Raw genomic sequence first — 71,458 nt, 5'->3', positions numbered from 1 at the left:
GACCCACTAAGGTACCTCCAAAACAGCATGGAAACTGTTGAAAATAAATAAGTAAATGAAAAAAGGTGTTAGACTTAGAGCATTGAGAACATAATGAAAGGAAAAAAAAGCAAAGCATGGTGTGAATGGGAAGAAAGGCGAAATGAAATGAAATGGTGGCGTAAATGCGGTAGCTAAAGCCCAGTTGTATGTGTTGATTGCTAAATGCTAATGCTCTCTCTCTTTCACCACTCACCAGTCACCAGTCACCAGACAGCTATTACTACTGAGTACTCACTGAGTACTCATGAACCAGCACACCACTGCACCACTCCTCACTCACTTTCTTCAACCTCTTTTTCCTCTTCTCCTTCCAATGTTGCTTCTCACATCTTGAATGCTTTTCTATTCGCCCACCCATCATGCTAATCAACCTTCACCTCTTCTTCTTCTTCCTCTCTCTCTCTAGCTGTAAGTCCCTCTCTCTCTCTCTCTCTCTGTTAGGGCATGACTCTACAGGGTTTCAAGTTTATTACTTTATTATTGGAACCGGTTTTTAGTGTATATCATTTCTCTCAATTACCCAGTCTTTCTCTGTTATTTTCCAATTATCAATTGAATCAGTTTGTATGCTCAAAACAGTGACCACAATTAGGGTTTAGTATTTGGTGAGGGGACTGCTACATTCACTGCATTGGGACTTTTACTTTCTACTTTGAACAAAACAAAGAATTGGTTGTTGATTTGTTTGCTTTGAGCTAAGTAATTGCTTCTCCTTTTGCTGGCTAAGCTGATCATCTTGGTTAGTGGTTGTATACTTATATCACAATTCATTCATTCCTTTTGTATTATGATGAATTTTGTTAAACTGTAGTATATATTACTCTGATCGATTAAACTGTGGTTTCGGGTTGGGAATGCTTGGAATATTATCAAAGGAGCTTCAGCCATTTAGCCTTTTCTATGAAGAATTCATCTTACAGGATACCGGTTAGGTTCAATTAATTAATGCTATTAGGGTTAGGAAATTCGGCATCACATTCACAATAGTTGACAAAACCCCTCTCTGCTCAACATTAGAGAGCTGGATATCTTGTTGACTCAATCAGTCATTCTCCTTCTTGTCCTCAGCTTAGCATTTAGTTGCATAGATCTTTAGAACTTCCTTGTTTTTAGGTGATGCATACACTATTAGAGTCTCTAATTCGCTGCTGTTAGACTCGGTTGGCATTGCAATGGCTGATGGACATCCAAAATAAAATCAAATTGATATCTGGACACTCCCAGTGGTACAAATCGCTCGCTCTGTTCCGTTTTATTTGTCACTGAAAATTTGTATCCATATGCATTAATTTAAGGATGTACCAAATGTTTACCATGACATAAAAGGAAATTAAGATAGTAATAAATATTGAGCTTGCTACATGTTTTCAAGTTTACGTGGCTTCTGGCTTATATGATATGTCTTGATATATTAACTTTTTACTCTGGGCACAAGTTATATTGAGATGTATGAATTTTGATTCCAGCAAATAACACAATTTTTCATGAGTGATCTCTGAAAGAACGAGGACATGCACATGGTTAAATATTATCTCTTACTGGTGTTTTGGTACAGGTGCACATGAGTCCCATAGCAGTAGATTAGATCATCTTCAAAGTTCTGTACCTCAGGACAACCATGTCGATTTTATGCTGCCGGAAATCTCACCTATTGGTGCTCCGCAGCCCTTTCTTCCTCTTCTTGCACCTTCACCGTTGGCTCCATTCACGAATACCTCTATCCCAAAGTTATCAGGTTCTTTTCTGTATAATAGTTGTGGCTTGTTTAGATTTCAATTGCTTGCATTTGGATTATCTCTCTCTTTTGTCTAACCATCTCATTGCATGCATATTGCAGGACTCTGTGTTTTGAACTTCACAGCTGCTGAAAGTTTGATGAGTATGACAGCAATTGATTGCTGGGAGGTTTTTGCACCGTTTCTGGCTAATGTAATATGTTGTCCCCAGGTGGAAGCGACTCTCACGATTCTGGTTGGTCATTCCAGTAAACATACCAATGTACTGGCCTTGAATGGGACCACTGCCAGGCACTGCCTTTCGGATGTGGAGCAGATTTTGATGGGCCAAGGTGCCAGTGCTAATCTGAGGCAGATATGTTCAATTGGTACTTCGAATTTCACTGAGGCATCTTGCCCAGTGAAAAATGTGGATGAGTTTCATGACATGGTGGATACTTCTAAACTCCTTACTGCCTGTGAGAAAGTTGATCCAGTGAAAGAATGTTGCTACCAAGTTTGTCAGAATGCTATATTGGAAGCTGCAACAACAATTGCTTCAAAAGGTCCTGATCTTATGGGCATAGATGCACTGCGTGTTCAAACTGAGAACTCAAGTCGGATCAATGATTGTAAGAATATTGTCCTTCGGTGGGTAGCTAGCAAGCTTGAACCTTTTCAAGCAAAGAAAGTTCTCAGAGGGCTGTCTAATTGCCATGCTAACAAAGGTCTTTTTTTTTTTCTTTTTTTTTGCTTAGCAAAAAATTTTAACAGTGATGGTCATCAAACGATAAGTTTAGCTGGCTCTAGGTGATTTTCAGTCAGTCTATGTTATATACATATGGGCTGATACTTCTGTCCCTTACTACTGCATTCCTTTGCCTAAATCTTTACTTTGTCTCTTCACTGCAGTTTGTCCACTGGTTTTCCCCGACATGAAGCATGTTTCCAAGGGTTGTGGGGATGGGATAAGTAACAAGACAGCCTGCTGTCATGAAATGGAAAGCTATGTGTCTCACTTGCAAAAGCAGAGCTTCATCACAAACTTGCAAGCTTTGGATTGTGCGGATACTTTGGCAGCCAAATTAAAACGATCAAATATTACTGAAGATGTTTATAGCCTCTGTCACATAAGCCTCAAGGATTTTTCCCTCCAAGGTTACCTTTTCTTCTCTACTCCAGTACTCCTGTTTATATGCAACAAAATTACACTCAAGTTCCCATGATATATTATATCTGTTAGTAATATTTATTTCCTCTTTGTGCCTGTGCCTTTCAACTTGTGTGGAAACTGATGATGTGGATGCTTCAGTTGGAAGCCAAGGTAACAACTACACTGAAACATTATTTCCAGATATATGAATCCCCTTAGTTTAGATTTTTGGTTGAGATATGACTTGCTGCATTGTTTTCCCTAAACAGCGGCTGGTTGTCTGTTGCCTAGCTTGCCTTCGGATGCTACATTTGATAGCACTTCTGGTATTAGTTTCCTTTGTGATCTAAATGACAATATCCCAGCTCCCTGGCCTTCCACCTCTCAGTCAACAACTTCATCATGCAATAAATGTATGTTTAGATAATAAATAACTTTGGGCAGCAACCTGCTATTTATTTATTTATTTTTGCTGCTATTTCTTTGTGATCTTTTGATAATTCTACCTTCATTGGTACCGCAGCTGTCAACATCCCTGCTCTTCCTGCAGCAGCATCTGGTCAAAATTGTAAGAACCTGTTCAATTTCTGGTTTATCAGTAATACGCTAACTTCTTGTGATCGTTTAAGGTTTTGACTAGAATAATCGAATAAATGCTTGCCATAAACATTTAGGTTTTTAAAGAGATCTTAGTATCAGCTATACATGTCTCACTAAAACATAAAGCAGATTAAAACCGTAACCGAATCTGATTACTAAGATTTAGGAAGCAGTAGCGCCATATCTTATGCATGGAATGATATCAGCATCTCCATTAGTTTGGTGCTTGCTCCTGACTGATTTTAAATGATCTGCAGGTCTCTACAGCCGTAATGTGCTGTTTTTCCTGTTTGTTGCTTTATCATTTCTCCGTATGATAGTCGCGTAACTATAAATGCTGCTTCCTTATTCCTACAACAAGAAGGATTTTTTTGGGCAGGCATTTCGCCAAAGGTTAACAATGACCATTGAAATATTACCAGATTGATGAACTCAATCGAAGGTGAAGTCCAGCCAGTTTCTAATCTTGTTGATTCATGATTCTTATTTGCTTGTGTAATAAAATATTTGTATATAGGAAATTTAGAAAGCATAGGTTATACACTGTAACTTATTGAGGTTGGTATGTAAGCCAGGATTGCATTTGGAGGCTTTTTGTAATCACCCTTTCCTAGCTATAGGCATTTCATTCAGGACGAAGATTCTTAAACAGTTAAACCTATTAACTTGTTAAGATCTGTCCCAAACCCATCACTTTCACAGCATGCCCCATTCTCAGTAATGAGATCTTGATCTTGTTATTTTGTTCATAGTAAAGTTCATGCATATATACTCGCTGGCACTAATAAAACCTGAATAGCACTTCAAGTATACTGCAGAGCAGATCGAATAAACATTCCAAAACATGATAATCGTAATCCCCACATTAATTTGTATATTGTTTGCAACCGGATTTGTATGCCGTTGGAATGAATCAATCCAAAGCCTTACCAAATTTATTTTTAAGCTATGTCAGTATTCATTTATTCGTTAAGTTCATTCTATTGGAGGTTCATTAGTTAAATTAGTATGCCTGTTACAATTTCAAGATATGTCTTCCAAAAAAATTGAAAGGTCAATTATCCGAGGTAAAATTAGGAGAGAAATTAACAAAAGTAAAAAGAAATTAAATATTTTTTGAGTGACAAATTAGTCTCTATATTTACCCAAAAAAGAAGAAAGTTAATATGTCTCACAATATAAAAGTTTAGAAATTAACGGTTAATAAACAAATATTAGGGATTAAAGTTACTATTTGAGACCTACTTTCGAGTTTTACTAAAACGAGAAAAAAAATGCAAAAAACGGCAAATATGTTAAAAATTTGGCTTTTTTATCTAATTAAATATCTGAGAAGCTTTTATTCCCAAAATACGCACCCATTGAAACTGATCCTAAAATACGCATACCCAATTCGTGCCCGGCAACCAAGAAATGGAGTTTGCCATCACTTCAGGGCTGACGCCAACGAAATGGCGCAGGCACAGCAGCTTTCTTCATTTCGTTGCTGCCATGCACGAAATGGAGCAACCTCACTGACGGCGCACACAAGGTGGTGCACCTCAAGGCCAGCGCATGCGAATTGGCCCAAGCTGCTGGCGGCGCCAACGAAATGGAGGACCTCGTCCCTGGCGCCCACGAAAAGGAGGTCAACGTAGTAGCTGCACATGCATTGATCATGTTGGGAGGCAGGAGACACTTGGGAAGGAAGCCAAGACCATTATAAAAGGGTTGTGAGGGAGGGGACCTCATGCACGGTTAAAGGGATCATAGGGTAAAAAAAAATTTGTGTAAGTGGTAAAAGGAAGGTAGGAGGTGGTGGTTGGGAGGGCAGTGCTGGGAAAAAAAAGTTTTTAATATGAGTGGAGGAGGGGTTAACGCAGAGGAGAACTTGAACCGGTTGGACGAACATCATATAGCGGCACATTTATTCCATAAGGTTAGTTTACGTCATTAAACTTATTGTTGTTGTTAGCGATTATTAGACATAATATTTTCCATCATAAAAATTTTTGTAGATATTTTGAACTATTGTATTTCTTGCTACCTTATGTTGCAGCCGACACATGTCCTTACTCCTCATGGCACGCTCGTCAATGTTTTCATGGTAGACCCTTGATGAGCGGATAATTTATACGCTTTTTGGCATTGTTTTTAGTATGTTTTTAGTAGGATCTAGTTACTTTTAGGGATATTTTCATTAGTTTTTATGTTAAATTCACATTTCTGGACTTTACTATGAGTTTGTGTGTTTTTCTGTGATTTCAGGTATTTTCTGGCTGAAATTGAGGGACTTGAGCAAAAATCAGATTCAGAGGTTGAAAAAGGACTGCTGATGCTGTTGGATTCTGACCTCCCTGCACTCAAAGTGGATTTTCTGGAGTTACAGAACTCGAAATGGCGCGCTTCCAATTGCGTTGGAAAGTAGAGATCCAGGGCTTTCCAGCAATATATAATAGTCCATACTTTGGCCAAGAATAGACGACGTAAACTGGCGTTCAACGCCAGCTTTCTACCCAAATCTAGCGTCCAGCGCCAGAAAAGGAGCCAAAACCAGAGTTGAACGCCCAAACTGGCACAAAAGCTGGCGTTCAACTCCAAGGAGGACCTCTACACGTGTAACAATCAAAGCCCAACCCAAGCACACACCAAGTGGGCCCCGGAAGTGGATTTATGCATCAATTACTTACTCATATAAACCCTAGTAGCTAGTTTATTATAAATAGGACCTTTTACTATTGTATTTGGCATCTTTGGATTACCTTATGATCCTTTGATCACGTTTTGGGGGCTGGCCATCTCGGCCATGCCTGGACCTTTTACTTATGTATTTTTAACGGTAGAGTTTCTACACTCCATAGATTAAGGTGTGGAGCTCTGCTGTTCCTCAAAGATTAATGCAAGTACTACTGTTTTCTATTCAATTCATCTTATTTCGTTTCTAAGATACCCATTCGCACCCAAGAACGTGATGAAGGTGATGATTATGTGTGACGCTCATCACCATCTCCCCTATGAACACGTGCCTGACAAATACTTCCGTTCTACATGAAATAAGCTAGAATGAGTATCTCTTAGATCTCCTAACCAGAATCTTCGTGGCGTAAGCTAGAATGATGGCGGCATTCAAGAGAATCCGGAAGGTCTAAACCTTGTCTGTGGTATTCCGAGTAGGATTCAATGATTGAATGACTGTGACGAGCTCCTAACTCGCGATTGCAGGGCGTTAGTGACAGACGCAAAAGGATAGTAAATCCTATTCCAGCATGATCGAGAACCGACAGATGAATAGCCGTGCCGTGACAGGGTGCGTGAGCATATTATTCACTGAGAGGATAAGATGAAGCCATTGATAAGGGTGATGCCTCCAGACGATTAGCCGTGCCGTGACAGGGCATTGGATCATTTTCCCGAGAGATGACCGAAAGTAGCCATTGACAGTGGTGATGTATCACATAAAGCCAGCCATGGAAAGGAGTAAGACTGATTGGATGAAGATAGCAGGAAAGCAGAGGTTCAGAGGAACGAAAGCATCTCCATTCGCCTATCTGAAATTTCTACCAATGAATTACATAAGTATTTCTATCTCTATTTTATTATATTAAATTCGAAAACACCATTATCCATTTATATCTGCCTGACTGAGATTTACAAGGTGACCAGAGCTTGCTTCATACCAACAATCTCCGTGGGATTCGACCCTTACTCACGTAAGGTATTACTTGGACGACCCAGTGCACTTGCTGGTTAGTTGTATCGAAGTTGTGACAATCATGAATTAAGATCAGAGCACCAAGCTTTGGAGCCATTACCAGGATTTGTTCGAGCCTGGAGATCACAATTTCGTGCACCAAGTTTTTGGCGCCGTTGCCGGGGATTATTTGAGTTTTCGGCAAGCTTTTGGTCCGGTAACATCAGTGCCAAGTTTGATCCGGCAACAACACCAAGTTTTTGGTGCCGTTGCCGGGGATTGTTCGAGTTTGGACAACTGACGGTTCATCTTGTTGCTCAGATTAGGTAATTTTCTTTTTATTTTATTTTCAAAAATTTTTTCAAAAATATTTCTAAAATTTTATCATCTGTTTTCGAAAAAAAATAATAAATAAAAATGTTTTCAAAAATTTTATACAAAATTTTTAAGAATGAATTCTAGTGTTTCATGAAGCATGTTGAAGCCTGGCTGGCTGTAAAGCCATGTCTAAATTTATTTGGACTGAGGCAGCAATTTGTTATCAAGAGCAATATACTCTGGTGTTAAAGCTTGGCTGGCCATTGGCCATGTCTAGTGTTTTGGACCGGAGCTTTCATTGAAAGCTTGGCTGGCTAGTGAGCCATGTCTAATTCCTGGACTGAAGCTTTAGACTAACAATGCAAGATTCCTGGAATTTATATTAAAAATTTTGGAATCCTTATTTTTTCTTTTTCATAATATTTTCGAAAAAAAAAATCCAAAAAAATTAGAAAATCATAAAAATAAAAAATATTTCCTGTTTCTTGTTTGAGTCTTGAGTCTTGTTATAAGTTTGGTGTCAATTGCATAAGCATCTTGCATTTTGCGAAAATTTCATGCATTCATAGTGTTCTTCATGATCTTCAAGTTGTTCTTGGTAAGTCTTCTTGTTTGATCTTGATGATTTTTTGTTTTGTGTTGTTTGGTGTTTTTCATATGCATTCTTTAATTCTTGGTGTCTAGGCATTAAAGAATTCTAAGTTTGGTGTCTTGCATGTTTTCTTTGCATTAAAAAAACTTTTCAAAAATATGTTCTTGATGTTCATCATGACATTCATAGTGTTCTTGGTGTTCATCTTGACATTCATAGCATTCTTGCATACATTCATTGTTTTGATCTAGAAATTTCATGCATTGCATCTTTTTAGTGTTTTTCTCTTGCATCATAAAAATTCAAAAATAAAAAAAAATATCTTTCCCTTTCTCTCTCATCAAATTCGAAAATTTGAGTTGACTTTTTCAAAAATTTTTAAAATCAAGTTGTTTCTTATGAGTCAAATCAAATTTTCAATTTGAAAATCTTATCTTTTTCAAAATCTTTTTCAAAAATCAAATCTTTTTCAAAATTCTTAGTTATTTTCGAAAATTCCAAAAATATTTTTCAAAAATCTTTTTCTTATTTTTATACCAAATTTTCGAAAATAACATAATCAATTAATGTTTTGATTCAAAAATTTGAAGTTTGTTACTTGCTTGTTAAGAAATATTCAAACTTTAAGTTCTAGAATCATATCTTGTGATTTCTTATGAATCAAGTTATTAATTGTGATTTTTAAAAATCAAATCTTTTTCAAAACAAATTTTTATCATATCTTTTCAAAAATATCTTCTTATCTTATCTTTTTTCAAAAATATGATTTCAAAATATCTTTTCTAACTTCCTAACTCCTTGTCTTTTCAAAATTTGTTTCAACTAACTAACTAACTTTTTGTTTGTTTCTTAACTTTTTCAAAACTACCTAACTAACTCTCTCTCTCTCTCATTTTCGAAAATATCTTCCCTCTTTTTCAAAATTTCTTTTTAATTAACTATTATTTTAAATTTTAAATCTTAATTTTCGAAAAAATACTAACAATTTTCAAAAAAAAAAAAAAACCATTTTCGAAAATCACTAACTCTTTTTCAAAATATTTTTCGAAAATTATCCCTCTCCCATCTTATTCTATTTATTCATTCATATCCTAACATCTCATCTCACATCTCTTCCATCCTTACAGTTGTGTTTCTTCCTTTACATCACATTCTTTATCTCCCCCTCTTTTCTTCCACTTACACAGGGATCCCTATACTGTGGTATAAAGGATCTCTATTATTATTATTATTTTTCTGTGCCGTCTTCTTTGTCATATGAGCAGGAGCAAGGATAAGAACATTCTTGTGGAAGCAGATCCAGAACCTGAAAGGACTCTGAAGAGAAAATTAAGAGAAGCTAAAATACAACAATCCAGAGATAACCTTTCAGAAATTTTCGAACAAGCAGAGGAGATGGCAGCCGAAAATAATAATAATGAAAGGAGGATGCTTGGTGACTTTACTGCACCTAATTCCAATTTACATGGAAGAAGCATCTCCATTCCTGCCATTGGAGCAAACAACTTTGAGCTGAAACCTCAATTAGTTTCTCTGATGCAGCAGAACTGCAAGTTTCATGGACTTCCATCTGAAGATCCTTTTCAGTTCTTAACTGAATTCTTGCAGATATGTGATACTGTTAAGACTAATGGAGTAGATCCTGAAGTCTACAGGCTCATGCTTTTCCCTTTTGCTGTAAGAGACAGAGCTAGATTATGGTTGGATTCTCAACCCAAAGACAGCCTGAACTCTTGGGATAAGCTGGTCATGGCTTTCTTAGCCAAGTACTTTCCTCCTCAAAAGCTGAGCAAGCTTAGAGCTGATGTTCAAACCTTCAGACAGAAAGAAGGTGAATCCCTCTATGAAGCTTGGGAAAGATACAAACAGTTGACCAAAAAGTGTCCTTCTGACATGCTTTCAGAATGGACCATCCTAGATATATTCTATGATGGTTTATCTGAGCTATCAAAGATGTCACTGGACACTTCTGCAGGTGGATCCATTCACCTAAAGAAAATGCCTGCAGAAGCTCAAGAACTCATTGACATGGTTGCTAATAACCAGTTCATGTACACTTCTGAAAGGAATCCTGTGAGTAATGGGACGCCTATGAAGAAGGGAGTTCTTGAAGTTGATACTCTGAATGCCATATTGGCTCAGAATAAAATATTGACTCAGCAAGTCAATATGATCTCTCAGAGTCTGCATGGAATGCAAGCTGCATCCAACAGTACTCAAGAGGCATCTTCTGAAGAAGAAGCCTATGATCCTGAGAACCCTGCAATAGCAGAGGTAAATTACTTAGGTGAACCTTATGGAAACACCTATAACTCAACATGGAGAAATCATCCAAATTTCTCATGGAAGGATCAAAAGCCTCAACAAGGCTTTAATAATGGTGGAAGAAACAGGTTTAGCAATAGCAAGCCTTTTCCATCATCAACTCAGCAACAGACAGAGAACTCTGAACAAAATACTTCTAATTTAGCAAATTTAGTCTCTGATCTGTCCAAGGCCACTGTAAGTTTCATGAATGAAATAAGGTCTTCCATTAGAAACTTGGAAGCACAAGTGGGCCAGCTGAGTAAAAGGATCACTGAAATCCCTCCTAGTGCTCTCCCAAGCAATACAGAAGAGAATCCAAAAGGAGAGTGCAAGGCCATTGACATAAGCGCCATGGCCGAACCTGTGAGGAGAGGAGAGGACGTGAATCCCAAGGAGGAAGACCTCCTGGGACGTCCAGTGGTCAATAAGGAGCTTCCCTCTGAGGAACCAAAGGACTCTAGGGCCCATCTAGAGACCATAGAGATCCCATTGAACCTCCTTATGCCCTTCATGAGCTCTGATGAGTATTCCTCTTCTGAAGAGAATGAGGATGTTACTGAAGAGCAAACTGCCAAGTTTCTTGGTGCAATCATGAAGCTAAATGCCAAATTATTTGGCATTGATACTTGGGAAGTTGAACCTCCCTTGTTCATCAATGAACTAAGTGATCTGGATCAACTGACATTGCCTCAGAAGAGACAGGATCCTGGAAAGTTCATAATACCCTGTACCATAGGCACCATGATCTTTAAGGCTCTGTGTGACCTTGGTTCAGGAATAAACCTCATGCCCCTCTCTGTAATAGAGAAACTGGGAATCTATGGGGTGCAAGCTGCTAAAATCTCACTAGAGATGGCAGACAGCTCAAGAAAACAGGCTTATGGACAAGTAGAAGATGTATTAGTAAAGGTTGAGGGCCTTTACATACCTACTGATTTTATAGTCCTGGATACTGGAAAGGAAGAGGATGAATCCATCATCCTAGGAAGACCTTTCCTGGCCACTGCAAGAGCTGTAATTGATGTTGACAGAGGTGAAATAGTCCTTCAATGGAATGAGGACTCCCTTGTGTTTAAAACTCAAGGATCTCCCTCTGCAACCATGGAGAGGAAGCAGAAAAAGCTTCTCTCAAAGCAGAGTCAACCAGAGCCCCCACAGTCAAACTCTAAGTTTGGTGTTGGGAGGCCACAACCAAACTCTAAGTTTGGTGTTGAACTCCCATATCCAAACTCTAAGTTTGGTGTTGGAAAGTTTCAACAAAGCTCTGCCCATCTGTGAGGCTCCATGCGAGCTCACTGTCAAGCTATTGACATTAAAGAAGCGCTTGTTGGGAGGCAACCCAATATTTATCTAATTCTTATTTTTATTTTTTTTCATGTTTTCTTAGGTTCATGATCATGTGGAGTCACAAAATAAATATAAAAATTGAAAACAGAATCAAAAACAGCAGAAGAAAAAGCACACCCTGGAGGAGCATCTGTCTGGCGTTCAGCGCCAGAACAGAGCATGGTTCTGGCGCTGAACGCCCAAAATGGGTAGCTTCTGGGCGCTGAACGCCAGAACAGGCATGGTTCTGGCGTTCAACGCCAGAAATGGCATACAGATGGGCGTTGAACGCCCAAAATGGCCACCAACCTGGCGCTGAACGCCCAGAGTTGGGTACAAAGGCATTTTTACATGCCTAATGGGTGCAGGGATGTAAATCCTTGAACACCTCAGGATCTGTGGACCCCACAGGATCCACTCAGGATCTGTGGACCCCACAGGATCCCCACCTACCTCCACTCACTTCTTCTCACCACTCTCTTTCACACAACCCCATAAATACTCTTCCCAAAAACCCTTCACCAATCACCTCAATCTCTCTTCCCCACTAAACCTTCACCACTCACATCCATCCACTCTTCCCTATAAACCTACCTCATAAACTCCACCTACCTTCAAAATTCAAATCCAATTTCCCACCCAAACCCACCCATATGGCCGAACCTTAACCCCCCTCCCTTCCCTATATAAAGACCTCCATTCTTCATCAAAATCACACAACACACCCCTCTACACTCTCCTTGGCCGAAACCACATCTCCCTCTCCCTCTCCATATTTCTTCTTCTTCTTCTTCTATTCTTTTGTTTATTGCTCGAGGGCGAGCAATATTCTAAGTTTGGTGTGGTAAAAGCATAGCTTTTTTGTTTTTCCATTACCATTGATGGCACCCAAGACTGGAGAATCCTCTGGAAGAGGGAAAGGGAAGACAAAAGCTTCCACATCCGAGTCATGGGAGATGGAAAGATTCATCTCCAAAGCCCATCAAGACCACTTCTATGATGTTGTGGCCAAGAAGAAGGTGATCCCTGAGGTCCCTTTCAAACTCAAAAGAAATGAGTATCCGGAGATCCGACATGAAATTCAAAAAAGAGGTTGGGAAGTTCTAACAAATCCCATCCAACAAGTCGGCATCCTAATGGTTCAAGAGTTCTATGCCAATGCATGGATCACCAAGAACCATGATTAAAGTAAGAACCCGGATCCAAAGAACTATGTTACAATGGTTCGGGGGAAATACTTAGATTTTAGTCCGGAAAACGTGAGGTTGGCGTTTCACTTGCCAAACATGGAAGAGAACGCACGCCCCTACACAAGGAGAGTCAACTTTGATCAAAGGTTGGACCAAGTCCTTATGGACATATGTGTAGAAAGAGCTCAATGGAAGGTTGACTCCAAAGGCAAGCCGGTTCAACTAAGAAGATTGGACCTCAAGCCTATAGCTAGAGGATGGTTGGAGTTCATTCAATGCTCAATCATTCCCACTAGCAACCGGTCTGAAGTTACGATAGACCGGGCCATCATGATCCATAGCATCATGATTGGAGAAGAGGTGGAAGTTCATGAGATTATATCTCAAGAACTCTACAAGGTGGCTGACAAGTCCTCCACTATGGCAAGGTTAGCCTTCCCTCACCTCATTTGCCATCTATGTTACTCAGCTGGAGCTTTCATAGAAGGAGACATTCCTATTAAGGAAGAGAAGCCCATCACTAAGAAGAAGATGGAGCAAGCAAGAGAGCCCATTCATGGAGCTCAAGAGGCGCAGGAAGCTCATCACCATGAGATCCCAGAGATGCCTCAAATGCACTTTCCTCCACAAAATTATTGGGAGCAAATCAACACCTTCCTAGGAGAATTGAGTTCCAATATGGAACAACTAAGGGTGGAACATCAAGAGCACTCCATCATGCTTCATGAAATAAGAGAAGATCAAAAAGCAATGAGGGAGGAGCAACAAAGACAAGGAAGAGACATAGAAGAGCTCAAGGACATCATTGGTTCCTCAAGAAGGAAACGCCACCATCACTAAGGTGGATTCATTCCTTGTTCTTAATTCTTCTATTTTTCGTTTTCTATGTTATGTGCTTATCTATGTTTGTGTCTTCATTACATGATCATTAGTAGTTAGTAACTTTGTCTTAAAGTTATGAATGTCCTATGAATCCATCACCTCTCTTAAATGAAAAATGTTTTAATTCAAAAGAACAAGAAGTACATGAGTTTCGAATTTATCCTTGAACTTAGTTTAATTATATTGATGTGGTGACAATGCTTCTTGTTTTCTAAATGTATGCTTGAACAGTGCATATGTCTTTTGAAGTTGATTGTTTAAGAATGTTAAATATGTTGGCTCTTGAAAGAATGATGACTAGGAGACATGTTATTTGATAATCTGAAAAATCATAAAAATGATTCTTGAAGCAAGAAAAAGCAGCAAAGAACAAAGCTTGCAGAAAAAAAAAAGAAAAAAAAATATAGGCGAAAAAAAAAAAGAAAAAAAAAAGAAAAAGCGAGCAGAAAAAGCCAATAACCCTTAAAACCAAAAGGCAAGGGCAAATAAAAAGGATCCCAAGGCTTTGAGCATCAGTGGATAGGAGGGCCTAAATGAATAAAATCCTGGTCTAAGCGGCTAAACCAAGCTGTCCCTAACCATGTGCTTGTGGCGTGTAGGTGTCAAGTGAAAACTTGAGACTGAGCGGTTAAAGTCAAGGTCCAAAGCAAAAACAAAGAGTGTGCTTAAGAACCCTGGACACCTCTAATTGGGATTTTAGCAAAGCTGAGTCACAATCTGAAAAGGTTCACCCAATTATGTGTCTGTGGCATTTATGTATCCGGTGGTAATACTGGAAAACAAAGTGCTTAGGGCCACGGCCAAGACTCATAAAGAAGCTGTGTTCAAGAATCATCATACTGAACTAGGAGAGTCAATAACACTATTCGAAATCTGAAGTTTCTATAGATGCCAATCATTCTGAACCTCAATGGATAAAGTGAGATGCCAAAACTATTCAAGAGGCAAAAAGCTATAAGTCCCGCTCATTTGATTAGAGCTATGTTTCATTGATAGTTTGGAATTTATAGTATATTCTCTTCTTTTTATCCTATTTGATTTTCAGTTGCTTGGGGACAAGCAACAATTTAAGTTTGGTGTTGTGATGAGCGGATAATTTATACGCTTTTTGGCATTGTTTTTAGTATGTTTTTAGTAGGATCTAGTTACTTTTAGGGATATTTTCATTAGTTTTTATGTTAAATTCACATTTCTGGACTTTACTATGAGTTTGTGTGTTTTTCTGTGATTTCAGGTATTTTCTGGCTGAAATTGAGGGACTTGAGCAAAAATCAGATTCAGAGGTTGAAAAAGGACTGCTGATGCTGTTGGATTTTCTGGAGCTACAGAACTCGAAATGGCGCGCTTCCAATTGCGTTGGAAAGTAGACATCCAGGGCTTTCCAGCAATATATAATAGTCCATACTTTGGCCAAGAATAGATGACGTAAACTGGCGTTCAACGCCAGCTTTCTACCCAAATCTGGCGTCCAGCGCCAGAAAAGGAGCCAAAACCAGAGTTGAACGCCCAAACTGGCACAAAAGCTGGCGTTCAACTCCAAGGAGGACCTCTACACGTGTAACAATCAAAGCCCAGCCCAAGCACACACCAAGTGGGCCCCGGAAGTGGATTTATGCATCAATTACTTACTCATGTAAACCCTAGTAGCTAGTTTATTATAAATAGGACCTTTTACTATTGTATTTGGCATCTTTGGATTACCTTATGATCCTTTGATCACGTTTTGGGGGCTGGCCATCTCGGCCATGCCTGGACCTTTTACTTATGTATTTTTAACGGTAGAGTTTCTACACTCCATAGATTAAGGTGTGGAGCTCTGCTGTTCCTCAAAGATTAATGCAAGTACTACTGTTTTCTATTCAATTCATCTTATTTCGTTTCTAAGATACCCATTCGCACCCAAGAACGTGATGAAGGTGATGATTATGTGTGACGCTCATCACCATCTCCCCTATGAACACGTGCCTGACAAACACTTCCGTTCTACATGAAATAAGCTAGAATGAGTATCTCTTAGATCTCCTAACCAGAATCTTCGTGGCGTAAGCTAGAATGATGGCGGCATTCAAGAGAATCCGGAAGGTCTAAACCTTGTCTGTGGTATTCCGAGTAGGATTCAATGATTGAATGACTGTGACAAGCTCCTAACTCGCGATTGCAGGGCGTTAGTGACAGATGCAAAAGGATAGTAAATCCTATTCCAGCATGATCGAGAACCGACAGATGAATAGCCGTGCCGTGACAGGGTGCGTGAGCATATTATTCACTGAGAGGATAAGATGAAGCCATTGATAAGGGTGATGCCTCCAGACGATTAGCCGTGCCGTGACAGGGCATTGGATCATTTTCCCGAGAGATGACCGAAAGTAGCCATTGACAGTGGTGATGTATCACATAAAGCCAGCCATGGAAAGGAGTAAGACTGATTGGATGAAGATAGCAGGAAAGCAGAGGTTCAGAGGAACGAAATCATCTCCATTCGCCTATCTGAAATTTCTACCAATGAATTACATAAGTATTTCTATCCCTATTTTATTATATTAAATTCGAAAACACCATTATCCATTTATATCTGCCTGACTGAGATTTACAAGGTGACCATAGCTTGCTTCATACCAACAATCTCCGTGGGATTCGACCCTTACTCACGTAAGGTATTACTTGGACGACCCAGTGCACTTGCTGGTTAGTTGTATCGAAGTTGTGACAATCATGAATTAAGATCAGAGCACCAAGCTTTGGAGCCATTACCAGGATTTGTTCGAGCCTGGAGATCACAATTTCGTGCACCAACCCTGCGGATCCAAGCATGGAAATTAGGCGGCAGAGGCTTGAGCCTTATCTAAGACGCACGGGATTTTACCACGCTTCTTTGATCAAGCACTTCGAGTACGACAATCCACTTATTAGTGCCTTGGTTGAACGATGGCGACCGGAGACACACACCTTCCACTTCCCTTGGGGCGAGTGTACGATAACCCTGGAGGATGTAGCAATGCAGTTAGGGTTACCTGTTGATGGTCAGCCTGTTAGTGGTACTTTGAGGTCATGGAGCAAGTTTCACCAAAGAGATATTTGGTAATGGTGTCATGAACTTCTAGGTGAGATTCCCGTCGGCCACGTAAGGACAACGAAGTTCAACATAAAGCTGAAGTGGCTCAGAACTCGTCTTCAACAGATGCCGCTTGACTTAGAAGATAATGGCCTCATGCAGTATGCACGGTGTTACATACTTTACTTGTTGGGAGGTGTGCTTCTTCCGGACAAGGCAAATAACACGGTGCATGTTCGATATCTGCCGTTATTGGCTGACTATGATGCCATCTGCACCTACAGTTGGGGTAGCGCCGTCCTCTGTTGGTTATATCGTGCTATGTGCTTAGCAATAGATTATAGTGTTGAGGGTATGGCCGGTTGTCATACGTTGCTCATGTCGTGGATATACTACAGGTTACCTTTCTTGGCACCGAATGTCATGACACCGTATAGTTTTCCTTTAGCCACGAGGTATGGTATATGTCTTCTCACTTTGTGACTTTTCTCAGCTATCCTTTGCGGTTGGAAATTCTTTTTTTTTTTTAAATTTTGTCGTTGTCCAACAGATGGCAGGAAAAAAAGGACAAAATGACTATGCTGAGCAGCGGTTATTGAGGCACCGTCTGAGGTTGAACAATCTGCACGTGGATGAGGTTAGTGCTAGTTGTTATTAATATGTTACGAACAACTGTGTATATGCTTTTACTGAAGGGGTTTCTTTTATGTGTAGTTTGTTTGGAAACCGTACATGGACCCACAGATTCTGTCTAGTGTTCCGGCTGAATTCCTCGGCCACCCACATGGAGATTTCTATACCGCCGTTGTGCCTCTCATATTTTTCAGATGGATTGAGATCCTAAATGTTGACCGAGTGTTGCGTCAATTTGGGGGAAAGCAAGGACCTCCAAACCCTCCGCTTAATATTGATACTTTCCATCGACAGTCGGCCAGCAATAATGACGGATGGTGGCCCGTTAGACTATCTGAGTGGTTTGAGGTATGAGCAAACCGGCGAGGTGATGCATACAGGCTGCACATTGATCGTGCAGATACATTGCGTCCCAGTCAAGATTACTATAGGTGGTACTGCAACAGAACAAGGAGGTTTTTGTCTGCCCCTGATGCATTCCATGATCCAAGGCAGGAAGTTGTCCCTGCAGGCACACCGGAAGAGTATGGAAGAGGCCCCGTTGTTAATTTGCCACCGGTTCCCCGAGACCATCGTCGTCGCCGTCCTCGCAGAGGCAGAGTTGAAGAACATGCTGACCCTGGGGAGGATAGGCCGGATTTACCAGAGGAAGACCGCCCCGGTTTTGAGCCAGACATGGGTTACCATGCTCCATCACAGCCTCTTCCAGTTCCTGGGGACTACTACTACCCGCAACCTTTTGTTCAAGCGGAGCCTACCCAGCCATCTTCCATTCAGCATTTTATGCCATATCGTCGGCCCTCATCAAGGTGTTACAGCCATTTAGGTGGCTCCAACCCTCTTATCCAACCCATCATCTGTGGCGATGCTACGGGATCCTCACTGCTAATTAATTCAAGGTAGTACTGCGCCTGCTCTTGCGTCTTCGAATAAGCGGCATTAACTAGGTGTCTTTTGGCTTCCTTACTCTTGAAACTTGTTGCGAAGTTGGAAGCAATATGCCGTACATAATAAACATTGTGTTCCCAACCACATCCTTCACGCTCCAATGCGGCCTTTATTGCAGCATGCCTGTCGGAGATAAGAAGAACTCCTGGCCTAGTCGCTACATGTCTCCTCAAATTGGTCAGGAAGAAGTACTATGAATCTGTGTTCTCTCTTTCGACGAGGGCGAAAGCGACGGACATAATGTTGTTGTTTCCGTCCTGTGCTATGGCCATGAGAAGGGTGCCAGCGTACTTCCCGTACAGGTGTGTTCCGTCTACTGAGACCAGCGGCTTGCAATGCCTAAACGCTTGAACACATGAAGGGAACGACCAGAAAACCTGGTGAAACATGACACTATCACGGTCAAGGGTGTTTCCGACATAGTACAGAACCGTTTGGAGGTCAACAATTGTCCCTGCAAACCAATTGTTTTACTTAGTCAAAGTTGTTAAGGAGTAAATGGACAACTAAGAGCAAAGACCGTACGAAAGTAAATTGCAAGGATTTACCTGGGACAAAAGCTTGCAGCGCATTGAAGTATCTGCGCAGCTGGTCATACGACTCGTCCAAATCACCATAGATCCTTGCGATTGCCTTCTGCTTCGCGTGCCAAACCTTCTTGTAAGACACCTTGTACCCGTACGCTGACTCTACCGATCCTTGCAACACCTTTACACAAATAGTCGCATCAGCATGCACCATGGGGAATATGTGCTGGCAGATCACATTGCTATCTAGTTGAGCATGGTCTTGAGACATCGAACTTGCCAGGCAACTATGAGGCCCTTCGTATTTTTGAATTTCCCAAAATCGGGAAGACGTTGTCTTCGCAACCCGTACCATCCAACGACATCGATCACCGAACTGCTTGCATCGACATACATACCTCCTTTGGTCTGACTCTACGACCTTATACTCTGCACTCCTATTGATGTTGTAGTTTTTGACTGCCAGCATCGCTATTTTCCGGTTCAGAAACTTTAACCCAATCTCGAGCTCCATCTCGCCTGACAGAGCGTAGCTGCTAGGTCTGTCCTCTGCGTTACTCGAATGCATTGCTCCAAGATTTAGGGACAGGTAGTGTGCAGGTGTGCTGGAGGATACACTTCCACCTACCGGTTCGACAGGTGTTGGAGGAACATTGTCGCCATGCAGAGGTTGCGTTTCCAGAACGGCTTCTGCCTCATCACCACTGAATTCTTCAATGTCATCCTCGTTAGAAGTTTCAGCAATGCCAACATCGGGATGCCTATCGAACCCAAGTAACGTTGAAGGGGAGGGGCGCGCTTCCCGAAAATTTGCATTCTATTCCCGCACAACAAACGCATTGAAGCTTGGACTACGGGCCCTACTTGTATCCGGCCTCGGTACAAAATCAGCCGCTCCCAGATTTCTCACACCATCCACATTATTGGAACTGGACGAGCTTCCGCCAATATCCTGAATATTCAGACAAAGCTCCAACGAATATATTGTACCTATGCTGTGATGATAAGAGAACATCATCGACACTTGCTGATCAGATTTTATCTGCATTTTTTGATACGCAAACGAGTTGGCCACTACAACCGGCATCCTGTAAGTCAGCTTCGTGATTTCTTTTTCCCAACCATTCCGGTATGAACCAGAATCAGATTCTTCAGATCTTGCAACGATGTCTGTGGTGGAATCATTATCCATAATGGATCATCGCAAACGAATGTAATACCTTCTGTTGTATGAGAAATTTCTCTATTGGGATATAAAATTAAATACACGTTCTCCAAAACTATATACAAAACAACCCAATCTGAATACCCAAAAAATTTTTAAGAGAGAAAGAAGCTTGTGAACTTGAGAGAATATTGAAGAGTGGGAGGAGAGTGGATACAGAATGGCTTCTTCCGTGATTGATCCAACAGCGTTTATATAGGCACACCACGATCGCATTTTGTGGCCAGTACACCAGAAGTGTTCCAACTCGCGTGCGCTGCAGTTGAATTGGTGCCAACTCGTGGCCGCCGTCCCAGATATTCCCCATTTCGCGGGTGACAGCCACATAATGGCTCCTGCACCATTTCGTACTCGCCGCAATTGACTTGGAACCTGCTGCTTCTTGTTCCATTCCGCGGGCGCTACACCTGATATGAAGAGGAATCCTATTTCGCGGGCAGCGGCCAAAACTTGGGCCTGCGTATTTCAGTAACATTTTCCTGCCGTGCGTATATAGAAAAATAAAGTTTTTAGCATATTTAATTATATAAAAAAGCCTTAAAAATTTCATGTCTTTGCTTTCTTCTCAACTTTACCCTTAAGTTGGAAGTTTGAACGAAGTATGAAGATAAGCATTCAGAACTTTGAAGTTTGAATTGTCACAGTAACTAGGTCTGGTCCCTTTCTAACGATCTACATCATACAGAATATGATTCATCTTTGAAGTGAGTTTTAGTTACATATTTCTAACAGTCAACACAGAAACATAAAAATTCCAATAAGTCAATGAGTACTGTTAGGGAGCCAATGGCCTAAGCGTATAATGTGTATAATGAGTTAAATTTTTGGTTCATAAATAAAATGAATATCACCCATACTATCCAGAATAACCATCCAGATACCAAGGATAATAAACATCTCATGTCATAAAACCACTCATCCCAAAAGCTTAAGCTGATTTTGGAGTTCACCAAGGATCGGATTCTTGACTTTTCAGATCTAGAACTCTAATACCATATCATGAAACCACTCATCCCAAAAACGTAATCTAACAGGACAATATAACACTAATGGTTATATCTCTAATACTTCCTAAATCTCCATTATACACATTGTATGCTTAGGCCATTAGCTCCAATATATATACATCTCAATGAAGTTATGAAACCACCAACACATCTATAATCATAAACCTGATAAACTAGATTCAATCCAACAAAAATAAATAAATTTTAAGTTGGCAACGCAACATAAATTGATTGAATTGATTTAGAAATAAAACACACACTTCTTGTAGTGTAATTTAATCTGAGAAAGAGAACAAAATATATTCTAATTTTTCGTTTTGTTTCTTTGTGAAGCACGGTGGTTTCTGTGCATGGTTGAACTCTATTCGATTTTTTGTATTTTACTATTTTGTGGTTACGCGTCACAATCTCATTAGTTATTACATACAAAAGAGACGTACGCAACAGGTTGGTGAGTTGCAATTCGCCACTGCTAGTGGATTTGCATGTGTTATGTGTACCAAAAGTCCAAAATTGAGAATAAAATTTTCTTTTCTTTTTTCTCAATTAATCTTCTAAAGTGTAATTCTATCAGATAAAAAAAAATTATATAAGAATTTTTTATATATAATTTAAGATCATATTTTATAAGATCCATTTTTTTCTAGAAAATATGACTTTTTTGTATTTAGGCACTCTATACACATATTTAATGCGTGTAGAGCACTCTATATATATTTTTTAAAAATTTAGATTTTTTAAAGTGAGAAAGTTATTAAAATAATAAAATAAAAAACTAATCGTCATTAATTTTATAGTTTTAATGAAATATGAATATTATTATTTAATTTAAAAATAATTAATTTTTTATTTTATCATTTCACCAATATTTTTATTTTAGAAGATTTTAGTTTATATTTAATTGATAGATTTATTCATGTGATGAAAATAACTAGCTATAGACAGCTAAGAGTTATTAACAGAGTAAAGGACTAAGTACTGATATTCATCGACAAAACATTATTGATAAAAAATCATTAGATTAACAATTTAAATACCTAATATTAAGAGTAGAGGTGTTTGTGGTATGGTTTAGATTGGTTTTGAGTTAAAATTTATTCAATTTAAACATTAATTTTATTTACAATGCTGTTTGGATTGAATAATATTCTTAAAAAAATTCGATCCAATCCAATTCAATTTCAAACGGTTTGGATTGGATTGGATTTACAATTTTATAAATTAAAAAGGTAAATATATATAACAAGACTCAATATCAAATTTTAAATAACTAACAATAACATAACAAATTTTAATAATATCTTAAAAAATCAATGATAACATAATAATAAAAATAAAATGACAAGTTAATTAAAATAAATAAATTAATCGCATTTTGAACATAAAATATTTATTAAATAATAATAATTTATGAATAATATAAAAATCTATAACAAATTGAACATATTATAAATAAAATTGTAAATAATAAAATAATAATATTATAGCACAGTTTCGATTGAATTTAATCAATTTTGAGAAATAAATCTAAAATCCGATTCAATTCATGCAGTTTTTAAAAAATAAAATCTAATCAAATTTAAATTAGTACGATTTTAATTGATTTTTTATTTGAATTAGATTGGATGAACAATTTAATTTAGATCCGTTTAAATTTAAATACCTGATTAAGAGATTTCAAATTAAAATCTATATGATCATAATGCGAAGTTCAGTTTAATAACTCAATATTATGAATTTTCTATTGAGAAAATCTCAGCGCCACAATTTTCATTTATTAATATATACACTAATATTTAAATATTTTCCAAGCATATATACTTACACAAATGAAGATCAACTTAAATTCGACGTTAAAACTTAACAGGAAAAATAAACCCACAAATGTGTCTCCAACCGTTTATATAAGGTAGAGGATTAAAACCCTAAAGTGGTCCCTGAGATTGGACGAGTTATTTATAATCGTCTTTGACTTTTAAAAATTTCTAACAGTATTTCTTACATTCAGTTTCGGGATCTATAGTTGCTCTTCGACTCTTTTTGGCGCACAGTCAGTAAACAGAGTAATGATTTGACACCTCCCATGCCATTAATATCACAGTTACCACCATGCATTAACCCAATAATGAAAAAATCTCTGTTTCATTGCTTGAAAACTAGGGGTGAGCACGGGTCGGTTTGGTTCGGGTTCAAGGTAAAATTAGAACCGAACCGATCAAAAAGTAATTGGTTTGGTTTGGTTCGGATTTGCATTTTTTTGTGCTTGTACCCGAACCAAACCAAACCGATTAAAAACGGATTGGTTCGGTCCGGGTAGCGGGTACCCGATGACTTTGAAATTCATAAAAAAAAAAAATTAAATTGGCAAATTTTTATCTTAAAAATTCAAGAAATACAATAAACATGTAACATCAACAGAAATAATGCAAACATATTAAATACCAAATACATTAAAAATTAAACTCATCAAAATTCAAACATATTAATAGTAAATAATCTTGTCTAATAAAAATATAAAAGTGCAATAAAAATATTAGAAGTTAAATACAAAAGTCTAGTGAATAATCTTTGAAAGAAGCTAAAACTAAAACACATTAAAATCTAAACATTAGTGAGATAGGATTAGGGTTATGAGTTAGAAAACACATAAAAAGTCATATATATATATATATATATATTATTTAATTAATTATGATCGGGTATACGGGTTGGTTCGGGTTCTGTGCCCCCAAAACCGATACCCGAACCAATCATCAGCAAATGTCATTGGTTTGGTTCGGGTTGGACCCGATTACCCGTCGGTTCCAGAACCAATTTGATTGGTTTGGTTCGGATTCGGGTGGGTAATCGGGTACCCGCTACCCGTGCTCACCCCTATTGAAAACAGAGCATATACACACCAAACCCTTTGCTCTAACAAAAATCCTTAAATACAATCCTTTAGGTAATGTAGCTATAAAACTCTAGGACAACCCAACACACTAACAGGCAATGATACACCTTCATCATATATTGATTTAGGAAATAAATTTAAAAATTATTTTAACCAACACATACTTTCAACGACGCAGAATACAGAGAAACCACTTGCCTCCAAAGGAACATCAAACTCTTCAAACGAAGTGTGGCGGTGGAGAAGACGGGGAAGACGAAGCTAACTTGGTGCCATTGATGAGAGAATGGGAAGACGAAGACTGAGCGTGGAGGAGAGGAGACGAAGTGTGAGAGTGTTCAAACAAATATGGTGAAGGCAAACCGTTTTCAAGGGCTCCAAGGGTATGAACGACGTCGTTTATTTTTTCATTAGGCGCCAAATCGATACTGCGTCGTTTCACTTGGCTCCAGCATGGCATGAGAGGTATCAGATCATTATTCCGTTTGCTGACTGTGCGCTGAAAAGGGTCGAAGGGCAACTATAGGTAGGGGTGGCAACACTACCCGAACCCGCGGGTACCCACCCCGCTCCTACCCGCTCGGGGCGGGTAATTACCCGCCCCCGCACCGGGGCGGATTTTAACGGGGCGGGTTCTTGTGCGGGGCGGGGCGGGGTCGGGTTTAGGTTGAACCCGCCCCTACCCGCCCCGGTATATATAATATATATGTAAATATATATATTTTTAATATATAATATACGTAATATATATAAAATAATTAGTAAAATGATTAATAATATTATATCATATATAAATTTTTACTTTAATTTATATTATGTATGTAAATGGTGGTTATATAATTTTTAAAATTTTATTTTATTTGTTGGATTTAATAATTATAGGGGCGGGTAGGGGCGGGGCGGGTACCCGCAGGGGCGGGGCGGGTTAGGGTTTAACATTTTACAACCCGCGGGTAGGACGGGGCGGGTTTGATGCGGGTTTTCTGTAGGGCGGGGCGGGATCGGGTAGAGCAAAAACCCGCCCCTACCCGCCCCGTTGCCACCCCTAACTATAGGTCCCGGAACTGAATGTGAGCGATACTGTTAGTGAATTTTAAAAGTCAAGAATGATTATGGGTAACTCGCCCAATCTCAGAGACCACTTTAAGATTTTAGTGTAAGGCAGAAATATACCATATCTGTTATGGGAGATTTTTTGGTGCTATAAATTTTTTTATCTAAATTACTTAAAAATAGAAATAAAAAAATGTGAGACCCACCTTTCTATTTTTAAATTTTATGACAAAAAGTTTTAAGCATCACGGAAAGAACCTTCTATCATGTATGAATTGCACTCATCAATCTATCTTTTGCATCTATCATTAATTAATAGCTAAAATAGGACAGGTTGACAGTAAGTCAATTACACCTTGTAAATCGGTTTTGTACTCGTGTTACTCGTGCGTACGGGTGACCATTTTTGATATGTTACTCGTGCGTAGGGGTGGCCAGTTTTTATTCGAAGCTTCAAATGTTAGTGATATAAAAAATTTAAATATTATTTAAAACATATTAATTTATATTTTTAGAATATTTTAATTTAATTTGATATATTTTTATTTTGTTTATTTAATTACTAAATTAGACCTTATATTTATAGACTTTAGAGTTTTATATATTTTAACCTAATAAAAAATTATAAATACCTCATAAATTAGGGTAGTCGTGATATAGAATGATTTATAAGTTTTAAAATTTTTTTTTGATTTTATGATGAAATTATGGTGTGAACAATTGAGATTGAGGAATTCTTCTCTTATTGCGTTGGGAAATTGGGTAGAAGGTCGAGGAGTCTTTTCGAATCAATTCCCAAAAACTATAGCGTTGACAAATTAGGTTGAAGAGTCACTCTCTTGTTGCGTCAAGAAATTGGGTAGAAAGTAGAGCGATTCTCTTTGTACTCAATTTCAACCTATTTTTTTTGTTTTTATTTCAATTACAATTTATCTTTTTCTATTCAATTTCCATTCTTGTCTTATTTATCCTTTTATTTATTTATCATTTGGTTTCAGAACTCAGGTATTAGATTAATTCTTATTAATCTATATCTGTTCTTCTTTTATCATAAAAAATGAATCAAGTGTCTGTTGCGTCTTTGTTTAAGTTCTTGTGTTCTTATTTTTCATTTTCATTTCATTATTTGTTTAAAAAAAAAGCATAAAGTGTAAAAAAAATACAAAAAAGAAGAAAAAATATTATCTTCCTGTAATTATTGTCCTTTTCATATACTATTTTTTTCCACCTACAAGATTCGACGACGAATCTTTTTTGAAGAGGAGGAGAATGATATGTGCTTCAAATGTTCGTAATATGAAGAGTTCAAATATTATTTTGAAGATATTAGTTTACATTGTTAGAATGTTTTAATTTAATTTGATATATTTTGATTTTGTTTATTTAATTATTACTAGATTGGGCCTTATGTTTATGGGCTTTAGGATTTTCTTTGTTTTAACCTAATAAGAGGTTATAAATACCTCATAAACTAGGGTAGTCATAGTATAGAATGATTTAGAGGTTTTAAAATCCCTTTTTGGTTTTGTTATGAAACCATGGTGTAGACAATTGAGATTGAGGAGTCTCTCTCTTGTTGCATCGAGGAATTAGTTAGAAAGTTGAGGAGTCCATTCGAATCAATTCTAAAACTACGGCGTTGACAAGTTAGATTGAGGAGTCTCTTTCTCGTTGCATCAAAAAATTGGGTAGAAGTAGAGTGATTCTCTTTGTACTCAATTTTCAATCTATTCTTTTTGTTTTTATTTCAATTACAATTTATCTTTTCTATTCAATTTCTATTATTGTCTTGTTTAGCCTTTTAGTTATTTATCATTTGATAACAGAGCTCGGGTATTAGATTAATTCTTATTAATCTATATTTGTTCTTCTTTTATCATAAAAAAAGAGCTTAGTATCTGTCGCGTCTTTTTTTAAGTTCTTGTGTTTTTGTTTTCGTTTGCATTTGATTATTGTTTTGTCATTATTGTTGATTTTATTGCTTAAAAAAAACATACAGTGCGAAAAAAACAAAACGAAAAAAAAAAAGAAAAATATATACAAAAAGAGAAAAAAATTGCTTGTAATTATTGTCCTTTTCATATACTAGTTTTTTACTTACAAAATTCGAGGGCTAATCTTTTTTGAAGAGGAGGAGAATGATACGTACTTCAAATGTTTGTGATATGAAGAGTTCAAGTGTTATTTAAAAAATATTAATTTACATTTTTAGAATGTTTTAAGTTAATTAGATATATTTTAATTTTATTTATTTCATTACTAGATTGGGCCTTATGTTTATGGGTTTTAGGATTTTCTTTATTTTAATCTAATAAGAGGCTATAAATACCTCATTAGCTTTTATAGTCGTAGTATAGAATGACTTAGAAGTTTGAAAACCACTTTTTGGTTTCGTGATGAAACCATGGTGTGGACAATTGAGGTTGAAGAGTCCCTCTCTTGTTGCATCGGGGAATTGAGTAGAAGGTTGAGGAGTCTCTTCGATTTGATTCTCAAACTATGGCGTTGACAAGTTAGGTTGAGGAGTCCCTTTATTGTTGCGTCAAAAAATTGGGTAAAAGTAGAGTGATTCTCTTTGTACTCGATTTTCATCATTCCTTTTTGTTTCTATTTCAATTTCAATGTATCTTTTATTCAGTTTGAATATTTATCTTCTTGTTTATCTTTTATTTCTTTATCAATTTCTCTCGGCGAAGTGAATATTTATAGAAATTTACTCGTCAAAAAACAAATTTGGGGGTGATTTTCCTCCTGCAGAGACAGAAGACAGAAACTCGTATAAAGAAATGGGGCAGAAATGGAAATAAAAATTTTCGTCCCGTGAAAACTCGTATAATCAAGGTTCTGAAAATCGGACCGGACCGGCCGGTTTGACCGGTTTAACCGTGAACCAGCGATGCAAGCAATCCGGTCCTCCTCTAGAAACCGCTGAAAAACCAGTGAACCGGCCAAAAACCGACCGGTTGGGCCGGACCGGTGACCGGCCGATTCCTCTAAACGACGCCGTTTTTTTAATTGTTTTAAAAAAAATTAAAAAAATGAAAACCTACCTGACCCGTCCGTGAAGCACCCCCACCTCCATTCATTTATCTCAGTCTCACAGTGAACCAACCCTAGCCCTCTGAAGTTCATCTCCATCGTCGCCCAGTAGCCCTCCATCGTCGCCGCGGTCTCAGGTTGTCAGCACCACCGTCGTCGCCTGGTCCTCAGCACCAGTAGCCTTCAATCGTCGCCTGGTCCTCAGCACCAGTAGCCTTCAATCGTCGCCTGGTTCCCAGCTCAGTAGCCCTCCATCGTCTTCATCTTCTCAACACCAGTAGCCCTCTCATCGTCTTCATCGTTGCCTGGCCCTCAACACCAGTAGCCCTCCATCGAACCCAGGTGAGTGACGCATCGTCTTCATCTTCTCTGAACTTCCTCTGCTCATCTTCTTCGTTCTTCGCCTCCTCGGTCTTCTTCGATCTTCAATTTCTGTTTGTTGTTTAGTATAAGAAAAAAATAATCTTAAAATTAAATTAATTCCTCAGTTGATACAGAAACATGAAGACATTCTTAGTTTGCACTTTTTGTTCAATTTATTGCTGTTTTCAGGGATTTCAGGTTGAATTTCTGAGGTTGGTGGAAATGGAAGCTCTGACATTTTTGTCAAGCTGAATATGCAACCTTCTGCACCAAATTGTGGGAGACATTAATGGGCAAGTGGGGCTGCACCAAATTGTGGCTTTCAGTTAAGGGGGCTATGCCATTGGATGAAGGGTTGGCAATTAGATTCAATACATCTAATGTGATCAAGTGGAAGGAAGTAAAACTGCAAAACAGAACCAGGGGTTGCAAAATACAAAAATAAATTGAAGGTAGCTGGTATACATTTAGTTTGATCAATGCTGATTTACTGATTTACTGATTACTAATTTACTGATTTGAGGTTAGTGGAAAGTTGAATCTGTGTTACTCTTTCAGGGATTTGAGGTTGAATTTGTGATTTGTGGTTTCTTGGATCTTTTGTAATGCTGCTGATTTGAGTTTAGAATTTGTGATTACTGATTAGTGACTTGTTAAGCTGCTGTTGTTAACTTGTTATGCACTTATACTGCTGTTTTGTTATGGAATTATGGCACTGCGTATTTTGAATTTTGAATTTTTGATTTGTGATTTGTGATTATATTAGTGATTTTGTTATGCTGCTGTTTTGAATTAATTTAGGAGTGATTATTTGTTATGCTACTGTTTTGAATTAATTTAGGAGTGATTAATGATTATTTCTAGTTGTATTGTTGTTGTTTGCACCATTACTCTTTTCACTATTTAACTTTGTATTTTGATAAGATCATATGGATTTGGTTGACATTTCATATAATGTTTTAAATTTGGAAGATATTTAAGATTTATATTAGACTATAATTATGTTTTATGATGTTTATATATAATTTATTTATTATTTTATTCTGAAACAGTTCTTCCAGTTGAACCACCGGTTGAACTGGTTGGACCAATGAACCAGTAAACCAGTAGCTAGAGCGGTTTGATGACCGGTCCGGTTTTTTGAACCTTGCGTATAATACTCGTATAAAGAAAATAACTAAACTGTCCTATATATAAGTTTCACAATTCACAAAAATCCTAACAGTCACACTCTCCTTCTTCTCAGTAACCCACCACAAATCTTGTCAGAGGAGATTCACTCCCCCTTTTCTCGTCCGCCACCCTCTTCCTCCTCACCGCTGTGCTTTCCCTTCGCACTGCTTCTCCCTCTCAAAGCCGCCGATATTGCAGCAGTTATCGCGTCGCGCGCCTAAGGAGAAGAGAACCATCGCTGCTTCGTCACTGTCCAGAGGAGAGGGTACTGTCTTCACGCTGCGCGCCTGAGGACAAGGAGAACCGTCGCATTTTTCGTCGCCGTCCAGAGGAGAGTTGTCTTTATCATCGCCGTTCATAAGAGAGCCACCTTCGTCGCCGTCCGGAGAAGAGCCATTCTTTGTCGCCATCAGAGGTGAGTCGCTGCCACTCACCTTGTTCCTCTCATTGTGTAGCTCACTGCTTTCTGCTTAAAGCTTTGCTACCTCCGCCTCTGGTCCACTCTCTGCTCTGCCGTCGCTCACTGATTTTAATATATGTTTTGATTTTTAATTGATGAAATTACTATGGTTTGAATTCTATTAATGTGAAATTAGATTTAGGTTAGAGTTTGAATTCTGTTAATTGATAAATTTAGATTTAAAGAAAAATTTTGTTGTTGTGATATTGGATTTAAGTAGGTTTGGAGTTTGAATTCTTACAAAAAAAATTGGGACATTGGATTATAATCCTGGGTTTAGGATTTGGACTATTTTAAATGTTAATTATATTTTATTTTTTAATTTATCTATTTTTTAAATATTTTTGAATTTTTTAAAAATCTGCGAATATTTGCGGAGATCCCAATACCCAGCGGATACGAGATACCCGTTATCCGTCGCAGGGACAAAACAGAAATGAAAACGGAGACGGATTATGGGTAACAGGACGGAAGGGCAGAGGCATATCCCTGACCCATGAGACCCTTTGCCATCCCTAGTCGTGCTCTTGCGTTTATTTGTTTAGATGTAGGTAAAACTTTAGTGTAACAATTAGTTATTAGATTTTGTGATATTTTTTAAAATTATGGAGAGCAAAAAACACTATAAAATCTAATAACTAAATATTACACCAAATTTTTTTTAATATTCAAAAAAATTAGTCGTTACTCAGGTTCTATAAGAGATAATAAACAAAAATATATAAAATATATTTTTATTTTTTTAAAAAATAAACATAATAATTTTTGTTATAAAAATTTTATAAAGTGAATTAAATTTAAAATTTATTTATTTTTAATCTTGAATATAATAAAATCAATGAATAATAATTTTATTTATTTTTAAAGTATAACAATTTTTTTATAATAGTAATAATATATAGTTTATGATTAAATTAAAATATTTACATTAAAATTCTATCTTTTCTAAAAAAATTTAAATAACATTTTAGGTTGAATTTATAGATATTTTTTATGATTCATTAATAAAATTTTCAAATTCTCTTACTCTTATGTTAAAATCTATTTGAGTAAGTACAATTTAATATGAGATAAATTTATCTTTGAATTATTTTTTTATTATCATAACAAAAGAAATTATTATGGAAAACTATTTTTGTTAAAATCTACCTAGAACTGTTTTATATTCTAGTATCATATTCATTTTTAGAACTAAAGTACTATGACAACCAATATCGTTACCTGTTAAAACTTGCCAATATATTTTGTCTATACTTGAGTTGAAGTAATTGTATTTCTACCTAAAAACGGTTTGATATTTTTTGGTAGTTTATTAAAAACTACCAAACTGTTAAAGATAAGATGAATGCACAATATTTTATTACAATAATTACAGACTTATCGATTCAAAGTAATTTATGATGTTTTTTCTATTTCAAGATAAATAATATAAATTTTACTTAGAGAAAATAGAATATAATTTATACTTATCATTTATGCTTAAGAACCATTGTATATAATTACTTAAGATTCTAGTAAGAAATGACCGAAGCCAAAAAATAAAGAAAAAGACATACAACAATTTTTATCGATATTATTTTATCACTCAATATTTTTAAAATTATGGAGAGTGATTCACCTCCATAATTTAAAAAAACACTATAAAATTTAATAACTAAATATTACACTAAAAATTTTTTAATATTCAAAAAAATTAGTCGTTGCTCATGTTCTATAGGAGATAATAAACAAAAATATATAAAATATATTTTTATTTTTTTAAAAGATAAAGATAATAATTTTTGTTATAAAAATTGTTATATTCATATTTTTTTAAAAAAATTAATAAAACTATATATATATATATATGAATGATGCATCGCATCAGCATGTGAGATCTCATTTATATTCCCCTTGTCTTTGTGGTCTCTACTATCCAGAGAGCAGAGCAGAGCAGAGATAGATGGCGGAGTCCCAAAATAACAACCAACTGAATGAACATCTCTTAAACCGGAGCAGCCACCCTGCAGAGGCGGCACACACCGTGGAGTCTCGTCGGCTTGAAGAGGTGCTGTCAAACGCAGAGCTACCCTTGTGGAAGAGGCTGCCATCTGCCACGTGGATGGAGCTGAAGCTACTGTTCCCACTGGCGGGACCCGCCATACTGGTGTACTTCATCAACAACCTGATGTCCAACGCCACTCGTGCCTTTGCTGGCCACCTTGGCAATCTCGAGCTCGCAGCAGCAAACCTTGGCAACAGTGGAGTTCAACTCTTCGCTTATGGCCTTATGGTATACCCTACCACATACATACATCTTTAATTCTATGCTATATTTATGCTTCCCACTACTTAATTATCATTCTATGTACAAACAAAATTTAACTTTTCACAAATAAACTAGGTGAAAACTCAGCCGTAAAGTTAATATCTAAGAGCCGTGAGATGAAAATTTAATTAAATTAATCAAATCATCTAACAGCTCTCAGATACCTGAGTTTTTACCTTTATACATTCACTTCATGCCAGAACGAAATCTACACAATAAAGTTTGTCGAATTTTAGATCTTACATCAAGTGTTATATACCTGAAAAGATTAAAGTGTTCAGTATAAACACTTGATGATTTTATATCTAAATTACATTTGTTTTCTTAAGAAAGAATGTTTCATCATATCGTCTAAATTATTGAGGGGAGGCCGTATGCACAATCGAGGGTTCTGATGGGAAAATGATCCTTCTTATACTTCTTGGATATGCAGTGCATTATATACTTAATCTATCATTTTTTTATGGAAAAGTATAGGGTATCAACGTACTATCTGCCAACTTATTACCAACAATGATTAATTATTATATTTTAAACACATATATAAAGAGACACATCCAGAAAATACATATATAAAGACATTTTCATTAGACACAACTATAAAAAAGATATTTTTATTAGACACATCCACAAAGGCACTTTCATTAAACACAATTATAAACAAGAGTTGGTAAAAGTTGGCAGAAATGCTGTTGGTAACGTAGCGGGATTGTTTTTTTATATATATTTAGAAGAATACTAAAGAGTTGGCAAAATTTATTGTTTTTAAAGAATAATTAACTATTAATATTTAAAAATATAGATTAAAAATATATTGTTGAATTAATAGAAAAAAAAATAGATCGATAACTAAAAATATTAACAAAAAATAATAAATTTTACTGGTTTTTAATTTATATATATATAAAGAGAGAGAGACTTTTTTAATTATATTATTTTTTCACTTCCTATTAATTATTTTTAATAAAAAATAATATATGCTAAAAATTATCTTCAAATTAATTATTATATATTTATATATTATATATTAATATACATATTTTTTTAACTAAATAACTAATTTATTAGAATAATTAAATTTATTATAATAAAATAATAAAATTTGTATAAACAAATAATATAAGTAAACTTATTTACAGTAGCATAATAATTGATATTAAATATATATTTTTATCGTAATAATTGATTGATAATTAATTTTTAATTTATAAATAATAATAATAGTTTATAAGTATTAACATATGATTTATTTATAAAAGTGGTACATATGTGATTAATTCCTGATTCCTCATTCATACATAGATGTCGTCCCCACGAAATTGGCTCTTTCCAAAAGTAGCTCTAACCAACTGATTATTTAAGGCAGCTTTAAATACATTGTACTACACTACTACTACTACTACTCATCAATTATTAAGGAACTTAACCTGCGTGTGTTTATAGAGACAAAAATAATATATTTAAAAACATTGAATTAGTATATTTTGTATTAATTTTAATAAAAAATATACAATTTATTTTTGAGTATTGCTAGAGAGTTAATGGTCTAAGTGTAGCTTAAGCTAACTCTAGAGTTTACCTAGGATCGAATTCTTAACCTTTCGGATCTAGATTTAGAACTTTGATGCCATATTATAAAACCACTCATTCTAAAAACTTAACCTGATAGAAAAAGTAACACTAATGATTATATCTCTAATATTGAATTGGACATCCTTAAACTTTCATTATACACATGGTACAAAATTTTTATTAATTCTTTATATTTTTTTTTATTTTTTATTTTTTATTTTATTATTCTAATTAATTTTTTATAACTATCTTTTTTATTATTATATTTTTCGTTTTAAATTTTTTAAATAAAAAATAAAAATAAATTAAATTTTTATAATTTATTTTAATTTATTATCAAATAAAATATAAAAATATAAAATTTTATATTTTTATCTTTTATACCTTATTTGTAGTGTTTTGTTTTGTTCCGTTCCCAAAATAAATGCAGCCGTATAGTATGAGGAATCGTATTTTTTACTATACAACACTAGTAAGTCTAGTATATATATGTAGTCCAAGATGCTGCCATTTAATATATATGGCTAGACTATTATGAACAGAAATTTAATTTGTTCTGTCCAATTAAATACCAAGCTAGCCTCTGCCATTATTTATTCCCTACTGTACTAATTATTTCCCCTATGAGATATTAATTTGTTACATTTTTTCTTAGACAGAATGAATTAATAATGTGCATTTCAAGTCACTCTTAAAATATAATTTACTCTGGTCTTTCCAATACATGATCATCATCAGCAGTTTTGTATAATTAAAAGTAACACATAGCCAATATATCATCAGGAAAACAAGGAAACCAATTAACTGACTGTAATATGCTCTACCTCTTTCCGTGAAAAAAAAAATAAAAATCTATATACAATTATCTTTGTATAAAATTAATAATTAAAAATTATTAAATAATTTAATTTATTTAATTAAATTATTATTTAAAAAATTTTAATTATTAACTTTATAAAAAATTATAAGTAAATTTTTACTAAAATAAATTACTGACAAAATAAAAAAAATATAATAATACAGTTACCTAGATTTTTTTTTTTTTGAAAAAGGTTAGAATGCCATGAAATAGTATTTCTCTTTTTTCTTTACCCCACTAACAGAACTGCACGGTGGTTATTGATGCAGTTGGGTATGGGAAGTGCAGTAGAAACCTTATGTGGACAAGCCTACGGTGCCAACAAATACGAAATGTTAGGTATATACATGCAAAGAGCCACCATAGTATTAACCCTAACCGGAATCCCCTTAACACTGGTCTACGTCTTCTGCAAACAAATCTTGCTCTTCATAGGAGAGCCGCCATCACTGGCATCCGCCGCAGCAGTATTCGTCTACGGCTTAATCCCTCAGATCTACGCCTACGCCATCAACTTCCCCATTCAGAAGTTCCTACAAGCTCAAAGCATAGTGTCACCAAGCACATACATATCAGCGGTAACGCTGCTTCTTCACATGTTGCTGAGTTGGGTGGTGATCTACAAGCTAGGGTTTGGGCTAATTGGGGCTTCTTTGGTTCTGAGCCTGTCGTGGTGGATCATAGTGGTGGCGCAGTTTGTGTACATTGTGAGTGCACCCGAGTGTAGGCACACTTGGACTGGGTTCAGCGTTGAGGCGTTTAATGGGTTGTGGGAGTTTTTGAAGCTGTCAGCGGCGTCGGCGGTGATGCTGTGCTTGGAGACATGGTACTTTCAGGTTTTGGTGATCATCACTGGCCTTCTTGAGAACCCTCAGCTTGCTCTTGATGCAATTTCAGTCTGGTGAGTCCTGCTCCTTAGTTTACTCTCTAGCTATGATCTATGTTTACTTTTTTAAAAGGATCTTAAAATTCACGTGCTTTATGTTCGTATGAAATTAAAAGATAAAAATTATTAAATAATAATTTAATTATTTTATCAAAATCTCAGAATTATAGATTTATAGTTATTAATTTTTTATAAAAATAACTACACATAAACTTTTACCTAAACGACTGCATGCAGCATGGCAATAACAGGGCTGACGCTGCAGGGTGGAATTGGATTTAATGCGGCTGCAAGGTGAATAGTGCATATATAGTATACGTACACATACATAAATGCGTTTAGGAAGATTTTCAGGTATACCGGAAACACTGATGTTGTAATTGTTTTACCTGTTAATCTGAATTATAAAAAGGAAAAGTATAGGGTACCAACATATTATCTGCCAACTCTTATTTATAATTGTGTTTCATAGAAATGTGTTCGTGATATGTCTAATAATTAATATATTTTAAATACATATATAAAGAGACACATCCAGAAAATATATCTATAAAGACACTTCTATTAAACACAGCTATAAAAAAGAGATTTTTATTAGACACATCCACGAACACACTTCCATAAAACACAATTATAAATAAGAGTTGGCAGAAATTGGCAGATATGCTGTTGGTAATGTAGCGAAACCGTTATAAAAAATATATATAATATATATTAATTGAAATCAATCATTAAAACAAGTGGAAGACCAGTGTTTTCAGTACAAATTTTTCCAATGCTTTAAGAGAAGAAATAATAAATTGAAATGGTGCAGTGTTCGAGTAAGCAACGAGTTGGGGGCAGGGAATGGTCGAGCAGCAGCATTCTCAGTAGTAGTAGTGAACATATTATCGTTTGTGATAGCGGTGGTTGAAGCAGTGGTGGTGCTAGCACTTCGTAATGTAGTAAGCTACGCATTCACGGAGGGGGAAACAGTGGCCAACGCAGTCTCGGACCTCTGTCCCTTCTTGGCAATCACTCTCGTCCTCAATGGCGTTCAACCCGTTCTCTCCGGTATAACTAACTAACTAACTAATTACTTTTCATATAACAAATAAGAGAGAAATCATGTTTATTGCGTGCGTGTTTGATTCACGTGATAGGAGTGGCGGTTGGGTGTGGGTGGCAGGCAGTTGTGGCATATATAAATGTGGGGTGCTATTACGGTGTGGGGATCCCATTGGGTTGTCTCCTGGGCTTCAAGTTCGACTTTGGTGTTAAGGTATCACATTTCTAAGCCTCTAGGGAGAAAACACATACTAAAAATTATATCAATTTAATAAATTACACTAAATATAAGGGGACATGCTAAAAATTTTCTTTTAAATAAATAATATTTTAATGCAATTTTTTAGGACTGTACATGGATCGGATAATATCCGCATATTCGCGATAATTATCCGCATTCGATCCGAATTTTGCGGATATTATCCGATCCGCAGAGCCATCGGATCGGATCGGATCCGATCCGCACTGTGGTCGGATCGGATTGCGGATTCGACAGTGATATCCGTGGATCCGATCCGCAAATCCGCATATCCGCACATCACATATAAATAGCATAATTTAAGAAAGTAAACCCTAATGTGATATGAATTTTAGTGTGTTATTTTATGAATTTTATGGTATTTTGTTTTTAATTTTTTATGTTGTACTTCAACTTAGAATAATTAAACTTAAATCTTGTGTTATTATTTTGTTTTTGTTATTTGAGAGAACTATTATTTATAATATTTTAGGAGTAAATAGGCTTAAACAGATAAAAAATGAATTTTCTGGATATTTTTTGTAAAAACAGCCAAACATAATCTTAAAATAGTTTTTTTTTATTATACGGATATACCCGATATCCGATCCGATTCGACCTAAAAAAATGCGGATATCGTAACCGATCCGATCCGATAGGTGCAGTGCGGATCGGATAAAATTTTAGACTATATCCGATCCGATTCATGTGCAGCCCTACAATTTTTGGTAAGTCTACTTAGAAAATTAAAATTTGCATTTCTTTTAAATTTCGTGATTTTACTCTCAGCGAAATTTTTAAACAATTTTTTTTTGTATGAATGGCAAAGGATTAAGAGAATGTTAAAATGATTTAGATATTAATATTTTTTTATATGTGTCTTGTGAATAATCTTTCAAATATAACAACAAAAATATAAAATTGATCTAGAGATTAATTTTTTATATGTAGTTTTTAAATAATTCTTCAAATATACCAACAAAAGAGTGGATTTAAATATATGAATCATTTCTTACTTATAAAATAAAATTTTATACTTTATCAAACTAAGATCACTTTTGAAAAGACAAAATATTATTTTTTTTCAAAGGTTGTTTTATAAAAACTTGATTTTTTGAGAACCAAAATTATTGTTTAGTCTAAAGAAAAACAATTATAGCTATAATAATGGTATAAGACTTACGAATTAAGAAAATAAAGTTGTATCAAAATTGTCATTGGTGGTATATAGGGAATATGGTCCGGCATGATTGGGGGGACATTGATGCAGACGCTCATTTTATTGTGGATCACATTTCGTACTGATTGGAATCAAGAGGTATGTAATTAATTTAATATCATATTATTATAAGAAAAAGTTTAAGGATAAACATTTTTATTAAAATCTGTTCATCATTTAATTAGCAAAAGAAAAATGAGTAATCTCATACTATTAAATATAATTTTACACTATTAAAATATTATTAATAACTAATTGATGATTACAAATTATAAAATTTATTAACCTCTTAACACTACTCTTATTATAATGATATATTAATACTCTTGTTGGTTTAAAGTTTTATAGATTCAGATGACTTAGTTTACATTATTAGTTAATAGTAAATAAACATCCACATTTGACATGATTTCATTTCATAAAATTTTAAATCGAGAAGATTCATTTTTAATGTATATTCATCTATGGTTTATGTAATATTATTGTAACCAATAAAATAATCCATCCACTTATATTGACTAAAATCGGCTACCATATAGACTATTATTGCGTGATATTTACAGCACGTGGTACACTAATATTAAATGTGTCATCTTTTGATTTAGACTCTAGAGCTATATGTAGACTTTAATTTAGGAAATATATATAATTATTATCTAATTATGACATTATTAAAAATATCATATATATGGATGTGTGGTGTGAAATATGATGAATGCAGGTAAACATAGCCAAAAAACGATTGAACAAATGGGAACAGAAAAAGGAAACTAAGATTCAGAGCAGATAAATGTGTGTGTGACATTGGCATACATATTGAACTTCTAGGTTCTTAGTTCAAATACTAGTGGGATACTGTAATGAATATAATTGGACCATACCAAAAATATTAGATCATTGGATCATTAGATTTTGTTATTTTGTATTACTTGAGTCACACTTTTTTAATATTTTTAGACGAGTACTATAAATTATATGTACCTACTCATTTATAAATGTTTGTAATTAATCACAAAAAAATACGTGTAATTAATAAGATCCATTAACAAATGTCATAAAAAAAAAAGAAGATGAAGTTAAAATGAAGCGCTTTTCAAATAATGTGGAGAGTATCTATACTCAAATTTGTGATTTTTAATATATTTTTTAAAAAATATATAAATCTAAGAGTTAGATCTGTATTTAAATATATAAATTGGATTTTAGCTTTTGTATTCCAAACAAAATTGAGCCTCTAATTTATTTATCACCTTCACCACACCACAAATCGAATCCTAAGTTTTGCATTGCAAATAAAAATAAGCCTCTAATTTACAAATTCTAATTAAAAAAATTATTTTTATATTTATAAAAAATACGCTATAGCTCTATAACTATGCATAACACATATTAAGTTTTCATTACTAAAAAAATTAGAAAAAATGAAGTATTGGCACAATGAATATTTTAATTTTTACCAAGATTTTTGTTTCGGTGGTTTGATAAATTAAGAAACTGATATTTTTAAAACTTTTAATATAATCAATGTGCCTCCAGCAATATACTTCCGCTCTATTTTTGTGTAATGCCTTTGAAAAAAGTAAGTTTTAAAAATTTTCAACAATAATATTTCTAATTCCTAAAGGGCATTTTAAAGAAGAGAACAAATTAAATGCTTTATTAACCTGTGCTAACTTGGATGATTCATAAAATTAATATTTTGATCTTGCCAAAATGTTTAATTGGGCAGTATTTGATGGAAGTGGAGGATATAATTCAGCATGACACTTAAAAAGTATTAGCAGAGGCAAACCATTATCTTGTAAGTCAAACAAATCTCAATTTGAATCATTCCCCACCTTCAAGGAAACGATCATTAGCCACACTGTTTTAGGATAGAAAGGAAGAGAAATTGGAATCATCATTACCCCAAAGGCAAGTTGTGCTTGAACTTTGAGAATTAAGCAATTGTCATTCATTTTCCATAGATGGGAGAGGCAGGCATATATGTCTGGTAGGTGTCCCGCAATTGCAGTGGTCATAAAAACCAGAGTGTCCTCAGAAGCCAATTCACATTACAGCTAACAACATTTATGTGATTTGACAGCAACATCACTTTTCTGCTTCTCACTTTCAAGCAGTTGGATATCTTTCTACCCTCTGAAAGATAGTGAAACAAAGAATCCATGCTGTTAATTCTCAGTTATCACATGATAAGCATCACCATAGTTCATCTTGGATAAGCTTTAATTTACATACATTAATAGGTCAGCCATAAAACTCCAAACCACTCCTCACTTGTGCCAAATTTTCGGTTTAGTACAATAACCAGAAGAGGTGAAGCTACAAGCAGAAAGCAGCACTATATTTGTCATCAAAGTCCATGAAGGCCAGATAGAACTAATTAAGTATGACCTTCTTTGATAACCAAAAAGTGGGATAGTTTCTCACTTTCACTTTAAATGTGAACAACTCAAGAAAAAAGGTGAGATAATATGTTAAGGCAACTACTCAAATGAAGATGCTAAAAACATCTTTTTATGAAGATTCTTGTATTAAAAGTGTACTTTATTTATTTAACCACACTTTAAAAAAAATAACACTTTTGTAACACATCAAAATCAAACCATACATTTTATCATCTAATGGTAAAAAAGAAGCATCTTTATATGAAGACAATAATAAAATCTTCATGGTAGTATTCACCCTATGTTAATGTATATGTTATATATTATTACTACAATCTATATATTGCTGCCTAACAAATACATTTATTCAAAGGCATCACCACCAAAACAGGCCCTTTCGGTATATATGTGCCTCGCAATGGAGGGCCCATAATATCATATCATATATTTAATAGGAGCCACTTAGATAAATACACTTAAAAAATCTTTTTTTAAAGATGTTTTTAAGTAATTAAAATTTAATACATATAATTGATTAAATATGTTATTTGACTAAAAAGTCGATAAATTATACCTTAAATCGATTTAAATTAATATTTTTTTATAAAAAATAATTATAATATTTTTATTATAGAAAATGACTAATATATATATATATTTTAAGATTCCATAAATTATAATCTTTTTTTTGTCTCATTATAAGATTAGAATTTAAAATTTTTAAAATTAAAAAAAATATATAATAAAAATATTTTAGTCATTTTTTATAATAAAATTATTGTAGTCATTTTTTATAAAAAAGAATATTAATTATAGGGATTCGAACCCCGACACTTACTTAAGCGGACGAATGAGCTAACACTCGACCAACCCAAGTTGGTTGCTAAAGGTTTATAATTAGTATTACGGAAATTACACGGTTTGATAACATTTAAATCTAGAATATTAATAAATAGTGACAAGTATAAACGTTGGTAAGAATCTGCAAAAGTGGATGCCGGTGAGGAGCATATGATCATGACATCACTAGAATTGTAGCTGCGAATCGCAGAGTTGATGAAGGAGGAGGCAAGTTAGTTGTTCCAGTAGGAAAGAAGCTATACATAAGGAAATTCCTGATGTGCCCTTTACAGAAGGCACATTTACGTGAGAAAGTCTAGCGCCACTACTTTTATTGAAATGTAGTCAGTATTTAATCATCAAAAGAAAAATAAGTAATTCTACATCATTAGATGTCATCTCATACTATTAAAAATAGGAAAAGTATAGATAATCAACAACATTTTTGAACAATGTGTGAACAATATGAATTGGATACGATTAAAAGAGTAAATTGATTTTAAATTTAATTAGTAGCATTAAATTAAGGTGTAGCGTATTTTTATTTGATTGGTGGTTGTTCATGTTGTTCAAAATTATCATTGTTTACCTAGCATTCTCCTTAAAAATATTGATGATGATTAATTGATAGTTACACATCACAAATTATACTGCCCCCTAGCACTCTTCTATTTACGTAGTAAGCCTTCTTTGTGTAGGCCAACTTTGTGGAGAACCCTTTAAGACTTGAGAGGCCTCATTTTCAGCCTCCACGCCAACGCCTCAAATCTCACCACCTCCGGAAGCTTAAGCTTCCGGTATGGCCATCCTTAGAGTCGTCGTGGCTATCCTCTGATCCGGGCGTCACTGAAGCGTATTCAATGGAGCGGTCATGGATGAGGCATAGCAACCTTCTAAATGTAATCGGTTGCTTCTTGTTTGGATTTGACGAAGTTCCATCTCAAGAAGCGCGTGACTATATCATCGCTCTCCCATGAAAGAAAGTCGTCCACATCAGATACCTTAAATGGATGCACGCAAATTCCTAGCTAGTGGGTTGTTGTAGTTTTTCATTTATTCCAGAACAGAGTTATTGAAGAAATTCCAGTTTTGATTCGGTCAACAAAGGCGTGCGCGGATACCCATCAATGCAAGCATGTGTTTGTGTCGTCATGTCCCTTCTTGAGAAAATGAAATGCTGAGAACTATCCTGGGGGATATATATGCGCCTCCAGTCATAGTTTAGGCTGCGTTTGGTTAGTGTATACCAAAGGACATAGATACTGAGATATAAATAAAAAAGATACAGACACAAAATACATGTATACATATTTTATGTTAGAACATAAACACGCAAGACACATAAATTATTAAAAAGATTATAATATCCTCATCATCTACTTTCACCATTACCATTATTACTTACTAGATTCTTGTCAACCCAAAAAAATAAATAACAAAAAATTTTAATAATTTTAACAATAAATTTAACCACCAATGGCTGCAAGAACTCTATTTAATAATTAATTCAACAATTATTTTTTAAGAAGAAAAATTAAAACAAATCAGAAAAAGAGAGGGCAAAGAGAAAGAGTAGGAGAGATGCGACAATGGAGAGGCGGCACGGGAGAAGCGAAAGTGGCAGACTCAAAGAGGAAGAAGAAGAAAAACAACGAATCTGGAGATAACGTGAAAAACATATCTAAAGGCAACCATGGCAAAAGGCGACGGCGGTGATGGAATAAAAGCGAAGAACAAAGAAAAAAGTGAAGAAGGAGGGAAGGAAGAGAGGCAATAGTTGTTTGGTTGGAGAAATGGAGGAGAAAGTAAAGATGATGGTTTAGGTACAAGGGAGAAAAGAAAGAAGAATTGATGCAGAGAGAGGGATAATGTAAACCCCGGTTAAATTAGTAGATAATTATTCAATAAATTAGTTTTTAATAAGGAGGATTAGAAATGTGAATATTATATCAAATTAAGATAGAGCTCATCGAAACAAGAATTTTGACACTAATTTTGAGAAAATCGGTCCAAGATTGGACCGAATGGGCCGAACTGATTGAACCGGATCCAAACCGGACCATCGGTCCAACCGGACCGACCTATTAAATGAACCCACGCATTGCATCTCCCTACGGTTTAGAATTTCACAAATAAAATCTCGTTGAAGTATAGTCTCTAAACCAACAATAATCCTTTCATGCAAAAATTTGTTTGTCACAAGTACAAACCCCTAAAATCTATAAACCGAAGTATTTAAACCTCGGGTCGTCTCTCAAAGGACTTGCAGGGTAGTGTTCTTGTTATTGGTTATGGACTTGTTTGTTTTGGGGTTTTGGATGAGGAATGTGAATAGTAAATGGTAGGAAAACTTTATTCACAAAATGGTCTTGGCAAGGTTTGGTTGTCAAGGGTCTTCATCATTATCACTAGCCACAAGTATGGTAGTTGCAAGGATTAATCCCACTTAGTCATCCTTAAATCGATTAACAAAGGAAAGTCAAGTGAGTTATATCAATCCTAGTCCGTAAGTCCTAGCTTTCCACTAATTGGATTAATGAAGGCTAGAGTTAATGGCTATCAACTATCAATCAATTGGACACTAGTGACTCAAAAAATCCTAAGTTACCTTCTCAAGCCAAGAACATAAAATTCTAGTCTAACATTCTTCCAAGCATTTAATCAAACACTTGGAAGGCATAAAAGAAAAGTATAGTCAATCACAACAAGAATGAATTCTAACTACAATCGAATACAAAGAATCAACAACAACAACCAAGGAAATCACAATTATCATGAATTACCTCAAATTGCATTATTGAAAGGAAATAAGGAGAACAAGAGTATCATGATTACAAAACCTAGAAACAAAATAAGAGAAATTACAACAAGAGAATAGGGAGAGAGAGAAGAACCAAAGTGTAGCAATCATCAATTGAAGGTAGAAGTAGAAGGAGACTTGAATTAAACCTAGAACTATGAGATCCTAATCTAACCCTAATTCCTAATCCTAATTCTAGAGAGAAGAGAGAGCTTCTCTCTCTAAAACTAACTTTCCCTTCAAAAATTAAACTAAACTAAACTAATGATTAAAAGTATATTGATTCCTCTTCAATTCTTGGCTTAAATAGCATCAGAAATGAGTTGGATTGGGCCCACAAGGCTTCTAAAATCGCTGGCCACGTGTTGCATTAAGTGAGTCATGTGCCACCAACGGCGCGTCCGCGTACCGTGCGCGTGCGCGCCCCTATGCGCGATGCAACTATGGCAAATCTTATATCGTTTCGAAGCCCCGGATGTTAGCTTTCCAACCCAACTGGAACTGCATCATTTGGACCTCTGTAGCTCAAGTTATGGTCATTTAAGTGCGAAGAGGTCAGGCTTGACAGCTTTTTGGTTCCATCATTTCTTCATGAGTTCTCAAACTTTACATGCTTTTTCTTCATTCCCTTAATCCAATCTTTGCCTCCTAAATCTGAAATCACTTAACAAACATATCAAGGCATCTAATAGAATCAAGGTGAATTAAATTTAGCTATTTTAAGTCCTAAAAAGCATGTTTTCACTCTTAAGCACAATTAAGGGAGAAGTTATAAAACCATGCTATTTCATTGAATAAATGTGGGTAAAAGTTGATAAAATCTCCAAAAATCAATACAAGATAAACCCTACAAATGGGGTTTGTCAGACGCTGAAAGCTTGCGTCCAGGGAGAAGAAGAAAAGGGTCCGAACCCTCGTTCCAAGTTCAAGGCGCCGTAACTTCCCGATCCGAGCTCCGATCGCCGCACCGTTTGTGGCCACGCGTCCACCACGTCGAGCTTTACATTTCTACCGAACAATTTCATAGGTAAGCCCTTAAATATTCTCAGCCACTCTTTTCCCCCAATTTTTGAGTTTTGAGAAGGGGTATTGAATTTCTTTGATTTTTGATGTTTTAGGATCCAATTAGCTTGAGAAAAACGTTCACTCTTGCTTATGTGAAGCTTGGGTAAGATGAGGATACGATAATTCTATTTTATTTTCATTGAATTTGAACTTTGAGTATTAAATTGGATATATATGTGTTATGAATGTGTATTAGGTTATGAATAAATAATTGGAGCTTGGAATTGTGGATATTGGAACTTGGAAGAAGCTGAGCCTAGTGTTTATTGAATTCTGGAAGGGCTGTGTTTGTTTTGGAAGGGCTGTGTTTATTATAATTAAAGTGCCTTAATCGTTACGTGGGAATCGGCCAAGGTATGGTTTAGGTTTCTTGCATTTAATATATAATGTTCTATGAAAACTTAGGTTAGATGATCATAGGATAGGTTGGAATGCAGGTGTATATTTAATGTTTAGTAATAGGTTGATGAATATGCTTGGTTTGGTTTGGTGATTTGTTTGTAAGATAATATTGGTTGCTAGTTGGATCTTTGAAAGGATATGTGATTGAATTGTTGATTATATGGCTATATTTTGGTTTGGTTGAATGATGATTGATGGAAAGACATGGAGCTTGTTGAGGATTATTGTTGGCAATTTGGACTGGTGGTAACAGGTTTGAAAATAATTGGAATGGAAATTTTGAATGAAAAATGAGGTATTTTGTGTTAAAAGCCTAGGATTTGTGAACTATAATTTTTAGTTGAATTTTGGTCGTTGGATTTAAATATTGTATGAATATAATTGTTGATCTGAGGTAGATTTATTGTGGTGATTGTTATGATGATGAGGAAGGGTATGTTGAATTGGAAAGAATGCATGTTTGGACCCGAAAAGGGTGGCAAAGTCCGAGTTTTAGAGGAGATGCTGTCGAAATTTTATAAAAATTAGAGATTTTGTTTATATGATTATTTAAAAAGATTTAGATTTAAAGGTTATATGGTTTGATTTTGAGATATTAAGAAAATGAGCATGTTTTAAGTTTGATTCATTTAGAAAAGAATGAATTATATTTTGAATTGGAACTATTGATGGACGGAATGTGAGGTGTGATAATGAAGGATAAGGATTGAATATGATTGATGTATGATGATGAATGAGATGTGATTGAAAATGATGTGGATGTTGATGAATTATAATTGAATTATTTATATGGCTTATGAATTTGAATGATCTGAGATACGAGGTTCCCTGGATTAAGTGCCGTGGCTTGCCACCACGTGTACCAGGTTGAAAACTCGATACTCTGTTGACCCTACGACGTAAGTGTGACCGGGCACTATATAAATTCCCGGGAATGTTACCTCCATTGAGCAATATTGATTATTTGAGATAAATCTATGCATAGACTCTTGGGGATGCACGTCGGGGGACAGTCTAAGGACAATTCAGACTTGTCGGGTTTGCTGGATAACCGACAGATGAGCCTCATCAGCCATAGGACAGGCATGCATCATATGCATATTACTTGAGCTACTTGCTTGTGCTTTAATTGGGTATGCCTATATGTACTTGCCATGCTAAATGTGTATTTGTTACATGCAGTAATTGTAACCTTCTTGTGTTTGCCTTTATCTATCTATTTGTCTGTGAAAATGCATGATGGAACTGGAGGTATAGAGGAATGGCAGTATGGGACTTAGATTTAAGGTTAAGTTAAGTTAGGTTTAAATATCCTTAGTAAACCACCTTTTATGGTTTCTGTTTAATACTTTAAACTCTATAATCTGAGTGTCGGCGTTCTAGGATTGCCTATGGCATTCCCAGGACCTTATATATTATGTGTGTGGCACCTTTACCATACTGAGAATCTCCGGTTCTCATTCCATACTATGTTGTTGTTTTTCAGATGCAGGTCGAGAGGCTTCTCGTTAGGCGTCTGGACTCTTGAAGCGAAGTGGTTACTGGGTTATTTTGTTATGCTGTGTTGTATATATATATGTACTTAGCTTTCTCTCCACATAACTTGTTCTTTTTTATCCTCTTAGAGGTTGATGGAGAGGCAGGATTGTGTATATGTACTTTTGGGTTTTGGATATGTATGTATATATGTGTAAATATTCTCTGGCCAGTCTTGACTTCGCAGGCTGAGTTAGGAGCTTGTTATTTTGTATCTTTGGCACTCTATTCCTACTTCTGTTATCATATGTTCAATAGTTATGGTTTCTTTAGCACGCAAGTTAACTCGTTCCTTGAGCGTTGCACTTTTATTTCGCGATTTTTGTTTCCTCTATTCTTCAAGGCTCCTAGCATATTATAATTCTTCTGCTATTATATGTACTCATTTTATTTTAGAGGTCGTAATACCACACCACCTCTATTTTACGACTTAAGCGTAAAGCTTAGTATGGTAGGGTGTTACAGATAATGTGAAAAATGGAAGAAGGAGAAAGAAGATCCGTAAAGGAAAAAACTGAACAAAAAATGAAAAAAAATTGTGTCTGTGTCCAAAAATTTGTGTTTCACCCTTTGGTCCAGTACACAAATTTTATGTATTTGTGTACTTGTGTGTCCTTCAATATCTGCTAAAAATCCATGTCTCAATAAACAAATAATGAACATGTACTATTGTGTCTATGTCTCAGTATCTTTGTCTCTCAACCCAAACGTTGTCTAATTTATGAAAGGATCAATAAATTAAAGTGAAAACTCACCTAAACCTCTCTTTATATAAATTTAATAGTTAATAATTATTAAAAAATAGTTTAATTAAATTTATTAAATTATCTAATAATTTTTATTATTAATTTTATACGAAATCAACTACATTGAATTTTCACCATAAATTTAAACATATACAATAACATATAAAAGAGGTAACACTATAAAAACAAAACCCTAAAAAAGTAAAAGGACTATACTCATCTAACACTCTTTCTTACTTGAATGTCGAAATATCTTTGTAGGTATCTGCCGCTATCATTTTTCTTGGAGCCGATAAAAATAGTCAAATAAAAGTTATTTAAATGTGTAACAATAAGTTAAACTTAGACCTATGTCATTTGATCTTATTCATTGAAAAACATCAAAAGTTAATATTGTTCTCCTAAGATCAACTTCATTTTTTTTTTGTTGCACTTGCCGATCACGAGATCTCACTTTCACAGCTTGTATTGTTTGTAGAAAACAACAAAAGAAATTCATATTCAATAGATATAAACTATTAACACAAAAAAAACACTGATTCTAGAAACATAGAGGGGGATGGCCATTTGACTATGTCAAACACTCGACAAATGAAGTGTCAACTTCCGACATGTTTGAAGTAGCCATGACTTTCTTTCATGTGGCTTCTTTAAATGCATAATCACTATACCAGCTTCATTTAGTATTTTAGTCTGATGCCTCAAGTTGGTTATCATGTTCCTCTACTCCTCTTTTAACAGGAAGACTGTCGTGCAAAAAAAGAAAACACATTAAAAAATAGAAACAAGCTGTCATGTGTAGATATTTACAAATAGAGTAAATGCCCAAAATGGTCCCTGAATTTTAAATCGGTATTCAATTTAATCCTTAATTTTTTTAAATGACCAACTAAATCCCTTAAATTCAGAAACGTGCGTCTCCGTTAGTTCCTCGCAGAAGTGCCGTCAAAACGTTGCTGATGTGGAACGTTAACTGCCATGTGGGCATTCCAGCTGTATGCTGATGTGTGCCAAGGTTGAATTTGATTCAAATTAGTATCTGGAATTGCCTAATATTACCCAAATTAGTCCATTTCAATTATAAAACCCTAATTGTCTTCCCTTCTTCAAACTGTATGCTACGTTCTTCTGTTCTTCGACTTTCCTTCTCTTCTTCGACTCTCCTTCTCTTCTTCAGATGAAAAAAGTAATGTTATTTCATTAACAATCTGCTATTACACAAGCAGCAAGTACTTTGATTAGCAAAATAACTTACCTCCACCACCATTCATGGTCTTCCACAAATAATTGAATTTATGTCAAGCCAATATTGACCAATGCAATTATGACAATGGCAGCGATAAATGTGATGAACAAAATGCTAGAAAGAGTGTATATTTTGTAGTCCTACATACTAGCATATTCCTGATGTAACTACAGGACAATTGCACTAAATGACACAAGATCGCCAATAAACATTTGAAATGGTATTTTCCTATATCAAACAAATTGCTGAATCTTCCTAAGATATCTCTTTGTGGAAGAAGGGTTTTAAAACTCAATTCTAAAGCCGTATCCAATAACTCCATTAAACACGAGTAAGGGGATAGCAAGGACTATGAATATAACAAGAATCACAATAATGAAGCAAAATGTGAGAGCAGTTGTGGCACCATAAAATATTGCAATAATGTTGAAGATAGAGGCTATGACAAAAACTAGTCTAATGTAAAGAATTACTGCTAAATTAACACTCCTTTTCTGGAATCATAATCAAGTAACACAATAGACATAGGATGTTGATAAAAAAATATAATGAGACATCATTTATTTTTCATGTTAATTGTATATGAAATTACCCATTCATTTCCAACAAACTAGCCATAGAAAGATGCTGATGAGTACCTGAACAGCAAAGAAGTTTTTAAGTATCTATCCATCCTATTCTCAAGATGCAGTGCAGTTGCATTTCAGGTAATTGAATAAGTGAATTTAAATCAACATCAACATCAACATCAACATCATTACTTATATCAATAGCACCATTTGGATCACCAAATACATTCACTTCTATGACTTGGTCTCCATTAAAAGAACATCAAATTGAACATGCATAAAAAAAGTAATACTTTGTCCCTCCCTTAGCAGGACTCCAACAATCCTCCTCAAGCTTCCCAATAAACCCCCAAAATAGAAGGTCATCTAAGTAAAACTGGAAGTAGTAGTCACAGTTAATAGCTTCGTTGAAGCTTGCAACCTCATCAACATATCCATTTTTGGCACAATGTCTCATCAATTTTGTCCTCTCTGAACTTAAATTCATACAAAGCATTGCTCAAATAAAAAGCCACAATAACAGAATTAAAATTCCCATCTTTTTTATGCTTCACTTTACCAATAACTCCCTTTATTCCTTTATTCTTTTTTCTTTTTCTATCACTATAATGTTTTGAACATCATTGAAGCGATTTATCTCAATATAAATTACATCCAGGCATTCAAGATTTGTATCAAAAAGAGTGATAGTGAGAGATAACAAAAACCTAAACACTCACCTTTCACCTTTCACCTTTCACCTTCTGCAATGTGCGAATATGATGATGCTTCATGCAAAACTTGCTTCACTGAACACAACCGGGGGTGCCACGGAGGGGCACTTGTGAAGCTCGACAACTGCGAGTTGAAGGAGATGAAGAGATGATGCAGAAGAGAAGAAAGTGTTTTTGATAGCAAACGGCATCGTTTGGCCTGTTCCCCTTAAACGGTGTCACTTTTCAAATTGCCAACTAAGCATTCAACTGCACACATCAGCAGTGTTATAACGTCTGGTAACTTTTGGACTAACGGAGATTCACGATTCCGAGAATCAAAGATGTATTTGGTCATTTTAAAAAATAGAGGACTAATCTGAAGCGAGTTGGATATTTCAGGGACCATTTTGGGCATTAACTCTTTACAAATATGTGAAAATACCAATCCATGCAACAAACAATAGAAGCTAAAAATTAAAGCATAAGAAACAGAAGGTATACTTATTTGAATGCTTATGTCAATGTGTCTTGAAGTGAATCTCATTTCAAGAATTTTGTTTTTTCCACTTCTCTCAATCCTCATATCTAAAACTGAGAGTCATCCATGTTAGTGAGTCCAACTAAGTGGGGCCCACATATTAAAAAAAAAGGAAAGAAGTTGTCAAATAGCCATGGAGGGAGAGTGAGAATTGTAACTCTCACTTTTGAAAGAAAGAAGAACGAAGCAGGGATTCGACGGTGAGAGAGGAGAAGAAAATTGGGAGAAAAGGACAAGTTAATTTTGATCCGATTAAACTGGTAACAATTTGCTTCATTTTTTATGAAATTTTCATATGTTATTCCTCGTGTAGAGATGAACATTATGATATAACTTGTTAGTTGTATTGCCTTTTCTTTTTCCTGATTTGAGATACTCACTTTGTGGAGAGTTTATGTTGATTCTATCAGTTTTGATGACGTATTTTGTTGATTGTTGAGATGCCCTAGTGCTACTAGAAAGACTGTTTGTGTACCCATTATTCTGATAGTAGAAGATTTTTCTGGATTAGGTCCCGTAGATTTTTTGTCCCTCTTTTAGGGATTTTTCCACATTAAAATTCTGGTGTCTGATTATTTAATTTCTGTCATTATTTTTACTACTTGGAGTATCTTTGGTATTGCCTATTTAATCGTACAGGTTGTGGAAAAATTATTTTTAGTGCTTCCGCTGTTAGACAGGTTCTTGTTTAAACCTGTGTTGAGTTTTTCCAATAAAGTGGTATCAGAGCTTAGGTTGCTTATCTCTGTGCTGATTAAATGGAAGAAAATACACATGGACCGAATATCATTAAATTGAATTCCCAAAATTATTCAATTTGGAAGACCCTCATGGAAGATATGTTGTATAGCAAGGACTTGTATGATCCTGTGGAGGGGGATAAATTCAAAGGTACTAAATCCGATGCTGAATGGAAGAAGTTGAATCGGAAGGCAGTTGCTTTGATTAGGTAATGGCTTGATCTTAGCGTTTATCCACATGTTGACACTGAAACGAATGCTGAGAAGATGTGGAAGAAATTGAAGGAGTTATATGAGAGGAAGAATGTACAAAATAAAGTATTTTTTATTAGGAAGCTTGTCAATATGAAGTATATTGAAGGTAAATCAATGTCGGAGCACTTGAGCATTTTTCAAGAGATGGTAAATCAACTTACAAATAATGAAATCACTTTGAATGATGAGTTGCAAGCCTTGTTATTGTTGAGCTCTTTACCTGATAGTTGGGAAGTTCTGGTTGTGACATTGACTAACTCAACTCCAAAAAGAAAGTTGACGATAGCAATGGTTAAAGAGAGCATGTTGAATAAAAAAGCCAGAAGAAGAGAGCGAGGTTTGATTAATGCCTTCTCCCAGTCAGAAGCACTTGTTTCAGAGTCACGGGGGAGAAGTCAAAGTAGAAAACCTCACAGTTCCGACAGTTCAGAGAGTCGAAGCAAGTCATGAGGAAAGTACAAGCCAAGAAAGGAGTTTATTTGTCACCATTGTGTCAAGCCAGGGCATATCAAGAGGTATTGTAGGTTCTTGAAAAGAGAACAATCAAGGGGAAGAAACAAAGACAAAGGTAAAGATAGTGATAAAGAGACTGCTGCTATTGTTTATGAAGATGTTCTTATCACATATGATGAAAATTATGTGAATCTTGTCTGTGATGATTCCACTTGGATTATGGACTCTGGTGCATCATGTCATGTCACTCCGAAACGTGAATTTTTCACTTCCTATACTGCTGAAAATTTTGGCAAGATCAAATTGGGAGATAAAGGAGTGTGTGATATCATTGGTATGAGTGATATGTGGCTTGAAACTAACATGGGATGCAAGTTGCAGTTGAAGAATGTTAGGCATGTGCCAGATATACGGTTCAATCTCATTTCAGTGAAGGCATTGGATCAAGAGGGGTATTACACTTTCTTTGGTAGTGAAAAATGCAAGATTACCAAAAGGGCTCTCATTGTTACTAAGGAAGAAAATAGTCTCACTACTCTCTACCGGTTTCAAGCAAAGTTGTGTAAAGAAGAGGTGAATGTAGCGGATGATTCCTCTTCTGATTTGTGGCATATACGTCTTGGTCACTTGAGCGAGAAAGGACTAACCGTCTTATCCAAGAAGTACTCATGTCCCGTGAAAGGTACAACTTTAAATACTTGTACTCATTGTTTTATTGGAAAGTATGCTAGAGTATCATTTCATAGTTCTGGACCTCATAGGAGATCACATGTTTTAGATTTAGTTCACATTGATGTTTGCACTATGGATGCTAAAACACTAGGTGGTGCATCATATTTTGTTACTTTTATTGATGATTATTCTCGAAAAGTGTGGGCTTTTGTTTTGAAATCTAAAGACCAGGTGCTCGATATCTTCAAACACTTTCATGCAAGTGTTGAAAGAGAAACAGGAAGAAAATTGAAATGTGTTCGAGTAGATAATGGTGGTGAATACAGGGGTCCATTTGAAGAGTATTGTAAAGGACATGGGATCAAACTTGAGAAGACGGTTCCTAAGACTCCTCAACATAATGGAGTTGCAGAGAGAATGAATCGCACTATCAATGATAGAGTCAGGTGTATGCTCTCTCATGCAAAGTTGCCTAAATCCTTTTGAGGTGAAGCGACGAGGACTGCAGTAGATCTAATCAACATTTCTCCTTCAGTTCCACTAAATGGTGATGTTCCAGAGAAAGTTTGGAGAGGAAAGATATCTCCTATAGTCACTTGCAGGTGTTCGGCTGTAGGACTTTTGTTCACATTCCAAGAGATGAAAGGTCTAAACTTGATGGAAAGTCAAAGCAATGTATCTTCATGGGTTATGGTCACGAAAACTTTGGTTACAGATTATGGGATTCGGTGCGCAAGAAGATAATTAGAAGTCGAGATGTGATTTTTCTTGAAGACCAAACTATTGAAGATCTTGAGAAGACAGATAAGACAATAACTGTTAGACGTTCTGTTATTAATGAACCTGGTCCTTCCACTAGACCTCCTGTTGATGGGAGAGATGTACAAGTTGATAATGATGGTGATGCTTTGCATGATGAACCTACACCTCAACCTGAGGTTCCAGATGCAGAAGTTCCACCTGAACCACCAGTTGAGCCTGAATTGAGAAGGTCTACTAAAGAGCGTCATCCTTCTCAGAAATACTCTCCTCATGAGTATGTGATGAACACTGAGACTAGGGAGCCAGAGAGCTACTAGGAAGCTATGTCTGATGAGCATAAGGAAGATTGATTGAAGGCCATGCAAGAAAAAATGAAATCCTTCCATAAGAATCATACGTTTGAACTGGTGAAGTTGCCGAAGGGTAAGAGAGCATTCAAGAATAAATGGGTGTTCAAATTGAAAACGGATGAAAATGTCTCACGGCCAAGGTACAAAGCTCGATTGGTTGTGAAAGGCTTTGAGCAAAAGAAAGGTATTGATTTTGAGGATATTTTCTCTCCAGTTGTGAAGATGTCCTCTATTCGAGTTGTGCTTGGATTGGCGGCTAGCATGAATTTAGAGGTTGAGTAGCTTGATGTGAAGACTACATTCCTTCACGATGACATAGATAAAGAAATTTATATGGAGCAACCAGAGGGTTTCGAGGTTAAAGGAAAGGAGCATCTTATATGCAAGTTGAAGAAGAGCTTATATGGGCCGAAGCAAGCGCCAAGGCAGTGGTACACGAAGTTTGATTCCTTCATGGAAGGTCATGGGTATAGTAAGACTTCTTCTGATCATTGTGTATATGTTAAGAAATTCTCTGATGGTGATTTTATAATTCTCTTGCTTTATGTTGATGATATGTTGATTGTTGGTCATGACACTAAGAAGATTGAAAGTCTTAAGAAAGACTTGAACAAATCCTTTGCTATGAAGGATTTAGGTCCTGCAAAGAAAATCATTGGCATGAGTATCACTCGTGACAGGAAGAATGGAAAACTGTGGTCGCAGCAGAAATACATTGAAAAGGTTTTATAGAGGTTTAGCATGAGTAATTCCAAACCTGTTAGTACTCCACTTGCTAGTCATTTCAAGCTGAGTTCGCAGCAATGTCCTACAAGTGAGAAAGAGAAAGCAGAAATGAAGAAGATTCCGTATGCATCTGCAGTTGGCAGTTTGATGTATGCTATGGTTTGCACCAGGACGGATATTGCTCATGTCGTTAGAGTTGTTAGTCGGTTTCTCTCTAATTCTGGCAGTGAACACTGGCAAGCAGTGAAGTAGATTCTCAGATACCTTAATGGTACTTCCAGAGTTTATTTATGCTTTGGGAATGGCCAACCTGTGTTAGATGGTTATATAGATGCAGATATGGTTGGGGATCTTGATTCAAGAAAGTCTACTTCTAGTTATATGATGACTTTTGCAGGGGGAGCTGTGTTGTGGCAATCTCGACGTCAGAAATGTGTTGCTTTGTCTACTATAGAGGCAGAATACATTGCTGTTGTTGAAGCTTCTAAGGAACTCTTGTGGATGAAGAAATTTCTACAAAAGTTAGGCATCAATCAAGAGAAGTTTATGTTATTTTGTGACAGTCAGAGTGCTATCCATCTCAACAAGAATTCGATGTTTCATTCCTGATCGAAGCACATAGAGGTGAGGTATCATTGGATACGTCAAGCGCTTAAGATGAAGTCATATGCACTTGAGAAGATCCATACTAATGATAATGGTTCAGATATGATGACAAAGAGTTTACCTGTAGTGAAGTTTGATTCCTGCAAAGGGAAGACGGGCTTGGTGGAGCAACCTATCCCCACTTGAGTTGGTGAGGGAGAGATTTGTTAGTGGGTCCCCAACTAAGTGGGGCCCACATATTAAAAAAAAGGGAAAGAAGTGGCCAAATAGCCACAGAGAAAGAGAGAGAGAGAGTGTGAGAATTGTAACTCTCACTTTTGAAAGAAAGAAGAACCAAGCAGGGGATTTGACGGCGAGAGAGGAGAAGAAAATTGGGGGAAAATGACAAGTTAATTTTGATCCAATTAAACTGGTAAATTTGCTCCATTTCTTATGAAATTTTAATATGTTATTCCTGGTGTAGAGATGAACATTATGATATAATTTGCTAGTTGTATTACCTTTTCTTTTGCCTGATTTGAGATACCCACTTTGTGGAGGGTTTATATTGATTCCATCAGTTTTGATGATGTATTTTGTTGATTGTTGAGATGCCCTAGTGCTACTAGGAAGACTGTTTTGTACCAATTATTCTGATAGTGGAAGATTTTTCTGGACTAAGCCCCGTGGATTTTTTGTCCCTCTTTTGGGGGTTTTTCCACGTTAAAATTCTGGTGTCTGATTATTTAATTTCTGCCATTATTTTTACTGCTTGAAGTATTTTTGGTATTGCCTATTTAATCGCACAGGTTGTGAAAAAATTATTTTTGGTGCTTCCGCTGTTAGACAGGTTCTTGTTTAAACCTGTGTTGAGTTTTTCCAACAATCCAAATCAAGAGTTATTCTCATAAATAACAAAATCAACGGTGCATAAATAAAAACGGCTACGAAGTGGCTCTAATGAGCTAAGGATCAAAATGCTGAAATCAATATTTATATTTGAGTATGGCACTATTAAATTCTAAAACTCAAATAAAATAGTATATTTGATTTTATTTTCGTTCAATTCCAAATAAAAAAATAATAATAACTTATTTAATTTAGCATTTCTAATAATAAATAAGATCACCATTATATAAGTTTTTTAATATAATAAAGCTTAATTTACGATTATAATTAATATATGTATTATCCATAAATAGATTAGGAAATAATAATCTTCTAACAAAATAATCATTCAATTTAAATTATAATTAATTGATGGATAGAAATTATAATAAATTGTATAATACTTAAATATATAACTAAATCAATTAGTTTTTTTTTGTGACTAAATAGAAAAAAAAGAAAAAAAAGAGACAACCAAATTAATTGGCTAGGGTCATATCTAAATCTATTAGATGTTGAAGCTCACTCCAAGGTTGGCTCCAATTCGAGTGAATGTACGCGACAGAAGCAGCTGCTTTAGCCATACAATCTGCAACATTATTTGCAGTCCTCTGAATTAAAAGAATAGAGACTCTCCAATTCCCATTCATAACCTCCTGTATATGCTTTGCCAAATCCCATTCCGGAATATCCTTACCAAGCATTCTTTGGTTTACCAAGAAAAGAGCTTCTAAGCAGTCTGTTTCACAGATAACCTCACGAAATCCACTCTCCCAAGCAAGAAGTAAACCTCTCCAAATTGCATACAATTCAGCAAAAAGAACACTACACACTTCGACTTTCCCAGTGCAACCTTTCAACCAACATCCATCAGGATTACGAATGATACAACTAAAACCAGCATAGCCAGAAGGAGCAAACCAACTAGCATCACAATTCAATTTAACAGAATGAACTAGAGGTGGAACCCAATGCAAACAAAGTGAAGGAGGAGACAGAGATTGATGCATAGCAAAAATAGTGTGAAACTCCCTTACTGAACTACGAATCAAACTCACCACTTTACTAGCACTCCATGAATCATCTATATTAAATAAGTCATGATTCCTGCTTCTCCAAATCCACCAGATGGTTGAAAAGAAAAGAAAAACATCTCCACTCCTTGCACCTCTGTAGAGCCAATCATGTAAATTCGAGTTATCTGAATACAGGCCTAAAAGGTTCCAGACCTCCTTGGCACTAGGGCACTCCCGAAGACAATGAAGAATGGATTCAGAACCATTCTGACACCGATGACAGGTGCTAGATAAAGCTAAACCACGACCCAAACGAAACTCTGCCGTAGGAATAGCATTATGAAGACTGAGCCAAATCAAGAACTTGTACTTCTCAGGAATATGCAGTCGCCATACCCACAACCAATTATCATGCTCATTCCAGTCAAAATTTCTTTTGGCTAGCCAACTGTACTCACTCCTAGCTGAGTAGAGTCTAGAAGATGTCACACCCCACGACCAACCCGAACTTTCTCCTAGCTGATATAATTAATTTATTATAATGAATTGAATTTAATGAGTTAAAAAAATAAATCGAAAAATATTTTCAAAAGCATGTTACGTCAACCTTATCATTAAGTGTAAAAACATGATTTTTATATAATAGAATAGATTTTATACGTGCATCCAATTACATAACGCCACATCATTAAAAATAACTACTTTTCACATTAATTGCATATATAATCATCCAAAAAAACGAATATAATTGCACGACTATGTAAAACATTTTACACCGTCAGTGCATCAAAATTAAACTCAAAAAAATATAATCCACGTAATAATATATATTTTTTTGGGTCAGGATGAATTTTAATTTGTTTATTTTTTATCCGTACTATAAGAAAAAGGTCATAAATTTTTTTTGGTTACATGGCTGGTTGACTTAATTGGGGGAAGTTATAAGGTGAAAAGTAGGCCCAAGCCCATGATGTGTTAGGCCATACCCATACCCACGTTGTATATATATTGGATCGGGGTACTAACACTAGCACCACCAGTAGGGTTTGCTGAGGCCGTCATTTCAAATCGACAAAAAAAAAAAAGGCCGTCACAGCAAGAGAGGCAATTGGAGCTGATAAGTTGAAGAAGAATGGCCGTCGGAAAAAACAAGCGCATCTCCAAGGGAAAGAAGGGTGGCAAAAAGAAGGCGTATGTGTCCCATTCTCTTCTCTCTCTCTCTCTCTCTCTCTTAAACAATCTTTGAGTTTCCTGAATTTGAATTTGTTTGTTTCCATGGGTTTTGCAGCGCCGATCCCTTTGCCAAGAAGGATTGGTACGATATCAAGGCTCCTTCCGTCTTCCAGGTCAATAATGTGGGCAAAACCCTTGTTACTCGTACTCAGGGCAAAAAGGTCTTTGTTTATTCTCTTTTCTTTTATTTATTTTAATTTTAGATTTAATTTGTAATCCTCTTTATATTCATTGATTCATGAAATTTAGTAGTTTAGACATGTTTCATTTTTTTCTCTATTGTTGAATGATTGTTCAATTGGATAGTTGGATCCATTGTTTTATGTACTAACTACTAATATACTGTAGCATTACACTGCTTGTGATATTTATTAGTATTTATGTTGTTGATATTTTAATGGTTTGTGTGGATGATAGATTGCTTCTGAAGGACTCAAACATAGAGTGTTTGAGGTCTCACTTGCTGATCTTCAAGGGGATGAGGACCACGCCTTCAGGAAGATTAGACTGAGAGCAGAAGATGTACAAGGAAGGAATGTGCTCACAAATTTCTGGGTATGTTATATTGCTTAGCCTCCTTTAACCTATTTATTATCTTGTATGGTTGTAAGCTGATTGAAACTTCTCCTTTAATCTGCAGGGAATGGATTTTACTACTGACAAGCTGAGGTCACTTGTCAAAAAATGGCAAACTTTGATTGAAACTTACGTGGACGTGAAGACCACGGATAATTATATGTTGAGGATGTTCTATATTGGGTTTACCAAAAGACGGTATAACCAAATGAAAAGAACCTCCTATGCTAAATCAAGCCAGATTCAGCAGGTGTGTTAACTAATATGGCATTAAGCTATGTTTATTCTGTTTTAATTCGAAATGTTTTTTCTATATCATTACATCCTTTTTATGAGTTATTGAAGATTGAAGATAATATTAATAGGAGTTTAACGGGTGTGTACTAGACAGTTTTTTTTAGTAATAATTTGTTGGGACATAGTATTTCAATTAGGAAAAGTTTAGGGGCCAGCAACTTTGTTAAACTCTGGCCAGTATGTAACCAGCAAAGAAGAGTGAGCCATTGGATGAAATCTCACACCATTAAAACCATCATTGATGGCTATTTGATGGCTACAAATCACAAAAGTTGCTGGCCCCCTAGCATTCCTCTACATATGAACACAGGTTTGCATATTACTAATGTTGTGTGCCCTTATTTGTCTCCTCAGATTCGCAGGAAGATGAGGGAGATCATGACCAAGCAGGCAACATCCTGTGATCTCAAGGAGTTGGTCCGGAAGTTTATCCCCGAAATGATTGGGAAAGAGATCGAGAAGGCTACTTCTAACATTTACCCTCTTCAAAATGGGTTTATCAGGAAAGTTAAGATCCTGAAAGCCCCAAAATTTGATCTGGGGAAATTGATGGAGGTATGTTCCTTTTGAGGATGTCATATTTTTTCACATAGGTGAGTTTTAAACCTGATCAGTAAACTGATTGTATGTTGCAGGTTCACGGTGGTGACTATGCTGAAGATATTGGTTACACTGTGGACAGACCTGTTGATGAACCAATGGCTGAGGCTGGGGCTGAAGTAGTTGGCGTTTAAGTGATAATGGATTTTAGTTTGTTTTAGGACTTTTACTAGTGTTTATTTACCAGTTTTGTTTTGACAACGAGAAATATAATTTTGCTTTCAATCTAAATTTTCGATCTTGGGTAAACATGATACACTTCAATTTTTGATTTGGCTAATTTTTCTCTGTGTAAATGCAGAAGTGATTTAACAAAATCACGTTTATAATAAGTAATAATTTTTAGTTTCTATGTTACATTGACAGCCATTGACATTCAATATTTATTTTTTTTACCAATTTTATTTTTTATACATATTATTATATTTTTTATAGAATTTTTATTATTTTTCTTTATGAAATTTTTTTATTATTTATTATTTATACCTTTTATTAATTTTTTGTTTGATATTATATATTTTTATAATAGTAATTTTTGTGTATTATATTTATTATTATTTTTTTATAATATAATTTATTAATTTCATTAGGTAAAATAAATTAAACAAAAAAATTAATTATAAATAATAATAGTAAAAAATTACAGTTCAAATAGATATCCTTTAAAAGTTGTACAATATTCAGTCTTTTATTATAATAATTTAAAAAAATAAAACAAACACATTTAAAAATTCTAAATAGATTTAGTGTATTTTTAAATATACATTCAAAATATAAACTAAATAAAACTAAAATTTAAAATTTTAATTTTAATTTTAAATTTCTGTTTTAAATTTAATATATTTAATTATTAATATATTACAATTTAAATACACATCCAAAAATCAAATTAGTTAGAATTCAAAATTTCGAATTTAAAATTCTAAAATAAATCTTAAATCATCTTAAATCACTAGTAAAATCTTAAAGATCCAGAGCTGCAACGCCTTCCCCTTCTGTGGCCGCTTTCGTCTTCTTCGGCGTTGCACACTCCTCTGCGACGATCTCCTCCTTCGTTGACGCGCTCTTCCCCGCGACGCGCACATCCCCGCACCTCCTCAATCGATGGGCTCCTCCCCGTCCATGGTCTCCTCCCTCGCACCTCGCACAACAGCCCCCTTCTCCCGCGCCTCCCCCTGTCTCCTCCCCCACGTCGCACTTCTTCTGTCTCTGGTAATTCTACTTGCAAAATTCTAAAAAAAATTGGTTGATATAAAAAAGTCTATTTTTTTAAATTTATGTATAATATTGGAAGTGTCTGTGTTTTTTTCTTTTTTTTTTTAAATGTATTTGTGATTATAATTTTTTTTGCACTCATATGTTTGATTTGAGAGTTGTAATGTTAACCTAATTTGAATGTGTCAATACTTAATTTTGGATGTGTTTATGTTGTTCATTATGTTCTTATGTACATATATAAGTTTTTTTTACATGTGTTTTGGATGTGTTGATAAAATATTTAGAGTGCATTCTTATAATTTTGGATGTGTATTTGAGTTTAATTTTTTCTGTATTCAATATGTAATTTAGAACTACAATAACAGTAATTTAGATGTGTTAATACATAATTTTAAATGTATTTATGTTGTTTATTTAATTTTAGATGTGTTTTTGACATGAGTTTTGAATGTTTTGAATAAAAAAAATAATTGAAGTGAGTTTAATTGATTTTGAAAACTTCACTGATTTTTTTAAAATTAGTACACAAAAAGTTGTTACTTGTTACGAGTATTATAGTTTGCTTTACAAAATCCTTTTTTTATTGCAAGTGGTTACAAATTTTATGGTGACAAGTATTTAAAATAAAAGTGGTTCCTTAAAAATAGAAAATATGATTAATTAAAAAATTAAAATAATAAAATATTAAATTTAAAAACTAAATTTTATTGTACAAGTAGCATTTTCCAAAAAATTATAGTATTCTAGATATGAAGTGTTAACGGATATGAAGTGGTGGATTAATTTTTGAGAAAATGACAAATAAGTCCCTAACCTTTTGTCCTGCGAACATTTTCGTCTTTGACCATTAAAAAATACTTTTAAATCTCTGACCTTCACAAAACTTGGACGGATCAGTCCCTCCGTCCAAATGCCTCCGTCAGGGACTGGTCCGTCCAAGTTTTGTGAAGGTCAGGACTTAAAAGTATTTTTCAATGGTTAAGGACGAAAATGTCTGCGAGGCAAAAGATGAAGACCTATTTGTCCTTTTTTTTTTAATTTTTTTTTAAAACAAGATATGAAGTGTTAACGGATATTGTTGCCATGTTGTATTAATTCTTATTGTTGTTGGCTAAATTTAAATTAAAATTTAAAATCCTAAATTCGACGAAATGAGAGAAGGGTTATTCAGTTTCAAAATTTCCGAAAATTGCAAATTGATTACTCGGATCCTATAACTAGGTAATTATTTGTGAAATAAAAATAAAAGTCAGTGATGAAGATCAAATAAGAGGACACTGAACATGAACGTGTCTCTCCTCTTCCCCTTACGAACCAGATATTTCCTGAGGACACCATCCCTTTGAAAACCGGCCTTCTCCAAGACTCTCTGAGACCTTAAATTTTCAACATCACATGACAAGCTCTCAATTATATATATGTATTACATTATAATAATATAGAATAACTGTATTATAATAAATTAATAGCAAGTAGCGTTTAAAATAATAAATTAATAATAATAACAATAAGGAAAAGCCATTTTGAACTTTGAAATATTACTATTTTGACAAATGAGTTTCAAAAGATGCAGAAGATAAAATCATTTGGTAAAACTAGATTCTGTGTGATAAACTAAACTAAATATTTAACTTACTTAACTTATGAAGTCGTAATAACGATTAAATATTATTATTATTATGTTGAGAGGAAATTAGAAGCCCTGAAGAGGAGTGGTTGCTGGCGTGGTGGTGGTGGTGGTCAGAGGAGAAGAGGTGAAGGAGGAGGTCAGCGAAGGCAGCGAGGATGTAGTTATGAGTGTGTGGGTGGTTGAGAGAAAGGTAGCACAATAGAAGCTGCTGCAGATACTCGCAGTCTTTTGTGTCCCTGGAATGAACCATTTCCTGCATGGAACGCCGGAAATCCATGTAGGGGTCGAGGGAGTGCTTGGTGACTCCCACTCCTCCCTCAATTATGTGCTGATCAATGATGGAGCTGGAGCGGCTTGGTGAAGAGAAGAAGAAGCGCTTTGAGGAGATCACGGATGGTAAGTGAGGTGGTAATTCATCATCACATGTGTCAGAGTCTGCTGAAGACGAGTAGAACAAGTCGTCGTCTTCCTCCATGCTTGATTGGTGGTGTTGTTTCGTGAAGCAGAGGTGAAGGCGGCGTTTAGAGAAAAACTTGGACATTCTGATATTCATTATTTAAAGAGTCAGTTTCACAAAATCACGGATTTTGAACTTTAAAATTATGGAAGGATAATCAATCATATATCTTTACAGGGATTGTTGTTCATGCTTGTATTATATTCCTTGTTGCATTAGCTCTATAGTGCTACCTGTTTAAAATGATGCTCCGTGTTGACTTGTTGTGTTAGAAATAGTGGTTATCCAAGTTTGTGAATCATAGCGGCAAACGCGTCTCTTCCAATTCCTTTGTCAATAATGTTATCCATATCCATATATGCATACAAGCACTGGAATGAAGTGCATGAATCTGCAATTTGCTGTGATGGTTGCCAACTTACTTGCAAGTCATCGTGCATTTTCATATCAATGCATTTTCATTAGATATAGAGCTGGCATCAACCAACACTACCTTTCATTATGTAATACATCCTCTTAATCATTCTCACATATATTTGAAATGAGAAACTTTTGGGCGAACACTGTTTAGTATTTTTAGCCATTATTTGATAAGTATATATATTAAATTATTTTTAATAAATAAATTTTATTAATTTATATATATAAATTCTAAAAAATGTAAATACAAACTGTATTAATTTATGTGTATAAATTCTGGTAAAATATGAGTGTAAACTATATATTTTCTTATATGCAAAATCTCTCTAAATATGTATACAAATTATTACTAACTAAGTGCCGACAAAAAATAATAATATTTACTGATCATATAATATTGCTCATTTAAAAATTTATATACATTGTGAAATTGTGTTGGTCCTTACTAATTTTTTAACAAGTTAAAGATAATTTCTAAATGAGAAATATTTGTTGTTATATTTTTTATTAATATTAGCTAATGTTTTGGATTAATATTTTGTTTTTTATACTATTAAAATTTAATATTTAAAATTTATGATTTATGATTTATAATTTAAAATTTAGTATAAAATATTTTTGTTAGAAAAAATATTAATTAAAAATATTAAATTTTGTTAATCACTACATTATTAGTCGTTATACACTTCCAAGTTTTTTTTTTTTTTGGTGAATGAAAGGGGCCTAAACCCAGAAAAGGAACAAAAACAACTCCAGGAGGGGTTGCAGAGGCTTTTCCCGGGTTGATGCCATCCTCTTTAACGAAAAAAAGAGGCCCAAAACTCGATGGGTAAAAACAGGTTATGATTTTTGGGCTAGTAGAGAGAATTGGTTAGCATTGGCCGGAAAAGAAAAGGGGATTAAAAGGTAACCTGGAGCTGGAAGGGAACATGATGGTGAACCAAATTACTAATTAGGGTTGAAAAGTTCCCCGTGACTTAAGTGGCGGTGGCGGTGGCGGTGGCGGTGGCGGTGGCGGTGGCGAGTGAGTAACACAACGCAGGTATGCATCTCCTTTTGATTTGATTCTGATATGATAGAATGTGGCAGTGATGATGGTGTTGTGCATTTGAGCATTGAGTAGTGAGTGAGGAGGCGCACGGTGGCGAGGCGTCGTTTTTGTTGACGCAGCCATCTTGTTTGCTGTATTGCCCCTCTCAGTGTGAATGCCAACCTGAGCCTCCTTTCGATCTCATCATTGGTTTAAGTATGAGGCTTCAGCTCTCAATGCCTATGATTACTTCCCCTCTCTCCATTCCATTTCCCAACCTACAAGCATCAACAACAACAACAACAAAATTCAAACACACAAACCATTCCCTCTCTTTTTTTCTCTCTCTTTCCTTTCAAAGTTAATGTTATTGCATCTGCTTCTGCTTGTACTCTCATCATATAGTACTACTACTTTTTCTTCTTCATCTTCTTGTTATTATTACGAGGCAGTGATGATGTTCTCTTCAATTGGAACAGACGTATGAGTAGGGGGTTAAGAGGGGTGTGTGTGATGGCGAGGTGACTCAGTGCAGTGTCTGCCTGCCTGTTGACGCAGCCATGCATGCATGCATGCCTTCCCCGATTTCTTCTTGTCTGACAAATGGCGAATCTGAGCCTCCTCCTTCATTCCCAATACTCGCTTTTCCTTTCCCTTTCTCCCTTTCATTCTTAGCAATCATGGACAACCAAGCACCAACATTCCTAACTTTATTTATTTATGTATTTCAATTTTCACACTACTTGTTTCATGAATGGTTTTCTTGTCTTTCTTACTGTTGTTCAACTATTACATCTTGCTCAAGTTCTCCACTTTCCTCTCAGCTTGCAGTTACATGATTTTGACTTTCCCGCTTTCCTCTTTATACCGTTTTTGTGGATTGGGAATAAAGATCCTATCCTGAGATTATTTGGTGTGAGAACTGGTATGGTTGGATTACACAAGGTAGAAATGATGTCGTCTTTAACCACCAGAGATTATTTTAACATATCATTGGGCTGAGTTTCTCATAACTTTGTTAGTTTCATTACCCCTCTCTTGCCAAGGTCATTCGAAGTGTCAGCAGGAGTCCCTGCACGTTGCGTAAAGAGAGACAGTTATGAGAAGAAAGAACAGATGTATTCTGATTGAAAGGAAGGAATAAAGGAACGGAGTATTGGAACCGGAGACGGCAAAGGCGGTGGTTCCGTCAATGTGTACTTGCTTTGCAGCTATCCAAATATGGGCCTCATACATGAGCAATGCCTATGGGATACCCACCAAACACCTAATGTATTAACATAAAGGTTGGTCTTGTTATTGGTAAAGGTGGGGAAACAATAAAGAATATGCAAGCTTCCACTGGAGCTAGAATACATGTGACACATCCACGGAAAGAACAGTAAAAATTGAAGGGAACCCTGAACAAATTGAGTCTGCAAAACAATTGGTTAATCAAGTCATCAGTGGCGAGGTATGTTCCGCCAACATCTCTTTTTGTTGGATTTTGCCTTGGTTGGCAAGTTTTGCTTGCCATGTGCAAGTCCGATCCTATTTGAAAATATAGATTTTCAAGCGTTCTCCATATTAACTGTGATATATGCTAATAGTTATGTGGGATGGATGATTTTGTTTTAACTTGATACATTTATGTTTGTGTATTGTCTTTGGTATGGATATATGAGAAATATGCCATTTAATTGCCAGATGAGGCCATATTAATTTGTTATGTCCTAAAACTTGAAAGAACTGATGATGTTGTAATTGTGCTTTTTAAGTCTAGCATTTTTTTGAATAAAAAAAAAAAGAAAGAGAAGAACACCACTGAGCATTGCAGGAATAAAACATACATTTTCCACTTTGGTAACATGCAATTGTTTTGACTTCTGACATTGTTTGGCCTATGAAACTTTTAGCGTTAGGATTCTTTTCATGGATCTTGCCATTTTTTCATATTGTTTCTTAATGTGTAAAAACTGGAATGGTTATCCTGAAATGGGTTAGGCTGGATTAAGGTGGTGACTTTTTATTTGCCAAGACATTTTTGTCTCTAGCGATTGGTATCTTTTTTGGGTATTTCTTTATAGTACTTAACAAAAGGAGAAGACCATATGGTTTCATATCTTTCTTGGTTTGCAGTTCCATCTTAAATATATTACAGATGCATTCACAGAGATGGATGATACACTGAATTGATAATGTCCAGTAGTTATATTGATAATTTCTATATTGTAGCTCTGTTATCTTTCCCAATTTAAAATGGATTTGGTTCAGAAGTTACTGTGTAAGTTTTCATTATGGCCCTTCTAATAAAATGTTTGCTTATCAAGTTGAATTTTGTCTTGGATAAAATGGCTATATTCACTGCTCAATTGTTTTGGTGTGTACTAGTATATATGAGAATTTCTGCAACATCTATTGTTCAAAAAAACCTCAAATGAACACATAGCTAAGACAACAAACAGAACATAACTTTCCTCTTATCTTCCCCTTCTTCGAAAATCTTCTTCTAGCTTCCAAGCTTCATCAACGATCTGCATAGGGAGCTCAGCCTTGCCTTCAAAAATATGAGCGTTTCTAGCTTCCCATATGTGCCACAAAAGGTAGGCTGCTTGCAGAATCATCTTTTTTCCATCTCCATGGGTCTGTGTCTTGGTTCAAGTTGGGGATTGCTAATCCATCCAGAGTTCTGCCATATCAAAGAGGACTGAGGACAATTAATCAAGCAATGTAAGGTATTCCCTCTTTTTTTTTACACACTTCATTTTTTACAAAATCAAATTGTAACACTTTAATCCTTAATCCTTTCATATATGTTACAGTATCTATTGTTAATGCCATATTAGATCATATTTTTTTTTTTAATTTCTTTGGTTATGTATTAGATCTTTTTTCTTTATGGCATTTACTTGATCATATTTTTCGGATGTTCATAGTTTAATAGTTAAGTATTGATGGTAAAAATAAAATCTATGAATAGGAAATTGGAAGCAAAATATTTATGGCAACGCATGAGAAGACAAAGGTGAAAGCTCTTCGCAAATAAGTAGATTTTGGACTTTGCACTACATCTCAAATTTTATCGGAGACAAAGAAAGGAAGGCGAAAGTTTGAGGTTTTACAATCGCCAGTCTCAGTTTTGCGCAATTTCTGTCCCTGCACGCCAACTGTACGGTGTTTTGCTTCTTTGAGAGCCTTAACATTTTGGGTCGTGCTATTCTAATGTAAACGGAGCCATCCACTTCTGTATCCAAAACTCCGAAGATGGTGTTCTTCCTCTCAACAAGCGCTGCTTCCTTATACAACAAACGATTTCTGTTGAGAAAATCCAGTTTCTGGTTCAAGTATCTCACCACCATTCCCAATAAGGATGATGGCCATGGAGCTGCATCTGTGCCACCTTCTGAGAGCTCCACTACCCTTCATCTTTCACCATTTTTATCCAATTTTGATCACCCTCCAAGTGGATATAACATAGAGCTTGTAGATGGTGATGCTTGGGGTGTCTCGTCTGGGGTGGCACAAGCCTGGCCAGGAAGGCATTCGGCTAGATCAGCAGCTACTACATTTGCACACCATGGTATTGATGAACCCGATGATTGTAACCCCTCTCATGTTGAGGATGACATGGATTTGGAAGATATGGATAACATGAGGGTTCGCGGGAATCTGTTCTATAAGCTCGAGCGCAGTTCCAAGGAGTTTGAAGAGTATAATTTAGAGTTTCACAGCAAGAAATCTTCCAAGAAGAAAGACAAGAACAAGAAGGAAAACACTAAGGAAGCAAAGAAAGCTAAAGAGTGTCCAAATCCAAATGTGACTTCCAATTCCAAAGATAAGCTTCCGAAAGATCATATCGCAACAAGAAGCAGAATTTTTATGCCCCGGTTGGATGAAATTAAAGATGTTTCTCCTGAGAACAAGAGGCAGAGGACTCCCACATTTAACCAGCTTACAGGCCCTTATCATGAACCATTTTGCTTGGACATTTACATATCTAAAGGCTCTGTTCGTGCTTGCATTGTTCATAGGGTAACTAGCAAGGTTGTTGCAGTGGCACATTCCATTTCTAAGGATATGAAGTTTGACCTGGCTTCTACCAAGAACAAGACCACCTGTGCTGCTGTGGGTGCCATTCTGGCTCAGAGAGCACTGGCTGATGATATTCATGACGTTATTTACACTCCAAGAAAAGGAGAAAAGCTTGAGGGAAAGCTTCATATTGTTCTCAAGTCTATCATTGGCAATGGCATTAATGTGAAGGTAAAGATTAAGCAAAGATTCAAGAGATAACATGCTAGTTCTATTAACATTATCCACTGGTGGATGGATTTTAAGCATTTTGCAACTATGAAGCGCCATTTTTTTTATCCCACCCTTGTAACATGTGAACAAAGTTTAGTATTTAAATAAAATTGCGTGCACTTCAGTCTTGACCCTAGGTAAACCACAATCATGGTTTCAACATTTGATTAGAGTCAGATCTATCTGTTTTATGCATCAAAGTAAATGCCGAACAATTGAAATATACATTAAAGCAGTAATTATAAGGAAGACAGGAGCAAGAGAACTCAATGGCATTGAAGAAAATTCATGAGCAGGATAGAATTACATCAAAAAAATTGAAAAGTAGATTAGTCATTTGAGGTGGCTAATATGTTAAAATGATTTAGATATTAATATTCTTTTTATATGTGCTTTGTGAATAATTTTTCAAATATAACAACAAAAATGTAAAATTCATCTAGAGATTAATTTTTTATATGTAGTTTTTAAATAGTTCTTCGAATATACCAACAAAAGAGTGGATTTAAATATTTGAATCATTTTTCACCTATAAAATGAAATTTTATATTTTATCAAACTAAGATCACTTTTGAAAAGATAAAATGTCATTTTTTTTTAAAGATTATTTTATCAAAAATTGATTTTTTTGAGAACCAAAATTACTGTTTAGTCTAAAGAAAATCTATAGTTATAATAATAGTATAAGACTTACGAATCAGAAAAATGAAGTTGTATCAAAATCGTCATTGGTGATAGAAACCTTGACTTAGCTTGTTGACTTGGGGGGACATTGATGCATACGCTCGTTTTATTGTGGATCTCATTTCGCCCTGACTGGGATCAAGAGGTAATTAATTCAATACCATATTATTATAATGATATATTAATATTCTTGTTGGTTTAAAGTTTAGAGATTCAGATGACTTAGTTTACATTATTAGTTTAATAAAAATCCACATTTGACATGATTTCATTTCATAAAATTTTAAATCGAGGAGATTCATTTCCAATGTATATTCATCTATAGTCTATGTAACATTATTGTAACTAATAAAATAGTTTATCCACTTATATTAACTAAAATCGGCTACCATATGAAATATTATTGCGTGATATTTATAGCACGTGGTACACTAATATTGAATGTGCCATCTTTTTAGACTCTGGAGCAATATGTAGACTTTAATTTAAGAAATATATATAATTATTATCTAATTATGACATTATTATTATATTTTGTTTGGTCAGGAATTATGACATTATTAAAGATGTTACATATATGAGTGTGTGGTGTTGAATATGATGAATGCATGTAAACAGCCAAAAAACGATTGAAAAAGGTGAGAACACAAAAAGAAAACTACGATTCAGAATTGATAAATGTGTGGGTAACACTGGTATACATATTGAATTCTTATGGTTCCATACCAAAAGTATTAAATAATTAATGTTGTCGTAGACTACTGGACCATTGGATTTTGTCACTTTATACTAGTTGAGTCTCACTCTTTTTTATGTTTTTGGACGAGTATTACAAATTATATATACTTACGCATTTATAAATACTTGAAATTAATGAGATTCATTAAGCTGGGAATTTTTTTCGAAAGTAACACCCATCAAATGTAATAAAAAAAAAAAGAACAAAAGAACAAAAAGAAAAGTAAGAAGAAGAAGAAGCTGAAATGAAGTATTGGCACAATGAATAGTTTACCAAGATTTTTGTTTCGGTGGTTATAAATGAATTTCAAAACAGGTAGTAAAATAAAGCACTAGCATTGTCTGAGTAGTGAAGTTGAAATAAAATCAGGAGAGGGGCGTGAGAGTGAGAGAGTTGGTGGGTCTAATTCAAAGCCCCAAACGTGAAAGCATGCGTACCACTTGTTAAATAATGGTAGGGGTAGTCTACTCATCAAAATTAAATAAATTTACTTCTAGTGGTTAGTTCATTAGTCTATTTAAACAAAGTGTATATCAATAGTTTGAATTTCACCTTTTGCATACAGCTGCCCATTAGTTAATGGTAAAATCCTTAAATGGAGTTTTAATTTGTGACGAATTAGTCATTGATCCCACAAGTTGAAGAATACCGTGAGAAATAAAAATAATAAATAAATAAATTACGTTAAATGTTTTATATATATAGCTGTACTTCTCAAAGAA

General features: G+C 35.3%; 5 protein-coding genes, 1 non-coding gene and 1 pseudogene across 13 annotated transcripts; 4 read left to right on the top strand and 3 right to left on the bottom strand.

Moving 5' to 3' along the window:
• The first annotated feature begins 8 nt into the window (after positions 1–8).
• Positions 9–4,179, top strand: LOC107638624 (putative GPI-anchored protein At1g61900). 3 transcript variants are annotated; one of them, XM_016341974.3, is made up of 8 exons: positions 9–450; positions 1,598–1,777; positions 1,880–2,485; positions 2,670–2,915; positions 3,070–3,081; positions 3,180–3,323; positions 3,434–3,478; positions 3,768–4,179. In XM_016341974.3, exons 1-8 carry the CDS (start codon positions 402–404, stop codon positions 3,836–3,838), a joined length of 1,353 nt encoding a protein of 450 aa, XP_016197460.1. In that variant the 5' UTR covers positions 9–401; the 3' UTR covers positions 3,839–4,179. The 3 variants fall into 3 exon arrangements, with proteins under 3 accessions (XP_016197460.1, XP_088341766.1, XP_016197461.1); XM_016341975.3 differs by lacking the exon at positions 9–450 and adding an exon at positions 509–1,268; XM_088485640.1 differs by lacking the exon at positions 3,070–3,081.
• A 5,702-nt stretch (positions 4,180–9,881) lies between these two features.
• Positions 9,882–9,989, bottom strand: LOC148566548 (small nucleolar RNA R71). Its single transcript, XR_015881765.1, has one exon. It is a non-coding gene; the product is annotated as a small nucleolar RNA R71 (small nucleolar RNA).
• Positions 9,990–18,619: 8,630 nt separating this feature from the next.
• On the bottom strand, positions 18,620–20,147 carry LOC107635900 (uncharacterized). Its single transcript, XM_016339449.2, has 3 exons — positions 19,866–20,147; positions 18,977–19,772; positions 18,620–18,882 (listed from the first exon to the last, which is right to left on the bottom strand). The coding sequence occupies exons 1-3, from the start codon at positions 20,145–20,147 to the stop codon at positions 18,620–18,622; spliced, it is 1,341 nt and encodes a 446-aa protein (XP_016194935.2).
• Positions 20,148–32,032: 11,885 nt separating this feature from the next.
• On the top strand, positions 32,033–47,493 carry LOC107638622 (protein DETOXIFICATION 40). 4 transcript variants are annotated; one of them, XM_016341973.3, is made up of 7 exons: positions 32,033–32,440; positions 35,177–35,808; positions 36,031–36,087; positions 36,608–36,846; positions 36,936–37,054; positions 38,310–38,396; positions 39,019–39,275. In XM_016341973.3, exons 1-7 carry the CDS (start codon positions 32,111–32,113, stop codon positions 39,085–39,087), a joined length of 1,533 nt encoding a protein of 510 aa, XP_016197459.2. In that variant the 5' UTR covers positions 32,033–32,110; the 3' UTR covers positions 39,088–39,275. The 4 variants fall into 4 exon arrangements, with proteins under 4 accessions (XP_016197459.2, XP_088339199.1, XP_088339198.1 ...); XM_088483073.1 differs by lacking the exon at positions 39,019–39,275 and adding an exon at positions 47,278–47,493 and having other exon boundaries at positions 32,043–32,440; XM_088483072.1 differs by lacking the exon at positions 39,019–39,275 and adding an exon at positions 40,027–40,648 and having other exon boundaries at positions 32,043–32,440.
• Positions 47,494–49,324: 1,831 nt separating this feature from the next.
• Positions 49,325–50,792, bottom strand: LOC148566547 (transmembrane 9 superfamily member 5-like; annotated as a pseudogene).
• A 7,806-nt stretch (positions 50,793–58,598) lies between these two features.
• LOC107638621 (small ribosomal subunit protein eS1y) lies at positions 58,599–60,631 on the top strand. Its single transcript, XM_016341972.3, has 6 exons — positions 58,599–58,759; positions 58,857–58,962; positions 59,219–59,356; positions 59,442–59,627; positions 60,029–60,229; positions 60,310–60,631. The coding sequence occupies exons 1-6, from the start codon at positions 58,701–58,703 to the stop codon at positions 60,406–60,408; spliced, it is 789 nt and encodes a 262-aa protein (XP_016197458.1). The 5' UTR covers positions 58,599–58,700; the 3' UTR covers positions 60,409–60,631.
• A 4,278-nt stretch (positions 60,632–64,909) lies between these two features.
• LOC107638620 (uncharacterized) lies at positions 64,910–69,475 on the top strand. 3 transcript variants are annotated; one of them, XM_021120580.2, is made up of 5 exons: positions 64,910–65,041; positions 65,854–65,974; positions 66,076–66,482; positions 67,522–67,743; positions 67,989–69,475. In XM_021120580.2, the coding sequence occupies exon 5, from the start codon at positions 68,273–68,275 to the stop codon at positions 69,299–69,301; it is 1,029 nt and encodes a 342-aa protein (XP_020976239.1). In that variant the 5' UTR covers positions 64,910–65,041; positions 65,854–65,974; positions 66,076–66,482; positions 67,522–67,743; positions 67,989–68,272; the 3' UTR covers positions 69,302–69,475. The 3 variants fall into 3 exon arrangements, with proteins under 3 accessions (XP_020976239.1, XP_016197457.1, XP_088341367.1); XM_016341971.3 differs by having other exon boundaries at positions 65,854–66,482; positions 67,522–67,738; XM_088485241.1 differs by having other exon boundaries at positions 64,929–66,482.
• The last annotated feature ends 1,983 nt before the right edge of the window (positions 69,476–71,458 follow it).

The sequence above is a fragment of the Arachis ipaensis genome, chromosome B4 (assembly GCF_059453495.1).
Source record: "Arachis ipaensis isolate K30076 ecotype BB chromosome B4, ASM5945349v1, whole genome shotgun sequence".
In the NCBI taxonomy this organism is placed as follows: domain Eukaryota; kingdom Viridiplantae; phylum Streptophyta; class Magnoliopsida; order Fabales; family Fabaceae; genus Arachis; species Arachis ipaensis.
The sequence above is the reverse complement of the archived record's forward strand: the minus strand, read 5'-3'. Positions and strand labels throughout refer to the sequence as shown.

Bases quoted from the DNA above. Each gene is read 5' to 3' on its own strand.
- LOC107635900 (XM_016339449.2), bottom strand. From the start codon at position 20,147: ATGGATAATGATTCCACCACAGACATCGTTGCAAGATCTGAAGAATCT. The intron at 19,773-19,865 runs GTGAGAAATCTG...GTGCGGGAATAG, and splicing joins GTTCCAATAATGTGGATGGT to AATGCAAATTTTCGGGAAGC. The intron at 18,883-18,976 runs GTAAATCCTTGC...ATTGGTTTGCAG, and splicing joins GCTGCAAGCTTTTGTCCCAG to GGACAATTGTTGACCTCCAA.
- LOC107638622 (XM_016341973.3), top strand. From the start codon at position 32,111: ATGGCGGAGTCCCAAAATAACAACCAACTGAATGAACATCTCTTAAAC. The intron at 36,847-36,935 runs GTATAACTAACT...TTCACGTGATAG, and splicing joins CGTTCAACCCGTTCTCTCCG to GAGTGGCGGTTGGGTGTGGG. The intron at 37,055-38,309 runs GTATCACATTTC...GGTGGTATATAG, and splicing joins AGTTCGACTTTGGTGTTAAG to GGAATATGGTCCGGCATGAT.
- LOC107638621 (XM_016341972.3), top strand. From the start codon at position 58,701: ATGGCCGTCGGAAAAAACAAGCGCATCTCCAAGGGAAAGAAGGGTGGC. The intron at 58,760-58,856 runs GTATGTGTCCCA...TGGGTTTTGCAG, and splicing joins AAGGGTGGCAAAAAGAAGGC to CGCCGATCCCTTTGCCAAGA. The intron at 60,230-60,309 runs GTATGTTCCTTT...TGTATGTTGCAG, and splicing joins ATCTGGGGAAATTGATGGAG to GTTCACGGTGGTGACTATGC.
- LOC107638624 (XM_016341974.3), top strand. From the start codon at position 402: ATGCTAATCAACCTTCACCTCTTCTTCTTCTTCCTCTCTCTCTCTAGC. The intron at 3,324-3,433 runs GTATGTTTAGAT...TTGGTACCGCAG, and splicing joins AACTTCATCATGCAATAAAT to CTGTCAACATCCCTGCTCTT. The intron at 3,479-3,767 runs GTAAGAACCTGT...AATGATCTGCAG, and splicing joins AGCAGCATCTGGTCAAAATT to GTCTCTACAGCCGTAATGTG.
- LOC107638620 (XM_021120580.2), top strand. From the start codon at position 68,273: ATGGTGTTCTTCCTCTCAACAAGCGCTGCTTCCTTATACAACAAACGA.